The following is a 60,289-nucleotide window of genomic DNA, read 5'->3' on the forward strand; positions in this document are numbered from 1 at the left end:
ATTAGAAAGCACTAGCTCGGAGTTATGGAGTTCTAACAGCATGGAGGGTAGGCAGCTGCCCAACTACTGTGCAGCCTAAGGCATAGTAACACATAAAGGTGTGTGTGTGTGTGTGTGTGTGTGTGTGTGTGTGTGTGTGTGTGTGTGTGTGTGTGTGTCTTTCATTCAGGAACATAAACCATTGAGGCAGGTAGTAACCCCGCCCTGGGATTTATTAAAATATTCATACTTTAGAGATTGGTGGGATTTCAAGTCCAGAGCTTAGGCTTTTTACTCTGGTGTGGGCTGGGTCCAGCCATTAGGGAAGTTAGATATTCTGTGGGTGGAACCTTGTGGTTGGAAATGCTCAGAGGAGGGGCATGGCCACTTGCATACCTCAAGGGGTACATTATGTCCCTTAAAAGACCCTTAACAAAATAAAAAGGGCCCCATGGCACTTCTTCACTCGTTTTCTTTTATTAGCTCTGTAATAGTTTCCATTATGTTTTGCTGTATGCCAGAATTTTGACAGAGGGCAAGCAGTTTTAGGGAGAGTGAAGAAAGGTAGGAAGGTTGCTTCAGTCTTTCCCAAGCCTTACTTACAGGGAAATTCACACATCCTTCCATCTTACTGAACAGCCGCCGGATCTTTATTAAGCTGGCCAACAGCAGAAGGTCGTCTCCACTCAGGAACCTCAGGGTTGGAACCTCCTCTGGATCCTGGAGCTTGTTAGCGGAAAGGGGGGGGGAGGGGGCAAGGTGAGTGTCTATGAGCGGAAGTGGACTAGTGGGTGGGGCCTGAGCACTGATCTGGAGGTGGGGCAGTGGGAGCATTTTACTCCTAATGAGGAAACAGATCGTCCTGTGGAGACTTGAGAGAGAACAAATGGACTTTAGACACTGTCAAAGCTTATAATGTATTCACGAGATTTAACTAGTGTCTACTGAATCCACCTTAAATAGTCTCTTCTCTAGAAAGTGCCTACTAGGGCAGAGGTGACCATGGATGCTCCGAAGACCCAGGGGAAAAGTACTTGCCCTGCCCGCTTCCTTCCTCAGCTCTTCCTTTTGGAGCTGCTTCCAGTCTGCAGTTCAGGGCCACCAAGGAGGGCATCTGTCCTCAGTGGGGCGGGCTACAGAACAGCAGAGTCTTTGGCAAGCAGATAGGGATGCAGGGGCACAAAGAGCCCTTTGAGTTCTCACCCTACCCTCCAAAGAAAGAGCAACTGAGAACAATGGGAAACATACAAATCCTTAGCACTGGATTCTTCCCTTTTTGCATCAAAATGCCTTATTGAAATTCATTTCCAATAGACAAGGAGAGAAGCAGTGTGTGTGTGTGTGTGTGTGTGTGTGAAGGTGCCCAAGAGAGGACATTTTTGTGTTTCAGAGAATGTACTTACTGTGAGAGTAATATACCAAAAAGATGTATGTATGGGCATATAAATATATATATATATATATATATATATATATATATATATATATATATACACACACACTAGCATTAGCTGATCCACACTGTACATTTCTAACCAAGAAATTTCTAACCAAGAAAGAAATTTATTGAGAGCTGAACCCAGGTAGATGGCCAGATTGACTAACGGGGCCTAGGATCACGCTGAGCATTCCTCAGGGTGAGCCTGCATCTCCCTTTGTTTGATGGTCCTAAGATGGTCTGCCTATGCTGAGTATTGAGACCATGTTTCCATATGAAATGCACCTCCACCTTTAAAAGCAGACGAGGTGAAGTGAGTGAAGCCTCTGAGAGTTTAAGAGCTGTGCCCCAAGTGGTTTTGCATATGGAAACACACCAGCTTCTGCGAATCTCTCTGCATTTGTGTGCCTTTGTTGACTGAGTGCAGAGTCAGCATTCTGTGCTTAGCACTTTACATTTCCAGACTCCTCACAGCAACTGAGACACAGGAAGCATTACTTCCTAGATGAGAAACCGAAGCTAAATAAAGCTCGCTCCCGCAGCCAAGGGCAGAGCTGAGATGAGAAAGAAACCACAGACTAACTTGATGTCTGTGCTCTTCACCACTACCTTATGGCCTTCGTGGAATGTGCGCTTTGATAAAAGCACTAGGCACTAGGATAAAAGAAGGAGAGAGAGCCTGGTGGCGGCAAAGGCAGCCATGACGCCATGAGAGGCAGCCTGGCTCAGCCAGTGTAGGGCAGGGCCAAGCCTGTGGAACACTCAGAACATGGTAGATGATGACTGGATAAAGACCTAGGCAGTGTCTAGTCTAGCAGTGTCTCCGAAGGGTCAGAGTTTGTGTTTCCAAGCTCTTCCCTAGGTTAGAACCCAGGTTCCCTGGCCCAGCCTAGGGCTTTCTGCCCTAGCAGGGAGGAAACAGAAACCTCACAGCATCAACCTTAAAATAGGACTGCCAAACGCAGTCACACAGTGAACACCCAAAGATGCTCTGTGGACTTAAATCTGAACTGAAAGAAATTTTAAGAGAGAAGAAAATGTAAGGTTGCTTCAATTACATGGGAAACTTTCATTGTTAATTCCCAAAATTCTCAGTAGATAGGTTATACATAAATATATTCAATTAATAATAACATTAACAAAATTATTTTACTTTAAAACTCTAAGTGATTTAATCTTTTTTTGGACAGGGTTTCTCTGTTAATAGCCCTGGCCATCCTTGACTTCACTTTGTAGACCAGGCTATCCTCGAGCTCTTGGAGATCTGCCTGCCTCTGCCTCCCGAGTGTTGGGATGAAACGTGTGAGCCACCATGCCCAGTTTAAACTATTTTTCATAAATACACATACCACTACTTTGGTCCCAAGGCAGATTGTTGCCTGTTGGCCCATTGCTAGAAAATGAATGGAGACCTTGTCTTGTTCTAGGATGCGGATTCCAATGTAACGGTTCAGGGCCAGAAGGACAGGTTTAAAGGAGACAAAGGCTGGGGTAGGCTTGGTACTCGACCAGTTCCAAGTTCGTATCCTGTTGCCGGCTTGATCTGAGTATTGGCCGCCCAAGATGTTGATGTATACCCTGAAGGCAAACAGAATGGTCAGTAGAGGTAACCTCAGCAGAGGTAATCGTCCCTACTGTGAGGAGAGTTCTGTATTCACAGGAAGGTGGCTTACTTTGGCAATTAATTTCCCTTTTAACTCCAGGAAATAACTAATATCTTGTTTCTCCAGCACTGACTGACGACTACTGACATTAACTTGATAGTAAAGGAAATGCAAAACCCAGAAGATATCTTCCTGGATTCAGAAATCACCTTCAGGAATGATTTCCCTGTCTTTCAAGTAACAATAATATTCGACCATACTGATCTGAATCAGCTCTTCATTTATTCTTGGAATATATATATATATATGTAGCTGTGTAAGGGTAAAGATTCAGGATATGCCTTCAAGGAACTTCAGTGCACAGAGACACAGATGTGCTGCACAGAGGCAGAGAGAAAGGGCTTTGAGGATGCCAGGACCAGTCAGAATACTCAAGAGTTCAGCTCATGGGCTGTAAGATCTCTGAAATCAACTGCCCTCTACAGCTTGTTGAATTAATACAGGTTTCAGTTACAATACTCCACTCAATGTAACACAGACTTACTATTGGATCCTGAAGGATAAGTAGAAATTTACCACTATACACTGTGTTAATGGATTGATTTCTGCTTTGAACTAGAAATAGATACTTAACCTTGTCCCAGTTTGGTGAGCAATGGCAAGGTTCAGGCTTTGCCAATGATTGGCAGAGTTTTATGAGTGAGATTGTACCTACACATGATTTGAAAAGCCAACTGTAATTACTGGCTTAAACCTGTAATCTAGCACGTCAGAAGATGAGGGTCACAAATTTGAGGCCAGCCAGCCCTGTAGAGGGAATTACAGTCTAACTAGGGCTATAGAGTAAGAGAGTATCTTCAAAAAAAAAAAGTATATACCTTTTTTTTTTTCTATTTTTCGGAGCTGGGGACCGAACCCAGGGCCTTGTGCTTGCTAGGCAAGCACTCTACCACTGAGCTAAACCCCCAACCCAGTATATACCTTTCTGAAAGGCTTAAATTTTACCTGAAGTTGGAACCCAGATTTTTCTTCCAGATTAAAGAAAGTAATAAGAAGTCATAGAGTGTATATATTGGCAGATTAAAAGGAGTCACGATCTTTCTGTAGAGACTTAGATCTTTCTCTAAGTGTGTATGCATGAAGTACATGGGGCAGGGGCTGCCTGTGAGCCATGACATGTGTGTGGAGGTCAAAGGATGATTTCCTCTAGGCAGTTCTCTCCTTCCACCTTTATCCGTGGATTCCGGGAATAGACCTGGTGTTGTCAGATGTGCATAGAAAATGCCTTTACAGGCTTTCTGGCTCCAGGGGTTTTGTTTGTGTATTATTGTCTGACATGCGACAGGAAAATTTCTACTTAGGAATGTACCTGAAGAGTAAGTGACAGTATAATGTGTCTCCGAGTTATATTATTATCTAAAGACCATTAGCTTAAATAAATCTTTCTAAAGTGTTTATTGTTGTTGAAGAGGAAAAGAAATACAATTAAAAACTGTGGAAAAAATAATAAAAATACCAAAATAGCAAGGACCCGAGAGACATACCAGACATTTCCATTGGGGTGATAGCAGGAGCTTCTGCCGGAGGAGTCAAACAGTGCCAGGATAGCAGGGCTGGTGGCTGTGTCTTCTTGGATTATACAAATAAACCCATCTGTCTTGTTGGGTACTCGGATAATGGCTAGGTTTCCAGACGGATAGCTGAGATCAGATAAGGCCCTCTGAGTAAACTCGTGACCCTGGACTACTCATGGAATAAAGTTAATTTATGAGGAGCTCTTGGAAATTATGAACATAACCTCAAAGGCCTTTCCTCCTCATTACTTTTAGTACAAAACAATTGCATGCTTTTATATGAATCAAAATGTATTTATGAAATGCAAAAGTTCCCAACAAAATTGTAAGAAATAGAATTTAGAAATATGGATGAGAAATATTGTGCTTCATGATAAAATTAAATTCATCCCAAGAATGTAAGGTTGCTTCAATGTCTGAAAAATCAACTAATATACCACATTAATAGAATAAAAAGCCAAAAAAAAATGATCATCTCAATAGGTGTGTGTGGTGTGTGTGTGTGTGTGGTGTGTGTGTGTGTGTGGTGTGTGTGTGTGTGTGTGTTAGAGGATAGAGGATAACTTGAAGGACTGAGTTCTCTTTCCACCGTGTGAGTCCTGGGGACTGAATTTATATCATCAGGTTTGGGGGAAAGTACCCTTACCCACCATCTTGCTGGCCCCTTCTAGTCAATTACATATGAAAGTTCTAACCATGGGAAGTTTAGGAAAGGAAAATATCTGATTGGAAGGGGAGGGAAAACCATATTTGGAATCTGTATATACCAAAGTCCTTAGGACTACAAAATGAAATTTTAGAACTAATAAATGAATTCAGGCAGACTGTAACTGTAGGCTGCAGGACCAACATACCAAATCAACTGGCTTTGTATAGCAGGGAACATTTTGAAAATGACATTAAGAAAATCACCCCATTCACGATAGCATTAAACCCAAAGCACAGTATCTTGGTGTTAATGTGGGTTCATGTGCAGGCCAGTCAGAGGTAAAGTTAAACCAAGACTGAGTTTGAACCTTTTGAAAATCAGCCACAACCTCTAAGAGCCACATGAAATAACTAGCAATAAAAGTTGGGCAAATTATTTAATGAAAATAGAACCCCCATTCTTTCTCATGGGGGTGAGGTACAGCCTTGTCATTTGTGACCATGGACTTCATTTTTTCTGGCTTATTGTTGGGTTTGAGTAACATTTGGAACATCAACGAAAAAGGACTCTGTTCCATGAGAAGGCACTCTGTGAAAAGGGTCTCTGTTCTTTTGTTTTTGTTTTTAACTGTTTTTGTTTTCTATTTTTTAAGAGATACTGAATGGCTTTTATGCCCAAACTCCATGGCCTGGCTATCAATGTCCTATGATGAAGTGGCTAGTGACTTTTTGTTCATGGGCGTTAGGGGTCAAAATATACCAGAGCGGGAAAATGTCCACGTTTCTTACCTAGACGGTCTCCTCCTAAATACTCAATTCAAGGAAGTGAGTTGTAAGTCTGGGACAGGGACGGCAGAGAGCTGTCCCCTAACTGCTGGAACAGGCTCACAGCACTGTGCAGTACAGAAAGTTCTGGATCTCAGTGTTTGTTGCCTTTTAAATACTCTTAATGTTACATGAAAGAACCAGTTGTAAAATTAAATATATGCTTGAGTTGATTTCAAAGAACTATACTGTAAGCTTGAAGACTGGGAAGGCAGTGCAAAGGAAGGTGCATTTTAAAATGTTACCAGCTTTTCTGAGAGTATGTATTTTCCTGTATTCCCCTGCTTTCTTTTCCTTCCTTTCTTCCTTCCTCCCTCCCTTTCCTTCCTCCCTCCCTTTCCTTCCTTCTTTCCCTCCCTTCCTTCTTTTCTTTCTTTCCTTTCCTTCTTTCTTTCCTCTTCCTTCTTTCCTTCCTTCCTTCTGTAATGGGATTGACACTAAGGCCTCTCCACGTGTGAAGTGCTCTACCAAAGGCCTCCTCCTTAGCTCTTTTTTTTTTCCCTTCTTTTCAAATTTTGGGATAGGCTCACTCTAAATTGGGCAGGCAAGTTATAGACTTGCTATGTTCCTGCTTCAGCCTCCCCCACCTCAGCCACTTAAGTAGCTGAGGCTAGGAGCCTATGCTATCAGGCCCTGCCTGGCTTTCTTTTTGTGAAGTAAAACTAATACAGTGACGTATGAAAAGAAAGGATACAATATTTGTATCGTCCCATCAGGAAAGGAAGTGAGAAACTTGCTTCCGTGCTTGTAATCCTTCTCCAGGAGCTCATTCCCCATGACCTACACGCACAAAAGAGCAACAGTAACTGCCAGTTGCTGGGCGAATGCACTGAGCACCAGTGATACAAACTGATTCTTTTCTTAATGTGCTTGGCCTTGCTTTAACAGCATGGATGGTCGGTCAGCAGCAATCATTTACAGATGGTCCCTGATGCATGCCGTATAACGTAATAAGCCCTTCGGTTATCACTCACCTATTTACAATTTTTATTTTTTGCTCCATATGTATTACCATGAGAAAAGGGGGGCAAAAGCCAGTCACATCACAGCAATCACACTCCTATCCTGACTGTAATGATTTTATACACCTGTGGAAGTGCTTAGCGGAACAACAAAAAGCTAAGTATTACCTCGTAAACCTGACCTACTGTATTCATACGTTCAGGTTTTTTGTTTATTTGTTTCTTGTTTTTCTGTGGTGCAGATTGAACCTAGGGCCCTGCACATAGTAGGCAAGCACTTTCCACAGAACCACATCCCCAGCAGTAAGCTTGTCTGTAGAATAAAGAGAAGAACAATTGAGGCTAACATACAGCACCTGGTGTCTGTTCAGGGCTGTTCTGTTCTTTATGAGACACAGAAGAAAGACAGGTGCATGACTCTTATGGTTCTAAGTTCAACCACTTTTATGTGGGAATTTAGGGTGGAAACAAATTTGTATCTGATAATATTTAAGATAAATGGAAGATTTGGTTTAATTCTTTGCACTCCCGATCTTGATTTGTACTGAAATGGACACAAGAACTAAGTGAAATGAACTAAGTTTTTGGATAAACATTGTGTCAGTTACTTCGCAAACCTATTGTTCCATCTGGAAATGATGCCCCACCCCTTCATGTCTGAAGCTGTCAAATAGGGAATTTTTCTAGATGAGCTCTTCTGTGCACTATTTCTACAGTGGGTAATTGTGAAACAAACACTCAAGCCAATGCCTCACAAGCCGACAAATGGATAAAAACCATCCTGGTGTGCTCACCCAAGTGTGCCCAGACCAGTGTGCTCACCCCAGGTTGTGAATCCCGGTATCGACACTCAGCCAAGATGTAGCTGGCAGCATGGTTTTATGGTAATTTTTGTGCCCTTTTCTTTTGTATGTTCATCACTTAGCTTCTCCCACTTCTAATGTCCCATGCCTGGGCTCATTTGTTGAATATTGTAGTATCTTCTTTTTGTCAAAGAAAGATCCCTCCTCCCCTGAGCAAGTAGCTACAGTACAGTGATCTGTGGTTTTCTATTTGTGTTTGTCAGTACTCATCGTGGGTGAGGGACCCTGGTCTCTCCTAGTTAAGGAGAACATTCGTACACGTGCGTGGGGGTGGTACGTTCCTGTGGGACACTGTTCTTCATGGTTTGTGCCTGTGACAGGCAGATGCTGGTCAGCTACTGTTGGCTCCTCTCCCCAAGCTCAGTACCATCAGAGTTCGTATTCTTGCCAGCATGGTTACCATGGAACGAGTCTTCATCTCTCTGTGACTAAGTGGTTGAGCAGGCTTTCATGTGCTTTTGGTTGTCTGCATTTTCACTTGTGAAGAGTTCCTGTTCAAGTTTTGAGAAAGGGTCCACTTTTCTGTTGGATTCACTTTGTTTGCAGAGAAAGAGCCTTACTACGTAGTCCTTGCTAACCTGGAGCTTCACATGTAAACAAGGCTGATCTTGAACTCAAGATCGCTTACCTCTGCCTCCAGATGCTGGGATTAAAGGCGTGTACTAACTACCACACCTGGAAAAGTGAACTTTTTAATGTTGATTTATAAAACTCTTCATAAATGTAGGATATAAGATATATAAAGATATACCATATGTAATTTAAATAATTCTTCAGTTTCAGCTTTTTAATAATTTTAAATTTTAATTAGTCAAATCCTTAGCAAATACTGGTTTTAAGACTAAATCCATTCTACCATGTTAAAAAAAAATACCTTGTGGCAGCAGAAACTGGACTGAGTTGTTAAATACAAAAGACAAGAAGTGGGGAGGTATTAGGGATGAGGGATGAGAACTGGATTGGGGAGGAGTTAGGGGGAGGAACCTGAGATGACTATGACCAAAACACACTGCATGCATGTATGAAAACATCAATAGTGCATTTTAAAAATATATTTTAAAAATAAAAAGGTCTTTATAGTTTTGTATTTTGTATTTAGGTACTTGATCTCCTTAAAATTTATTTGTGCATATGATATGATGGTACAAGGTAGTCTTTTCAATTATATTAATAAAGCATATGGCTGTCCAGTCGGGGTTGGCCCAGAACTACACGTAAGAGAGACATCCTTCCATCACTACCGTGTGGCAGCACAGCTGTCATCAATCAGGGATGCTGCTTGGTGAAGTCTCGGTATAGACTGTTCTGTGGCCCTGATTCTTTCTCCCCCAATGTAATCCCTCCCCTGGCTTAAGCCCCACTCTCTGTGGTGGTCTACATCTCCCTTTGGTTTTCTTCCAGAGTGTCTTAGAAATGATAGGTTCTTTATATGTCTACATAGAATTGAAAAGCAACTTATGAAGACTTCCCTCAATACACATAAAACACACTTTTCTCAGAACCTTGTGGAGATTTCATTGGATCATTTAAGGGGAGAATGTCCCCTTCGAAGTTCTTCCTCTTTAACTCCAGGGATATAGAGGGCCACTGCAAACATAAACACTTCAAATGCTAACACAGTTTTGAGGAAGTAGTTAGAACTTTGGAGATTTTTCTTCCTTTTAATTATTTAAGAGTTTGAGATGGTCTTTTTTGGATTTTTTTTTAACATTTCAAACGTTACTCCTTTTCCCGGTTTCCTGGCCATAAGCCCCCTATTCCATTCCCCCTCCTTCTATAAGGGTATTCCCCCTCCCCAACAATCTCCCTTCCTGACTCCCCCCTGACATTCCCCTACACTGGAGGGTCCAGCTTTGGCAGGACCAAGGGCTTCCCCTTCCATTGGTGCCCAACAAGGCCATCCTCTGCTACCTATGTGGCTGGAGCCATGGTTCTGTCCATGTATAGTCTTTGGATAGTGGTTTAGTCACTGAGAGCTCTGGTTGGTTGGTATTATTGTCCTTATGTGGTTGCAAGCCCCTTCAGTTCCTTCAATCCTTTCTCTAATTCCTCCAACAGGGACCCCATTCTCAGTTCAATGGTTTGCTGCTAGCATTCGCCTTTGTATTTGACATGCTCTGGCTGTACCTCTCAGTAGATAGCTATATCAGGCTCCTGTCAGCATGCACTTCTTAGCCTCATCAAAACTGTCTAGTTTTGGTGGCTGTATATATATGGACTGTATATCCATGTGGGGCAGGCCCTGAATGGCCATTCCTTCAGTCTCTGCTCCACACTTTGTCTCCGTATCCCCCTCTTATGAATATTTTTGTTCACCCTCTTAAGAAGGATTGAAGCATCCACACTTTGGTTATTCTTCTTGAGCTCAATGTTGTCTGTGGATTGTATCTTGGGTAATCTGAGCTTTTGGGCTAATATCCACTTATCAGTGAGTGCATACCATGTGTGTTTTTCTGTGATTGTTTGCCTCACTCAGGATGATATTTTCTAGTTCCATTCATTTGCCTAAGAATTTCCTGATGTCATTGTTTTGATAGCTGAGTAGTACTCCATTGTGTAGATGTACCACATTTTCTGTATCCATTCCTCTGTTGAAGGGCATCTGGGTTCTTTCCAGCTTCTGGCTATTACAAATAAGACTGCTATGAACATAGTGGATCATGTATCTTTGTTATATGTTGGAGTATCTTTTGGGTATATGCCCAGGAGAGGTATAGCTGGGTTCTCAGTAGTGCAATGTCCAATTTTCTGAGGAACCTCCAGACTGATTTCCAGAGTGGTTGTACAGTTTGCAATTCCACCAACAATGGAGGAGTGTTCCTCTTTCTCCACATCCTCTCCAGCATCTGTTGTCACCTGAGTTTTTTTTATCTTAGCCATTCTGATTGTTGTGAGGTAGAATCTCAGGGTGATTTTGATTTGCATTTTCCTGATGACTAAGGATGTTGAACATTTCTTTAGGTACTTCTCAGCCATTTGATATTCCTCAGCTGAGAATTCTTTGTTTAGCTCTGTACCCCATTGTTTAATAGGGTTATTTGTCTCTCTGGAGTCTAACTTCTTGAGTTCTTTGTATATTTTGGATATTAGCCCTCTATCAGATGTAGGATTGGTAAAGATCTTTTCCCAATCTGTTGGTTGCCGTTTTGTCCTAATGACGGTGTCCTTTGCCTTACAGAAGCTTTGTACTTTTATGAGTTTTGTTGATTCTTGATCTTAGAGCATAAGCCATTGGTGGTGTTTCAGGAAAATTTCCCCAGTGCCCATGTGATCAAAGCTCTTCCCTACCTTTTCTTCTATTAGTTTGAGTGTATCTGGTGTTATGTGGAAATCCTTGATTGACTTGAACTTAAGCTTTGTACAGGACATTAAGAATGGGTCAATTTGCATTCTTCTACATGTTGACCTCCAGTTGAACCAAACCATTTGTTGAAAATGCTATCTTTTCCCCACTGGATGGTTTTAGCTCCTTTGTCAAAGATCAAGTGACCAAGGTGTGTGGGTTCATTTCTGGGTCTTTAATGCTATTCCATTGACCTACCTACCTGTCTCTGTACCAATACCATACAGTTTTTATCACTATTGCTTTGTAATACAGCTTGAGGTCAGGGAGTTCTTTTATTGTTGAGGATAGTTTTTGCTATCGAGATGGTCTTTAATGTATGTGTAGCTGTCAAATTTTAAGGCCAAAAGGCTTTAACTAAGAACATTAAGGTATAAAGTGTAGAAGCAGTTGCAATCTCAAGTCTGAACTAATTCTTTTTGAGAGATAGCTCATTGGCCACCTGTGAGGCTCCACAAGAACAACTATATGTTCTAATCAAAACTGATCTCTTTTGAAAAGGTCACAAATGAAAGCTGTACGAGAATTACCTTCCCACATATTTTCCAGGAATCACAGCAAGTGATGGAGATGTTAGTGATCTGAAGATCAACTTCTTCAGTGCGCACATTCTGTAGGTAATCTCCAGAAAGCTGATAAGAAATTGTCTTCAAATGCTTTGTATCTATGGGGAGAATGGCAAGAAGGTATATTTGTGCTTTGAATTAAAAAAAAAGCTCTATAATAAAATAAAAATTCAAACCCTTGTTGCAAATGCTTTGAATTATCTACCTAACATTTGTTTTAAAGGACGAAAAACAAGGACCTTTGTTAAATTAAAATTAGAGAGGCATTTTCATTGATTAAAAATGAATGAAATTTTCTATTAAATAAAAAGGAACATTCCTCTAAGAGATTTTTCATTATGTGGAGTTCCTAGACTCTTGTTTCCTCCCTCTCTCCCTCCCTCCGTCTTTCCTTCCTTCTTCTCCCACTCCCCTCTCTGTCCCTCCTCTTTTCTTCTTTCATTTCTTTTCTGTATTTTTTTTGAGACAGGATCTCAACCATATAGCCCCAACTGGCTTAGAACTCTATGTGGACCAAGGTGGTCTCAAGAACCCAGAGACCTGCCTGGCTGGAATTTAGACGTGTGTGCTGCCATGCCTGTGGACTTTAGTTTCTGTATGAAACAGTGAATTTCAAGAAGCCCCCTATAATATTACACATTTAGTTACAAAAATACAAACTGAACTGACTACCTTAAGTATCTTTTCCATAACAGAAGAAACGTGATGCTGACTGGAAATCTAAGTTATTTCTTCCAAATTAGATGGTCCACGAGGAGGCCATCAAATGCATAAAGCTAGGATTTCTGATGCTAAATTCAATTCTCCTTCAAATGCTCCAGTTCTGACCTGGTGAGTCCGGGAAGGAAGTATTCAGGTGTCCTTCAACAGATTTTCCACATACGAGTTTGAGATCAGAGTGCAATGGATGCTCCCTAACACAGAGACAAACTTGCTAGTACTCAGCCACTATCTAAGAGGCATTCTGAGATGCTGCTAATTTATTTCAACTAACAATGAGGGGACAGAGACCAAAACCTCTAAAAGCCAGAGGGCCCAGACCCCAGATCTCTTGACCCATTTTACCAGATACAGGCTGCATGATACTTGTGAATGAACATTTTCAGCATTATTATTATTATTATTATTATTTTGGTTCTTTTTTTCGGAGCTGGGGACCGAACCCAGGGCCTTGCGCTTCCTAGGTAAGCGCTCTACCACTGAGCTAAATCCCCAGCCCCAGCATTATTTTAAGATAATGCCAATTTGATGCCTTGGCCCAGCATGTGAGCTTTCTGATGACGCAGGGCATCCATGACAAAAGTCTTACCTTCCTCAGTTCCCACGGGGCTCTGCTCTGGTATTATTGTGAAATGCCTGGCCATCTGACGTTCTTGTTTCCTACAAAACCAAAACAACCAAGCATAAATCCACGTCTTGGTTCAGAGTGGAAATAGTGCCCTACACATTTCCTCTGCTCGTGCTTTGTTATTTTAATCTCTTATCACTTATGAATCCAGTTTACGTGGTCAGAGCCTGCAAGTGGACCTACAGGCAAATTTCTCTAGCATAAGAATTCTGAATTGATTTATGTTTGACAATTTCTACTTAAAGTCAGTGAACTTGTTAGGTTTTCTCTCTAATATCATCATCAGTATTACTATTATTATTTAGTATCTCTCTGTGTGTGTGTGTGTGTGTGTGTGTGTGTGTGTTGCAAGGGACTTAATTTGGGGCCTTGTATACACAAAGGAGGTATTCTACTACTGAACTGTATCCCTGGCTTTTGTGGGAACTTTTGAATCTCATAACATCAACCAGGAATTATAATGCGCTTGCTTTAGCTCATTTCTATTTCTATATAAGGAACATATTCTCATAATTCTGTGTTTTGAGAAACCAAGGCTCATTTTATGAGATGCTCTTCAGTCAGTGTATCCCATTTGGCTCAGCACCAGGGCCTGCATTACCTCTGCATAGCCTTCTCCTTTGCCTTGAGTCTGTCGGCATCACTGCCATGCGCTGCGTGAGGCGAAATACTGATTAATTCCATTTCGGGGCTTTTGGTGGTTAGCCTTTCCTCAGTGATATAATCAAGGAGGTTTTGAAACTGAAGACAGCAGCTCCTCTGAAAAATAAAGACCATGACCATGCTCTCATCACGGTGATGGTTAGTAAGGTCACAGGGGATGAAGCCCCCAAACCAAGTGAGGTATAGGTGACAAAAGGCTATAACTCCTTTTTCCTCTATTAGCTTTGCTGAGAGGACTGTCACACACCACACAACCCACAAGCCTCAAAGATTCACCTCAGCTGTTTTTTCAATACTTGAGAGCACCCATCACCAGTCAGTTCAGATGAAACCTGTACCCACCAACAGTGGACCCCCGTCCTCAGAGCGGCCACAAATCACTCATCTGCTTCTTTGTTTTTGAGCCAGCAACTGATTTATCCAAGTCTACTTTGTGTAGCCACGAGTGACCTTGAACTTGTGATTTTGATTTTCAGTCTCCTCCTTCCAAGCACTGGGAATACAGCACATGCTGCCACTCGAAGAGCCAGCCTGCCTCAATCTTAGGCGTAGAAGCCATCTTCAAGTAAAGACAAACCAGGCTCATTCCCATTCATGATTGAACTGGCTTCTTTGCCCTACCTTAACTACAAATGGTTCTGTGCTGCTTGTTCCAAGAATGGCATTTGTGTCTTTGTATCAAAAGGTTAATCAATTTCCAGACACAGCAAAATTGAAATAATTCCCTGCATCCGATCAGCTCTTTTGGGAACCTTTCCTTCCTACAAGGTTGCCTTGTCCAGCCTTGCTATGAAGCTGTATGCCTTGTTATGCCGAGTTTCGTTGATATCCCTGGGAGGCCTGCCCTTTTCTGAAGGGAAATGGAGGAGGTGTGGATCTAAGGTATCGGTTGAGCATGAGGGGGTTGGGAAAACTGCAGTCGGGATATAATATCTAAATGAAGAGTAAATAATTTTTAAAAATCCGTGCTCAACAAACTCTTAGAAATTATGTCGAGTGTGGAAGTGTTTTCCTGAAAAAGTTGTCAAAGTGTTTAGAGACGTGTCAGTCACTTGGCAAGGGCTCAGGTGAATGAAGCAAAACTTCCTAGCTCAATTCACTCAACTTTTGAATGGCAACAGAGGATTTTTTTTTTTTAACATCTTACCAGTTTACTGGGCACACTTCAGGTACAATGGTTTCACCTAGATTCAAAAACACTAGCAGATTGCTCATCAGTGACTTTGGCTATGACCTTTATTTGGTGTAAGTGTACCTTTAAGAAGTATTTTGGAACTTTTTTTTTTTTTTTTGTCTAGCCACAAAGCTGGGTATCCCTGGTTGTTGGTGATACATTCCACTTTTATTCCCTTCTCAACATCTGATTGAGAAATGGTTTGTTGAGGTTGCATAGAATGAGAGATCCCCAGTTCAAAATGATGTGTGTATGCATGTATGTATGTATGTATGTATGTATGTATGTATGTATGTATGTATGTATGTATCTATCTATCTATCTATCTATCTATCTATCTATCTATCTTTCTCTCTTTTCTTCTTCTTCTTCTTCTTCTTCTTCTTCTCCTCCTCCTCCTCCTCCTCCTTCTTCTTCCTCCTCCTCCTCCTCCTCCTCTTCCTCTTCCTCTTTTTCCTCCTTCTTTATTTTCTCATGGGGCATCCACTTACTGCGTTTTTTTTCCACCTTTCCAACTTATTTCAAATGTGGAATGAACTAATGACCTTTGAATGTTCTGTGTTGAAGTTTTTTGTTTGTTTGTTTGGTTGGTTGGTTGGTTGGATGGTTGGTTGGTTTGGTCAGCTTCTCTTGTAGCCATGAGATGATAAGCTTTGATGATTGCCCTTAAATGTCATCCTCAACTTCTGACTCCCCATCACTGAATCTATCGCATTCAGGCTCTCTACTCCATTGTGAAACTTCTTGAAGGACCAGAGGGATGAAAGTTGGCTGGCAGCTCTTCTCTTCTTTCCTCTCTCCCTCTATCCATCCCCTCCACCCCCAGCGCCTTATGTATACCAAGCTGGCCTCAAACCTTTAGCCTTCCTGTTTCTACCTCCTGAGTCCTGGAATGGTGTGTATGACCCACAGCACCAGGCTAAACCTACTGTCAGTTCCTATGGAGCTTTGTCAATACACTATTGTCAGTCTTTTAAGTTATAGCTTCCTAGTGGATGCGATGTGGTTGTGGTTGGCATTTCTTTGACAGTTAACACCTAACCCTTAAGAATGATAATGTAAGAGAAAGAAGCAGGAGAAAATACTCCATCTGTTTAAAAATAACACACGTTCCTCAGTCAAATCTTATTTAGAACTAACTTACATGTGATTTCCCTTTGGTTCCAGCATCGTCAAGGGAAGTGTCCATATTAAAAAACAGTGACTGTAGATCACTTCCACAGAATTCACATGTGGCTCCCAGCTCTTGTTCATCCTTCAGAAAAAGCGAGAGAAAGTGAAGAAGTGTCCTAAGGCTCAGCAAGCTTAGGGGTAACAGGAGTGGGGGTGTGAGTGCTCAGCAGGACCATCAAGGCAATGGGAGATGTGCCAATTTATTTGAGAACAATCATAACAGAAATACTTGATGGAGAACTTTTAAGGGTCTGAGATTTTGTAGCTGATGGGACCAAGCTGGCAAGATCTGCATGGTCTAGCACGTGACATCATTTCCACTCAAGTGTTAGAAGGCAATAAGGAGCCCTGAAGTGCACTTTGACTGCTGCTTTCTGGCACAGTTCTGTACAGCAAAGTCAAGTGCTTCGGCGCTATGCAAATGGGAGAAGAAAGCTACAGAAAGGATGACGTCAGAGTCCTCTGGAATGGACAGAAGTATATGCTACATAACCCATAAAAGCTAGTAAGAAAAAGCCTTGTCATTACTGTATGCATGTTTGATACTGTTTTGTCTCTATGACAGAATTCCTGACAGACTCAAATTTAATGAAGAAGGGTTTCTTCTGGCTTGTGACTTAAAGGATACAGTCTATCATGGCAGTAAGGCATGGCAGCAGTAGGTAGTACCTTGTGGCTTTGGTAACAGGAATGCAAAGTGACTGGCTACATTGCCTCAGCAGTCAGGAAGCAGAGAGCTAGGGCCTGAATGGGACAGTCTATGTGACTCATGAGACTCACTCCTAGGGACCCATTTCCTCCAGCAAGACTCCACCTCCTAAAGGTTCCACAGCCTTCTGAGACAGCCTCATTAGCTGGTAGCTAAACACATGAGCCTATGGGGGACATCTGACATTCACCATGTACAATTGCCAACTTTCTACAGTAAGCCAGTCTTTCCTTCCTGGGGTACCTGTGCTTGGAGTTCTGAATGCAACAGGGCAATTCAGGAGGAGAGGAAGCAGATGAGGGGAAACAAAACAGAAGTCAGGATGGGTCAGGTAACTATGAGAGGTTACTACACTCAGGCCATGTTGGTATTTGTTACAGCTATGATTTCAGAGGACTCTGGGCAGGTGAGTAGCTGAGTCTTAGAGGAAGAATATGACCCGCCAGCTCAAGAGAACTCTCAGGACAGAAGCCCTTCCAGCTTAGAGGAAGGGATTGCTCTGTTCAGGTCTGAAGAGTCTATAGAGTGACTATCAGGTCTCCAAACCAGAATAAACAGCCTATCAAATAGTTGTTGGTGTTAGGTTATATGGTGTCTAAGGTATTGCCTTTGTTAGTACCACACAGTTCAACTGCTATGCATAATGGCGATACATCAGGACATGCCCATATGTGCTGTGATACTGGGACAAAACTCTGTACTTACTCTTACTATGCACAAGACATCACCTAGTACATCTCAAAAGACATCATCAAGGGGATCTGGGTCTGGGAGTGTGCATTCTCTTCACATGGTCACATACTATCCCAGATTTGGCAATGGCCATGTTTCCAGCCATTCCTTTACCACTCTGGCCCATGGAATTACTAAGGAAACCCTTATCTAGCTTGTCAAATACTGGCATTAACTGGTTCCTTAATATCCTTAAATATGGCAAAGGTTCACCTGTATTTGCAGGTTTTGTGGCCACTACTGTTGGTTGAATTGTGCCTTCCCAGAACGTACAGTGACTGTTTAACCTCTGGTTACCTGGGCATGTGATTTATTTGGTCTTTATGAAGTACACCAAGTTAGAATGGGGTTATTGGGATAGGTCTTAATCTAGTATTATTGGTGTTGCCAGTAGAGAAGGACCTTTGGACATAGGGACCCAACAAGAAGCCAGTGAATACTGAGGCAGAGACTTGCAGGGTACAAATGCCAGCCAAGGATGGCTACACACTGTCCACCAGATCATAAAGTCAGGAATATGAAGAGACTCTCCTCACAGTGGTGACCCTGTTGATAACCGGATTCAGACTTGTAGCCTTCTGAACCATAGGGCAGAGGCTCTTTTGTTTTACAGCGTTCAGATGAGAGGAGTTAGGAAGTCACCCCATGTGCTATTTTAAGTAAAGGAACCCTTTGCTTTGATTCTTTTAAAGTATAATCACGTCTACTGTACAAATCACTGTGTAGCCCCATATGGCCCTTTACAGAAATAGTAAAGCACATGAATTGAAGTACCTTCAAGATAACATCCATACAGGAGTACTCTTTTCTGTATGACAGAATGGTTGGTGGCCCAATGCTGGGTAATGTCCTTAGAGAAGTTTCAAAAAAATTTACAAAGTCTTCGTTAAACTAAATATTAAGGAGAGAGAGAGAGAGAAAATCATTAGAGATCGAATAAGTCACTTTACAAGAACAATGCATTCGTTATCACGACCAATAGCTCTTACCTCCATCTCACATAAAATGCTTAGCTTGGGCTCCTCAGGATTAATTACCCAGTTTTCTGCAGAGAAAGTATGGATGAAGACGGAAAATTGCAAGCCATTTTGCACTGTATTCTATTTTTCTCCACTTTAGAGATTCTCCCCCATCCTAACCCACTAGGACTCAAGCACAAATAGGTATGCATGTACACACATGCATGCCCGACATGCCCATGCACACACACATTCATATACGTGCACCTCTGCCCCTTTCACTCACACTGCTTGCCAGGGTACGTCCCCAGTGCTGTGCAAGACAGGTTTGTTCCTTACTGACAATCTGTCTTTTCCAGCAAAAGAAGATGAAGCAAGCAACTGTTTACCTCTTAACTTAGAAGCCAGATTTTCTTGGGGCGCTTCTGTTATCTCAATGGATGGTATTCTTTCTAACAACAACAACAACAACAACAACAACAGTGAAAACAACAAAGTATGTATTTATCATCGATCTTGAAAATGGAGAAACAAAGTTGACTATGGAAAAAGATCAGAGAGAAGCCAGTGCCTGTGTTTGTTTCATTTTGAATTTACCCTCCTTTTCCGAAATGGTGACTGAACAATGGGAGCAGCCACCAACCACTCTGCATAAATTCCTAGGTTTAAAGCAGCTAGAGTTGGAATTATGAATCCAGAGACCAAGAGGACGGCCTCTGAGAGGTAACAGCCCTCTCTGTCCCAGAGCAACCAGGGACAATGAGAGTCATTAGATCTTAGAAGGTGATCTGTCAGGGGGAGTGTGTGTTATCTGGAGAAAACATTAAACATACTTTTAAGGCATTATGTCAACAAACAGAAGTGCTAGTTCAAGCATAAAAATCAATGCACAACAATTATCGTTAAGACCTTATTTGGGTTCAATAAAACAACTAACCTTGGAGCATCTCATGCCCCTAGAGTGGACTACCAAGTAGTCACTTCAGAGGAACAGTCACTCCTGATGTGGAACGGTGGCATGCTGTCTTAGTCCATTTAGGATGCTATAACAGCATGCTAGGAAGTGCTTTGGTGTCACAGGAGGGCTTGTTTCTTGGCTAACAGATGTTGCCCAGTATCTCAATGTTTACGTGTACTGCCCAGATTCAGCATGAGCTCTACTGCTGTTCGATACCAGTTGAACTTCCAGTTTGCAAGTCAGCCTCCCAATAAAACCTAAATAATCAGGGGACTCACTTATTCGCTTTCTAGCAGAAATTCGTTGAAGCCAACTTTGGTCTTCTGTTTGTATCGATATCTGAACTCGTTCATAGAAACTTGGGTACATAAGTCTGAAATTTAAATCAAAATGTTAGAGTGTAATTATATGGTTGTTAGCAAGTCTACTCTAGATAGTATAGTTTTAGTTGAATAACATATGCCCATGGAAAGTCCTGATGTTTTCTTTTAAAATAATTTCTTCTGTTCCTATCTTTTCAGTAAAGTTAAACATGATATGTTCGATCAAATAAATTCTTTGGAAAATCTTCCTGAAATTCCTCAGATTTGAGGTCCACGAAGGACAATGAGAACTGGCCTTTTTGGTAAAAGTTTTATTAGGAGTTATGTAATGTCATAGATAGGAATGGTGGGAGTTGTAAAAATATTCAGGCCCATGAGGTTAAGTGGGAGAGGGAAGGCTCCATAACAAGGAGTTGATGTGGCAAGCAGACCATAGTGCACATTGGTTGTGTTTGACTTTCAAGAAGCAGAGAAAGTGGGAAAGATTTAGCTTTTCAGTGACTATCCATTAAAAAGGATGTGACCTGTTGCTCCTGATTGCTTAGGATGCTTAGTAAACATTCTCTGAAGAAGTGAGGTCCATAGACTCATAGTCAGCCACAGGAGAATCCCTGACATTTCTTTCATGGCAACCATCAAGGTAGAGAAAGAGACTGCTATGGGTGTGCATAGACTCAGTAGGCCCAGCTCAAACTTAACACTTTCTAGATCCCAGAGTTTTTTTTTCCTGGAGGGTTTTACTAGTACTGTATCTGTGCATGTGCAAAATTCTCTTGCTTGTGCTAGTGATGTGCACATCTGAACATTTACGTAAATTTAAATTAGCACAGTGTGTTCATTTTCTTTAGTTTAAAATTACAGAGGGCTGAGCTTTCTGGCCAGGCTGCCTTGCTTTGTTTTTCAAGACAGGGTTTTTCTGTGTAGCTTGGCTATCCTGAAACTTGCTCAACAGATCAGGCTATCCTTGAACTTGGCTGCCTACATTTCCTGAATGCTAAGACATTACATAGACTTTTAAAAAAGTGCTGGTGTTATGGCAAACTCGTTGTAATTAAGAGACTTCTTTTCCTTATCTGAGTAGTTTAATCAGCTATTTGATTAATGCGGGGAAGTAAGAATTTAATAACTCTAGTGATAACAAGTAAATGAGTTTTTCCAATCTCCCTTATTTCTTGGCATTTTAATTAAATCATTGCATCTTCTGAAATGATCAGACAACATTATTTCAGTTCCTCAATTTAGCATTGTTACTTTTTCCTGCAGACTTCAACTGTATCTTCCCCTGTCATTTTGACACTTTGTTTCCTGGCACATTGCATCAGTGAAGCGCTTTTTGTTTTTCAGTTCTGAAGCAACTGTGTCCTGGAATAGGCCAAGAGCTCCTCTGTGGAGGCCACTTATGCAAGTCTCTGAGGGAATCTTGTTTATCTAAACTTCCCGAGAGACAAGCTGTGGGTACTACCAGTAAAGCAACATGAGAGGGAAATCTCAAGACATTTGCTGTGTATTCTCCCCCATCCCCAACCCCCAGTGCAATAGCTAACAAAAATGAACACATTCATGCCTTCCTTAGTCTTCCACCAACGTTTTTGCATGGAATTTTTGGGTGGAAGATAAATGAGAATGGCCACAGAATTCACTTTGTGGAGAGCATACTAGGTAGGAATGAATACTGCTTTACCTGCGATATTTTGATTACCTTCACAAAAGCTAACCAAGGCCTTAGTATTTCCTTTCCACTGGCAAGGAAATGGAGGCCCATGAAGACAATGGGATGTCTAAAAGAGTCAGAAAGGCTTCTGTCTGGGTCCAAGACTTATTTTGTCGCATTCACCTGTGTCTTAGGTATCGATTCATTGCTGTGAAGAGATACTGTAACCAAGGCAACGCCTATAAATCAGTGTTAGTCCATGATCAACATGGTGGGAAACTGGCAGGCATGGTGCGGCAGATGAGTGCTTTACATCCTGATTCTTAGGTAGAAGAGTCGGGAGGGGAGAGAGAAGAGAGGAGAGGACAGGAGACTGGGCTTTTGAAACCTCATAGCCCCCCACTGACTCGCTTCCTTAACAAGGCCACGCCCCCTAATCCTTCTAATCTTTCTCAAACAGCTCCACTCCCTGATGGCTAAGCATTTAAATATGTGAACCTATAGAACCATTCTCGCTCAAACCACCACAATTTGCCCTTTAAAGTGCCCTGTTTCAGTGAGAATAGCAGTAAGGCAAGTGAAAATAGAGTTGAACTGATGTTGGCTGCATTTTTAGGGCATTAAAACACACACACACACACACACACACACACACACACACACAATCTCACCAAACTCAGCAAAGAATACTTTGACATTTGTGTGTGTGTCTAGCTTTTAAGCCATCATCTTACAAAGATTTGTGAGACACAAGAAGCTTGTCTGGGAGAGAGAGCTTCCCATGGACTTGAAATAGCATGGCTGAAAAGCACAGCAACAAGGTGGCACAGTGTACAATCCTTTCTTTCCTCTTTGAATATTTTACTGAAACAAACACCAGACTCTTAAATGTCCAGCCTTAAAAAATATGCTCTAATTGGTATATAAGTAATACTTAGCTTTGAAAGGAGGAAAGCTAAAGCAGAGGGTACAGGAGCTTAAGACAAGAGGTTTTCCCAAAAGGGAATTTTGAGAAACTTCGGTCTTCATGCAACCAAGCATAGAACCAAATGAATGGTGGCTATCGTGACCGTAAGTCAAGAAATGACCCCAGACAATCCAGCCCCCAAAGCTCCCTGCTCTCCCATTATATGAGGCAACTGGTGTCAGTTTTCTTTAATAAAATTTATGTTAATATTTTTGTGTCTGAGTGAGTTGTCTGCATGTATGCATGAGTACCACATGTGTGCCTGGTGTCCCTGGAGACCAGTAGAGGGAAGGCATCTGGAACTGGATAGAGTGACAGATGCTTGTTAGGGACTACATGGAGACTAGGAATGGAACTTGAACCCTGTGCAGGAGCAGCAAGTACTTTTAACCTCCAAGGCATCTCTCCAGATCTAGTAGTTTTATTTCTAAAGGAAAGGAAAGAATGGCTTGTTAATGTGGTTGCTGAAAAATGGTCATATACCTGGGCAGTTTTCCCCTTGAATGAGAAACAGAGAATATAGTTGCTGACTCAACAAGCTCTAGGAAAGAAAGACTGGAAAGGAGAAAGTTAGGGTGGAAGGAAGGTGAGAGAGAGAGAGAGAGAGAGAGAGAGAGAGAGAGAGAGAGAGAGAGGAGGGAGGAAGGGAAGGAGGGGGAGCAGATAGATTGATTGAGCATTCCACCGTAAAGAATTTTAACTACAAAATATAGCATCCTTTTCTTAACTTCACTAATGGTGGGGTCACAGGCTAATGAGAATGCTAGCTGTGATATTCTCCCTCATCTGCCCAGGGTTCCTGTAAGCTCTCCTACCTTAGAAAAGTGAAGTACTCACTCACTGTAGGAAGGTCTCATTTCAGCTGCCTGCCAGTCATTCATTTATAAATGTCAACAGATAACTAAGGACTGTCATTACTTAAAAATAACTGATATCAGAGAAGAAAGAGATCATGGAAAAAGGAATAAAAGTACATTAGCATGACATATTAATATATTATCAGGCCTTCAAAGACAGTAAAGAACAGTCAGAAAGCACTCTGAACAGCGATAACCACTGGTTCTCAGAAAGACAACCATGAATCGCAGAATAAAAATGTCCATGCACATGCCATACACCAACGTTTAAACATCAAAAATCTTGAAGAGACTGAAAATATAAAAAGGAAGGACGGAGAATCCTACCCAACAGGCACAGTGCACATTCTGAAGGGAGGAAGAGAGACAACAGGAAGGAAATGAAAACCAGAAGGGAATTAGACTGATCACCAAGCCTGGATCCTGGAAAGCAAAGAGGCAGTGTCTTCAGAGCTCGGAAGGACGACGCTTGAAATCACATTCCGTGACGCCAGGCTGTGTTAGTAATAGCGTAGGTAAGAGCTCAGGGGTGAAATGGACACATTTCCAGGCAGACAAGAGTTTATAGAGATTTGAGTACTCAAACTACATGAAAAAAAATATGCCTAAAGAATTTCCTCAGCAAAGGTGATAAGCTGGGAATCAATGGACTGCAGCTTCTGACTCAGCCCAGAAAGAGTGAAGGCAACGGAACTCAACTGAATGGGACGTCTTTTTTCAGACAAGAGGATTTGCTAACATCAGATTTCATGCTCTCGGCCTTGGACCTAATATATTGGCTTCTCAGCATGCACTTGAGTGTGTTTATTACCTTTCAACTTTTAAATGCAAATTGTTCCTGAAGCACTACTGATCGATTGTAGCTAACAAAACAATACACATTATAAAAGTAGTATAATATAAAAACTGCAAAGTAATATAATTTCATATGAACGTGTAGCTAATGTAATTTGGAAGCACTCCTCTCTCTATATTTATAATTTGTTGTTAATTAAAAAAAAAACTAAATGAGAAGAGATAGAAGAAAGCAGTAGTGGATGTAGTATTAATATTTTATAAATCGTCACTAATGCTGACAAACCAAAAAGTAGAGGTTTAAATTTTTTACAATTCAGAATCCTAGGAAATTAAAAGTAATATAAATATCAAAAAAAGAAAAAAGAAAAGAAAAAATGGAAAGGAAGCCCAGACTTAAGCCAGAATTTGATAAATCGACTGAAAATGTTCTTTAAAATTATAGTTGAAGGGGTAGACAGGTAGCTTAACTGGTAATGTGCTTGCCTTGCAAACACAAGGCTGTGAGTTCCAACCCCAGAACACATCTAAAAAGGCTGGTGGTAAAGATGGATGGGCCCCTGGGTCTTGCTAGCCAGCTAGCCTAACTTAGTGGCTGATATCAGGCCAATCAAACACCACCTAAAGATGATACCTCAGGTGATCACTGGCCTATGCATTAACACAGACACATGGAAACATGTATCTCACACCCATACACTCAGGAGGACATATGAGTGGAGGTGCCTGTTGAAACCAGAGGCTTTAGATCCTGCGGGAGCCTGTAGCTGGAGTTACAGGCAGTTGTGTGATGCCTCAGGTGGGCGCTGGAAACTCAACTCCATCTACTCCTTAACTAAAGAGCTCTCTTCCACTCCCACTACTTATTATTGTCTGCACAGCATGCGTTTACTTTGGATCACGTTGATAAGCAGACACATCAAACATACAATTGGGTAATAAGGTGGAGACAGGAACGTCATCTCTATCTCTTACAAAGTGCCTACTAGTGTAAGGGGTTTCGTTTGTTTGTTTTTACGTTTCATGATTCATGCTATGTAAGATAGAGTGGCCCGAAATTTGGGGTCCTCTTACCACCGCCTCTAGAATGTTGGGATTACAGCAAGTCCTAGCATGCTTGGGAAAACCAAAACTAAAACCAACACTTTTGAGTAAGCAAGTTGTAAGTTCCTAGGATTATTTATAACAAGTCTATCTAAAAAGGTAAACAATTATTTGCTTTAAAAAATACTGACAATTGAAAACATTTTCTTACCTATCTACAGTCACTTCAGACAAGTCTTTCTTAAATGTTTGAAATATTTTGGGATAGCCTGTCAAATGAAACATTAAACAGTTTAGCCACTTCATGCCACAGTTTCTCCAAGGCAAGTTTTGTTCCCAGAGAACATTTGGTGAGGGCTGTACCAGCGTGGTTGTCACAGGGCTGTGTGTATGATTTGTGTACGCTGATAAACAAAATATCCTAGAATGCACAAGGACACCATCCTTTCCCCCAACAGTAAAGATACGCCGCCCACAGTAAAATGTGAACTTTGAGTTCAAGAAGCTCGTTCTAAATGCTCTGCTTCCCTTTAAAATAAGACAGAGATCCCAGCAAGGAAGTTCATTCAGTGCACAGGAGAGCGCGGCCGGCCGTGTTATAGCAGAACTGCTTCAGTAAGTAGTTCAGCACCCCACAGGCAGTAGTGCCCCAGGATGACCACAACTTCCACCTTTCACTTTTGCTGAAGGATTTCCTTTACATCCTACACTAGGAGCTGTCATAGCAGTTAGCCAAGACTTGATAGTGTAAGAGCAGTGGGGGAGGGGGAAGCACAGGCCGCCTTTCAGGCCAGGATCCCAAGGGAGGAGAAGCCCAACGCTACTTTTGTGGGCCGAGATGCTGGAAGCAGGAGAACCGTCGCTGCGTGGCGCTGGCAGCTCTTCTTCGCTCCATGAGGGACTGGACAACGGGCTGGGCGGGGGCGTAGAGCTCAGGCTGGGGCTGGACACACTAGTTAGGCGGGGACGAAGTTCCACCGAGTCTTCGTCAAAGACTCCACTGAGGTCCACCGCCTTCCAGATATCATCTTCCATCAACAACTCAGGGAACTCGCTCAGGCTTGACTGCTGCTTGCTCGCCCTATCATCCCTCCTCTGAGCTCCCTGCTTCTCCTGCTTTCCCTCCTCCTCCTGCTCTCCCTGCTCCCCCTGCTCCCCCTGCTTCCCCTGCTCTCCCTGTTCCCCCTGTTCCCCCTGCTCTCCCTGTTCCCCCTGTTCCCCCTGCTCCCCCTGCTCCCCCTGCTCCCACTGTTCCCCCTGTATCCCCTGTGCCTCCCTTGCTCCCTGCTCCCCCTGCGTCCCCTGCGCCTTCTCTTCCACCATCTTCTCTTTCCCCTTCGACGCTTCATTCTGCTCTTTTAACTTTGGATTGCTCTTTCCAGGATTCTGTACACCCTGATGCCACATGTCTGCCGGCAGCCCCCCCCCGCAAAGCTCAGTGGTTGAGCGTCTGTCTCCCAGGGCAACCTACGACCTTTCGACCTTTCGGGGGTTTAAAGCCACAGGACCCCTTTAGCGCTCCCGGTGGTAGGTGGTCCCTCACTCCCCACCCAGAGCTAACCTTCTTTCTGCCTTTGCTTTCAAGGTCTCTGAGCCCCTCCCAGATGGCAAAGAAGCAACCTCCCTTTCCTTGGAGTCAGCCCTTCTCGATTTTTAAGAGGATATGGCTTCTGGGAACCAATACCCACAATGTCACTTGGCACTGAGGGAACTGTGGAATTTGATTTTTTAGTAGAAGAATGCCTTTTGGAAATTACAGTAAAATTCTGCTTATGATATTAGACACCACATTTGGTCTGTAGTTTGCTGACTTATGATTACATTATCTTATGTTTGCTGCTGCTGCTGCTGTTGTTTGGCATCCTGTATATTTTGCTGCTGAGATATTTTGGGCTACTCTAGCCCTAGTTTGGTTGATTGCTTGATCCATCCTTTTGTTTTGGAAATAGAAAACTTCTATGTTACTTTAAATTATTTTTTTGTGTACAATATTTGCACATACTAAAGATGGTATTCAGGAAAACATGGTGGGCATCTGGTTGACTCACTCATTGGATGCCCAGGGTCAGGCCCGTGAGTCACTAAGCGTGATTTCTGCTATTTCACTTGACTTCTGTTAGTCTATTTCTGGGGGGAAACTGGGAACGATGATGCCTTTAAGATATTTGTGGGTATTGATTATTATGGAATAATGGCCTATAATTTTAGACATAGTCTAAGACCACTGGGAACGCCACCGTAGGGACGTGGAGGTACTGAATTTAACTGCAGTGTGACATTTTTGGAAGGTCCTATCTGAGGATAGACTTCCCCCAAAGTGGTTTGGGAGAGGATCTAAGGAGCTGCTCATGTTTCGGGAGGCAGGGCAACTCCATGATGGAGACTATGTGGTGGCACAGTGGCCTTAACGTTTGTTTTCATTTAGACAAACACACATGGTCCCGTTTTGTGGTTGGTTCACTGAGCAATTATTTTTATGGCTGCTAATTCGACTCTATATTTATTAAGCACTCCTGTGAGCCAGGTCTCTGTTGGGTGGAGAGCCAGGACACTAGGTAAAAGCCTGCCTAAGTAGCTGTCAAAGAGTACCTAACTACTTGGCAGGGTTCATCAAGGTCACAGGCATTAGAATATAGACCAGGGAGTGGGTGGCAGAAGAGGTCCAATACTCCTGTGGGTGGGGCAGAGAGAAACTGCACAGAATGTTTTTGAAAGACTGGAAGGTCTCCAAGGCCAATGGAATGCTTGCTACAGGCTAGTGAGGCAGTCCAGATGTTTGAGTGGCTTGGGAAGAAAGGTCAAGTGTGGGCGGACAGGACCATGGAGAGCAGCACATCAGACTCAGGGCAGGAAGTCGCGCTCCAGAAACCTTGTGCGGTTTGGGAGTGAGAGCAGTAGGTGGGACTTTAAGAAGTCCGATTCAGACAGTTTTAGAACGTTGGGAATGGGTGCTAGGGAATGAGCCCAGGGCCTGCGGAATGCTCCTTACAACCGAGCTTCTGTCCTACTAAGAGCGCTCTGGTGGTGTAAGCACTCTTAGGTCCTGAAATTCAATTGGCCCTCTGATTAGGGAAGTAACCCATGTAAATAAAGGGACAGCTTTGTTTCTCTTTCCAGAGATCGTTGAGTGCAGTCAAGCTGTGGGGAGAGACTTGGAGGGTGTGTGTGGGGTATGTTTAGTCAAGACCACCTGCCTCTGGATGGGTTCTATGACGGCTACATTTCCCCAATTACGCTGTGAGCTATATTTAAACAGTATTCCTTTTTAGATCTTCCCAGCTTCCTTTAAAAAGTTTTAGGGACTCTCCTTCCACAAAGAGCAGGGCCTTGTTTCCCCAGATGTCACTTTCTTGTCCTTCTGACCAGGGATCATCTAGCTCTTCCGCAATCTCATTTCCCAGTGTCTTCCCAGGATCTGGGACTTGAGATTGGGCAAGCTACATGACTGAGATGATCAAGCCTTCATCCCTTGATGGGTAAATTGAAAACTATCAGCCAGTACCTTTCTACTTAGCTGATTGTTTCGGCTGGTTGTTCAGCTACTTTGTTTTGGAAAATGGATACTGTGTTTTATTTCATTTTGTAGATCTGTATAATTCTGTTTAGAAAACACTGATAATTTCTATAATCTATAAAATAATGTCTCGAGAGCTTCAGATAAGCCCTCATGTGTTTAAAGACACTCTGTTGTCATGTGCCGTTTCCTTTTCATTACTCCGAGTACTTTGAGAAAGGCCAGACCTCGATTTCTGTACAATTCAAAGTTGGTGCTGGTGTGCAGAGCACTGTAGACCTCTCCTCATTGTTGAGCTTCCTTGTCATTTTTATGAGACACAGATGCACTCTTGCAGCCATTTCCTGGTCCTTTGGCTCTTCCAGCCTTCTGCCCTGTTCCTTGAGCTATAAGTACAAGGGCTGGGTTATGGATGTATCCTTCAGGGAATTGGACACCCCATAATCACTGTCCTCTTTTCGGACAGTTGTGGTTTTCTGCAACGATGTCTGTTGCAAAGAGAAGTCTCTTTAATGAGGGGTGAAAACCACACTTATTTGTGGGTATAGGCACGGGGAATTAGGACGCAGTTAATAATCCTGCTGGTTTAGTAAGGTGGTGGAAATAGCTTCTTCTCTAGGAGCCGTGACCTCACTGACTCAGGTAGTTAGCTAGTTTTCCAGTAGCAGGGAAGATTTCTCCCCTATTGATCAGGCCTTGAGTCCAGTCAGAGAACTATTGGTTACCACCACACGTTCCCCCCACTGAAAAGACAGGCATGCACAGCAGGAGAAAACATGATTGATGTTTGCTGAGGAGGGCTTCACTTTTTGTAAGCTGGGGTCCCTCTGAGGAGGGTGTGGCTTATGTTTAACAATACCCTCTGCTAGCTTCAACTAACCCATTTAAATGGTCTCACTGCATTTGGCAGGACACAAGAGAATCAGTTAACGCAGAAACCTGATAGAATGATGTTGTACTAATGCCCAAATATATCCGAAATGCAGCCCCAAGGCAGGAAGAAAAGACTATTGGGACTACAGACCCTAACTGAAACTATAATTCACTTGTGATACAAAGAGCATCTCTTTCTTTGTTACTGTAAAGACAGCCCAAAGATGACAGAGTTAGGCTTTCAAATCCAAAGAGTTAAAGCCATCAGGGTAATGAATCTGGGCTTAACATTAGAACTAAAGACAAGATGTAGACCAAGAACAGAAAGTAAATGAGTTGATAAGCCAATAAGCAGAGAAGAATCGACTCCAAAACTGCTTGCTAGACACAGAGAACTGGCCGTGGATTTCTACCCTGGAGATCTTTCTTGTCGCCCTTAGGATACACGGGGAGAAGGAGAACAAAGGGAGTCAGTCATTCTGGAGCTGGGGCTTGTCCTCTGGTCAGATGATCAGCTCATTTCTGAGACTTGTGTCTATGCTCTGTCTATGTGTCTTTTCACTGCCACTCCCTGGATTATTTCTTCACTCATGCCCGGGATGCCCGGGCTCAGGCACTTCCTGAAATTCAGAGTTTAGTTTCTGCTGATTTCCAAGGCAGAGGGAATGTAACTCAGAACAAACATTCCATTAACAGTGTGGACATGCTATTAATGACATGCAATGGAGACTTCTTATAATATAGAGTTTCAATGTGTCCGTATAACACAGAATATCCAAGTGTTTCTGTTGATTCCTCCTGTTCCCTGTCATAAGAAGGGAGGTCCCAGGGAGGGGAGGGGGTCAGAAGACTTGAGAGATAGCTATACCAGAAACTGTCTTGGAGCTTGGACTCCTGAGTAGGAAGCAGTACTCAGTTGGGGGTTAGCCATCACCTGATATCACCTGGTTGGACTATTTGCAACCCAAAGCCTTGGCTATTAAATGGAAGAGATGCTCATTACAGAAAAAGTTGGTAATGCATTAAAGCGGGTGGAAACCAAAAGAGAAACCCACCCACAGCTCTCCTGAAGCCAATGCTAACATATGCAGATGTTTTCTCCCCATCATCTTTCTCCTTATTTTATATGTGCTTTACATCTTGCCCTTCCCTGCTTAGCATGACCTTATAAATACTCTCATATAGTTTATTAATCTTTATGTCAAGTACAAGTACCAAATTTATTTCATAGTACTTTGCATTCAATTAGAGAATTCAGTCAACAAATATTCAATTCTGTGCTTCAGACTCTGAGGATACAACAGGGAAGTAGATGGACGAAGCCCTTCACTTCTTTTTTTTTATATATCTGTATATATATATTTATATTTATATAAAAAGACCAATAATAGCAGTGTGTTATGCATCAACAGCAGCAACAGCTTTTCCAGGTTCTGCAGTCATCTGAACAAAACTGTAGAGACATCCAGCACACTCCATTAAAAAAAAAAAAAAAGTAAAAAAACAAAACCCGAAAAAACAGCACAGTTCTGTTACTCTTGTGGTACCTGGCACCATTTTTTTTTTAAATTAGCTTCTCAATCATCATCTGGAAAGAAAACATTCTGAGCAACATCATTAAAAACAGCTCTGATAAAGCACGGTCACTACTACGTATCATAAAGCAGGTACAAGCTATTTTACATCCACAGAGGTATGATACAGTACTGTCCTACATCTATAATACTAGAGGATACAATTTAAAAGGCATTATTTGAGACTTGATTCTACTTTTCCAGCAGAGGGCCCAAAGGATGGTGTGACACAGCTTTGTAAAGAAGCATACTCTAGACAGGATTTCCTTTCACTAGTGGCACACTTCTAAGGATTCATTCTCTCCATGAATGTCAGCTAAAACCGTTATTAAAAAAATGAAATATCCCTAGAACAAAACCGTATAACCACCGGATTCACATGAAGATGACCTAGTGGAGACAAGCTGGACCTCACCTTACCAACAAGCTATCAAATCTGTTATGTTTAAACAGTGAGACCTCCAAGGAAGGAGATGCCAAGTAGTGCTTCAAAGCTTCGGACCACAATCGAACACAGCATCCTTTTCAACAGAAGCAGAAGCTCATCTGAATATGCTCATGGATGCTGACATCAACATTTAATCATCTCCTCACTCATCCAGGAAGAGGGGGAGATCAGTTACTACTGTACTTTATTGTGTTCAACCAGATCACCATGTTACAAAAATAGCAAGCTGCCATAATAAAAAATAAGGCTCCTCTATCCAGCACCAGATAGCATCATTTTACTTTCAAGCCTAGAAATTGCACACTTGTATATAAACCAATCGAAGATGAGGATTGAGAGTCATCTTGGTGGATTTTTCCTTTGATGAATATGAAGTGTCCTTCCTTATCTTTTTTGATGACTTTTAATTGAAAATTGATTTTATTTGATATTAGAATGGCTACTCCAGCTTGCTTCTTCTGACCATTTGCTTGGAAAGTTGTTTTCCAGCCTTTCACTCTGAGGTAGTGTCTGTCTTTGTCTCTGAGGTGTGTTTCCTGTAGGCAGCAGAATGCAGGGTCCTCATTGCGTATCCAGTTTGTTAATCTATGTCCTTTTATTGGGGAGTTGAGGCCATTGATGTTGAGAGATATTAAGGAATAGTGATTATTGCTTCCTGTTATATTCATATTTGGATGTGAGGTTATGTTTGTGTGCTTTCATTCTCTTTGTTTTGTTGCCAAGACGATTAGTTTCTTGCTTCTTCTAGGGTATAGCTTGCCTCCTTATGTTGGGCTTTACCCTTTATTATCCTTTGTAGTGCTGGATTTGTAGAAAGATATTGTGTAAATTTGGTTTTGTCATGGAATATCTTGATTTCTCCATCTATGTTAATTGAGAGTTTTGCAGGATACAGTAACCTGGGCTGGCATTTGTGTTCTCTTAGGGTCTGTATGACATCTGTCCAGGATCTTCTGGCCTTCATAGTTTCTGGCGAAAAGTCTGGTGTGATTCTGATAGGTCTGCCTTTATATGTTACTTGACCTTTTTCCCTTACTGCTTTTAATATTCTTTCTTTATTTTGTGCGTTTGGTGTTTTGACAATTATGTGACGAGAGGTGTTTCTTTTCTGGTCCAATCTATTTGGAGTTCTGTAGGCTTCTTGTATGCCTATGGGTATCTCTTTTTTTAGGTTAGGGAAGTTTTCTTCTATGATTTTGTTGAAGATATTTACTGGTCCTTTGAGCTGGGAGTCTTCACTCTCTTCTATACCTATTATCCTTAGGTTTGATCTTCTCATTGAGTCCTGGATTTCCTGTATGTTTTGGACCAGTAGCTTTTTCCGCTTTACATTATCTTTGACAGTTGAGTCAATGATTTCTATGGAATCTTCTGCTCCCGAGATTCTCTCTTCCATCTCTTGTATTCTGTTGGTGAAGCTTGTATCTACAGCTCCTTGTCTTTTCTTTTGATTTTCTATGTCCAGGGTTGTTTCCATGTGTTCTTTCTTGATTGCTTCTATTTCCATTTTTAATTCCTTCAACTGTTTGATTGTGTTTTCCTGGAATTCTTTCAGGGATTTTTGCGATTCCTCTCTGTAGGCTTCTACTTGTTCTCTAAGGGAGTTCTTTATGTCTTTCTTGAAGTCCTCCAGCATCATGATCAAATATGATTTTGAAACTAGATCTTGCTTTTCTGGTGTGTTTGGATATTCCGTGTTTGCTTTGGTGGGAGAATTGGGCTCCGATGGTGCCATGTAGTCTTGGTTTCTGTTGCTTGGGTTCCTGCGCTTGCCTCTCGCCATCAGATTATCTCTAGTGTTACTTTGCTCTGCTATTTCTGACCGTGGCTAGACTGTCCTATAAGCCTGTGTGTCAGGAGTGCTGTAGACCTGTTTTCCTGTTTTCTTTCAGCCAGTTATGGGGACAGAGTGTTCTGCTTTCGGGCGTGTAGTTTTTCCTCTCTACAGGTCTTCAGCTGTTCCTGTGGGCCTGTGTCTTGAGTTCACCAGGCAGGTTTCTTGCAGGGGAAAAGTTGGTCCTACCTGTGGTTCCAAGGCTCAAGTTTGCTCGTGGGGTACTGCCTAAGTCCTCTCCGCGGCGGCAGCAACCGGGAAGATCTGTGCTGCTCTTTCCGGGAGCCTCCGTGCACCAGGGTTCCAGATGGCGTTTGGTGTTTTCCTCTGGCGTCTGGATGTGCACAGAGTGCAGTCTCTTCTGGTTTCCCAGGCGTGTCCGCCTCTCTGAAGGTTTAGCTCTCCCTCCCACGGGATTTGGGTGCAGAGAATTGTTTGTCCGGTCTGTTTCCTTCAGGTTCCAGCGGTGTCTCAGGCGCAGGGGTCCTGCCGCCCCTGGGCCCTCCCCTACAGGAACCCAGAGGCCTTATACAGTTGCCTCTTGGGCCAGGGATGTGGGCAGGGGTGGGCAGTGTTGGTGGTCTCCTCCGCTCTGCAGCCTCAGGAGTGCCCACCTGATCAGGCGGTGAGGTCTCTCTCCCACGGGGTTTGGGAGCAGAGAGCTGCTGCCAGCCCTTCACTTCTTGAATCCTGTATTCTGGAATGGAGTAAAGCAAAATATACTGTTATCTGCTCACAGAACATTATGAGAGCGTGGACTGTGCAACGAAACTTGATGAGTGAGCGGCTTCAGAGTCCTTGGCACCTATGCACCCACCTGAGATGGTAGGCGGCTCCCTGCTCCTTACCATATTCCTGGCTTGAAACATGTGCCACACTTCCCACATAAGGAAGCATGACTTGTGGTCATGTAGCCCAGAACAGAGTTCTCCACACTAATAAGGTACCTAGAGGCCCTGAGGTTTAACCAATAAGCTCCCCTTCCTGGACATTTCTCCCTGCAAAACTTATTTAATCTCTGGTCTGCCTGAGGAAGTTGTATGCACCCATCTTCTATGATGAACAATCAATAAATGGTTTGAAACACAGAGCTGTCTCTTCTATCAAAACTGCTGTGGGAAGCATGGTGAAGGCCTTCACCTACAGAGTCACAGCTTATGTCTCCTGCAGAAGGCCTCTCTGTGTTCCCAGACAACCACTGCTAAGCTAAGGACTTTCACTCCTGACTAAGCTGGAGTTCTCCATTCTCCCAGGCTGGGCTCATTGTCATCTTCAGCCTGTGGGGCCCCCAACTCTGTTCCCAACTACCTGCGACCTGGCAGTGCCTGGATGTCCAGGAGTTTGAGAGCCCCTGGCCATCACAGGGGTTCCTCATCACAGGCCTGGGGACTCCTGACCTTCTGTTCCCAACTCCTCCATGAAGTTTTCCAGCAGTGACTGGGTGTCGGGGAGTCAGGGAACCCCAGCTTTGGCCTCCCACATTCTAGGCTGCATTTTCTTACCCCCTTGAGTGGTATATCTGTGCTTCACTGGAGCCCAGCACCTAACAGCGTTGGCACAGGGTAAAAGCAATCCAAACACCCCGACCTTTCCACACCCTGTGGGATGTGGGCCCACAGAGCGCCATAAAATAGGGGCTTCAAGAACATTTTTTTTTCTCCCAGTACTAGAGGCTGAGAATCCATGATTGAGGGGTTTCAGGTAAGAGGCAATCCTGTCAGACCAGAGCCTAATAATGAAGATATCATTTAATACCAACCATTTCCTTAGGAGTAATAGAGTCACATTAGGAAGCAGGACTGTGTATAAAGAACCCTTAGCACAGTAAACATAAAATCTTCAATGTATGGTTTTGGTTGTCTCTGGACACACAGTGAGCAGACAACAGGATGGAGACCATTCATGCAGGTGTCTTGTTATACAACCTCCCTGTAATAAGAAACATAAGTAGTAGTTTGGTAAAGCAAAGAGGTTTAATAGCCGTAGGGAATGAGGACCTGAGAGTATTTATAGATGAGAGAAAAGTAGCAATGTGGTCACAAGCTCTTTCCCAGTGAACTCTGCCAAGTTTCTTGAAAATGAACAATTTAGTTAAGGACTGGTATCAGGGGACTGTTATGTTATGAGAAGACTTCAGGGCATAGCATCTATGATAGTGTAATATAAACAGGATTTTATTGTTTTCTGGGCATACCTTTTATTTTCACTCTTTTTATGTAAATGATTCAAATTTACTTTTTGGAGACAGAGCCTCACTTTGTAAGTGAAGCTGGTCTTGAACTCCCAACCCTCCCACCTCATTCTTCTGAGTGTCAGCATTTCAGATATGTATGTCATGGCAGCTTACTTCCCTTCTTTGTTCTAATTGTTGATAGTGCAACAGGCCCTGGCATTCAAAAGTAGCGTGCTGGAATTTTACAAGCTTGCGTTATACCGTAGGGTGAGTTTAATGATGAGGCTAAAACTGGACACAGCACAGTATGTGTGTTTCAGGAGTATGAGGGGTATAAACATCTTTACTGCCCCATTGTTGATGTGTATGTGTGAGTGGGTCAGTGGTGTGTATATATGTGTGAGTGGGTCAGTGGCGTGTATTTATATGTGAGTGGGTCAGTGGTGTGTATGTGTGAGTGGGTCAGTGGTGTGTATGTGTGAGTGGGTCAGTGGTGTGTATGTATGTGTGAGTGAGTCAGTGGTGTGTATGTATGTGTGAGTGAGTCAGTGGTGTGTATGTATGTGTGAGTGGGTCAGTGGTGTGTATGTATGTGTGAGTGGGTCAGTGGTGTGTATATATGTGTGAGTGGGTCAGTGGTGTGTATATATGTGTGAGTGGGTCAGTGATGTGTGTGTGTGTGTGTGTGTGTGAGTGGGTCAGTGATGTGTATGTATGTGTGAGTGGGTCAGTGATGTGTGTGTGTGTGTGTGTGTGAGTCAGTGATGTGTATGTATGTGTGAGTGAGTCAGTGGTGTGTATATATGTGTGAGTGGGTCAGTGGTGTGTATATATGTGTGAATGGGTCAGTGATGTGTGTGTGTGTGTGAATGGGTCAGTGAGAACTAGAACCATACATGGGCCACGCTCCTTAAGTCTCTTATCTAGTTCTGTGTTCAGGTCCTGTGGAGGTCTTGTCTTCTTGAAACCAGCCAGTCCATCTTAAATACCCGTCCTTATGTATGCCGCTCTCTCTGTGCCTTGCCCACCTAACACCTATTTGTCTTTTGTGATTTCCAGGATACATCCCCAAGACCATTTCTTGCTGTTATTCCTGTCAGAGAGCACAGATCATCTGTAGTGTCTGAGTGTTTATACGTTTGTCTTGCTGTGTTGTTTCTACGTTGTGGGTGCCACGAGGATAGGAAGTGAATATATCTCACTCTTTTGCCTACGTCAGTGGCCCTGGTAGTAGCTCATCAAATCAGATAGATCACAGCAAGATTAAGCAGTGTTTTTAGGTCAAACTTAGCATAACCCCATATTTCACAGCTGAATGAGCAGGACTCAGAGCCTGACAGTTCTTCTCATCCATGAACTAGCTGCAGCATAGGAACTAGAATTTAAGTTCCTTGGTTTCTATGGTCATGTCACCTTCACAAAATCATGTTCTGTGTGTCCTTGGACCACTTATGATCAACCCAGAAGATATTTTTTAAAAATGTAACTTACGTATGTAGAGATGTATATAATTTATGGGTCTATAACTTGACAAATTTTGTACATGTTAAGGCAAGTTCTAATGATACATAATGATTGTGTGCACGCACACACACATATGCCGGTAGTGTAAGCTGCCTCATTATTGATATCTATGATATATATCATATATATATATATATATATATACATGTGTGTGTGTGTGTGTGTGTGTGTGATATATATCAGTTCTTGTTTTTTGATGAAACACACACCTTCACAAGCAAAGCTATCCACATAGACTGCCATTCTGAGACTTCCACATAGGATGGCCCCATTCCCCTGGTTGGTAAGTGAAACTGTGCTCACCAGGTCAGAGCAGTTAACCTTTTATTTTGTCATTGTGGCTGTCTTGGCTGATGAGTCAGTGCACTGCCCCACAGTCCTAGAATCCCAGTCACCTTCCATGGCGGGGCACTGGTGGGACCAGCTCTCCCTTTTAAATAGGGTGTACTGCATCTGGAGCTACTTGTCACTCTAACCAGAGTTTCTAGGAGAGACAGCCCTAGAGGTTTCCAAGTGCTCTGGGCAAGCCCTTGGGCGGTCTGGTGCAAGGTTCACAAATGCCTCTCCCCCCTTTGGTACACTCCGTTGTGATAGAACTTTGTCCTCCCCGCCTCCCACTTTTCTGCTCTTTGGATCTGCCTTGGTGAAAGTGCATTAGCAAATGCCAAAGAGAAGCTGGACAGCACCCGTGCAAAGGGAGTCTTACCCATGAACAGCAGGTGCCAGAGGCTGGACTGATCCCTGTGGGGTTAGTCCATGTGGAGCAGAGGCAGACGATTGCAGCTGAGGGTCCTTCAACTGAACAGCGTGTCACCCAGCTGAGTGAAAAGGAGACAGATGTTCAGTGCACACCAGCTAGCCACGGGGATGAGCCAGCTAATCATCAGAACATCTGAGCTCAACTATGGAAAAATGGGAAAGTTTGTTATGTAGCAACAAACCTTAAGTCTGTGTCTATGTGTCTCCAGTGTCTCGAATTCTCTAGGTCTCTTTCCATTGTCTTTGTTTGTGTAGCCATATCTCTTTGCATACTTGATTATTTGTCTTATACACCAGATGTTACTGAAATAAAATTATGACTATTTCAGGGCACCATAATGAAGAAACAGAAGGGACACCTGAATGGAAATGGTTCTCCCTCTCCTTGTCTGATTTTGACCTCTCCCTGGTTGACACCCAGGAATTTCGACATAACTGACAAGGTTATCTGTATCCCCGGTTCAGACAAACTCCCCAACTGAGGCTGTGAATGATTTGTCAGCTATGCTTTCTGCTTAACCTACTGGCCACCTATTTATCACTAAAACCCCTTTGAGTGATTTATGTCCACTAGGACTCCCTTCTCCACCCTGAGACGGTGAGCGTAAAAGTCTTTCTTCAAGGCTAAAACTGAGAATAAGAAAAACACTTTTCCTAAAACCTCAACTTAGTTCAGATACTATTAAAGCCCCCAAGCATGCAGCTTGCTCCTGCTGGGACACTCAATCCATTGTCTTCTAACATCCACACATGGCTTTCTTCATATAGGTCTTGTCTTTCTGCTTTATCAATAAATTTTCTAAGTTTGATCCATTCCAAACAATCTTGAGGTTTGTTACTGGGAAGATTAGCTGTACCCAAGTAGCAGCCTTACCGGACTCCAGGCTTGTCAAGCCACACTATAGGCTACCGTTAGCTGCATTCCCTGCTTCTGGTGGCAGTCAGAGGTTGGGGATTATATAATCTTCCTTTGGAGAGACTTATACTTTCCTAGGAAGGCACGCGGGCATACTTGAAATAAGAAATAATATATGATCACCCAGCTCTGTTTGGGTGATTGCTGTGATTTGAAGCTGAAACAAAGCTTCAACTGTTTCTTTTCTTTCTTTTTTTTTTTTTCCGGAGCTGGGGACCGAACCCAGGGCCTTGCGCTTGCTAGGCAGGCACTCTACCACTGAGCTAAATCCCCAACCCCTCTTTCCCACTCTTGATTGGAGTTCACTCTCATTTTCTGTTCTAAGCCCACTCAAAATTATAAGAGATTTTGTATAGATCCTCAGTTGCCATTTTAAAAATCCATATATATCTCAGATAGAAAGCACAGGTGCACTTCCCTGGATCTAGATTTTCCTTCTGTGGTAGTTTGAGTGAAAATAGCCTTGCAGGGACTGTCACTCTTGGGAGGTATGGTCTTGTGGAAATAGGTGTGGTCTTGGAGGAGTTGTATCAGTGGTGGTGGTAGTGGTGGTGGGGCTTTGACGCTTCAGAAGCTCAAACAAAGCCTCCCATTTTAGTCTCTTCCTGTTGCTTGTCGATGGGAATATAGAACTCTCAGCTCCCTCTCCAGCACCATGTCTGCCTGTAGGCTGCCATGTTTCCCGCCATGACAATAATGGATTCAACCTCTGAATTGTAAGCCAGCCCCAACTAAACGTTTTCCTTTATGAGGGTTGCCGTGGCCATGGGGCCTCTTCCCAGCAATAGAGACCCCAGTTAAGACATCTTCTTTGGGGGCTGGGGATTTAGCTCAGTGGTAGAGCGCTTACCTAGGAAGCTGGGGTTCGGTCCCCAGCTCTGGGAAAAAAAGAAAAAAAAAAAAGAAAAAGAAAGACATCTTCTTTGTATAAGTTGCTTTGGTCATGTCGTTTTATCACAGTGACAGAAAGTAACTAATGAAAAGGGCATAACCCATCACGCTTGGCCAACTGAACTCCCAGTTTCACTCCTCTGCTGATTCCATTGGGATATTCTGGAAAGGAATGCAAAGCTCTCGTTTAAACATCCCTTGCAACAAATCTCTTCTCTTTAGTGCCCAAATCTATATGCCACATGCTATTTTATAGCTCTCAGAACATTTTGATTGGGATTTTATATATTAACTAATAAGATATATTTATTTTTATTTTATGTGTAGATTTTTTTCTGCATGTAGGCATGCACATCATATGTGTGCCTGGGGCTGTGGAGGCCAGTAGAGGGCTTCTGATCCGTGGAACTGGAGCTACAGAAAGTTATGAACATCTATATGGGTTCCATGGGGAATCAAACCCAGGACCTCTGGAAGAGCAACCAGTGCTCCTAAACATTGAGCCATTTCTCCAGCCCCTGATGAGGAGAGTACAATGAATGTAGAGTTTACTCATTAGGACAAGAACAAAGAGTTCATCTCATTGTTTTCCCTTAAGATATATTTTTTATTTTGCTGCTAGGATGTTTGTTTGTTTAATTTTTTGCTTCCATGCATGTCTGTATGTGGAGAAAGCCACACGTGGGATTTCAGCTTGTTTTGGGTGTGGGAGCTAAGATTCAATCCCAGGCCCTCTATAAGAGCAGTGTCCTTAACCACCAAGCCACCTCCCCAGCCCCAAGCATTCCTTGTGTGACTATCACTACTCACCAGTTCTTCTGTTCATGAGTATTTGGTCATCTTCAATTCGAGGGCTATTATAGGCCGGGCTGGGAGCTTTCTCATACTTTACTTTGGTATGTATACATTTACTACTGTTGTTACTTTAGTTACAGGAAGAGTCCACAGTCACTAACATCTCTGTCTCAGTTCTTCTGGGATGCAGTAACAAAGAGAAACACACTAGGCAGCTTATATAACATGGGCACTACTTTCTCTCTATTCTGTAAAGTGATTCTATCCAAAATTCGGCCTTTCTGTGCACTCTATTATTTAGCCTTCTGACTTCATTTTTCTTCATCTTACAGATGAGGCAACTGAGACACAGAGAGCTCAAGCATCCCACTCAAAACTACATGAGCCTGGGTGGTTCAGCAGATAAGGTGTTTTTGTTCCAAGGTCCTGACAACCTGACTTGGATCTCTGGAACCCACCTACGGGAAGGAGAGAACTGGCTTCCACAAGTTGTCCTCTGATCTCCATTCACCTGTACACGTATATACATGTGAAAAGAATAAATAGATAAATAAATACAATAATAATAAGAAAATCCCCTCACAGGTACAGCAGGAGGAGCTACAGTGGAGCCCAAAGGATCTGGGAGCAGAGACTGAGCTCTTTGTCACTTACAATGTCTCCCATTCCCAACTTCCCCAGTGCTGGGGAAGAGAACCTAGAAATTGTCTAAGTGAAAAAGTCATCCCCGACACCGACTGACTTCTAGCTGCAAACCTAATCATTCACTGAGATTCTATAATATGTCTTCTCATTTTCCCTCAAATCTAGACTTAAATTATTCATGTCCATCCTGAATGTGTTATCATTTCCTGAATGATCTACTGTGTCTCTCTGCATCCTTCAGAGCACAGCTGGAACTGTAATTCAGGTTGCAAAAACAACCTTAATTCTTTTTTACTTTTTTTCCCCCAAAACGGAGTCTCGCTATGCAGCCTTAGCTGGTCTGGAACTTGCCGTGTAGAACAGGCAGGTCTTAAATTCACAGGGATCTCCTCTGTCTCTCCAGTGATGGGATTAAATATGTGACTACCACAACTGGTTCCAATCTCAATTTGCTAATTTGAAACTAAACCTTGGCATTGTTTGGGGACGAAGTTGAGACGGGAACACAAGTCGTGATACCTTGCAGGAGGTGCCTCATTTCTTCTGCCTTTCTTCCCCTTGAGCTATGCATGGTGGCCACATTGGTTAACCACCTGACCCCCCATACCTACCCAGATCTGCGTGCCCACCACACCCTCTTCCTTCCTTCCCTCCACTCTCCCCACCCTGAAACTCTGTGGACTCCACTCAGCCTTTGCTTCCTGTGAGGAAACCAGGGCGTTTCGTGTTCATTGTATGTCTCAGAACTTCTTTGCCTTCTTTTGCAGAGGTCTTAGTCATATAACCAGCTGTCTAGATACCCTCCCCGACAGAAAAAGATGCCCCCTTGTGGTTGCCTGACCTCGTTCCCAGGATTCGGCACAGTCTTTTGCTTCATTACAAACTAGGAAGACCTAGCTGTATTGGTCATGCTGTCTTATCCCAGCAATAGAAAAGCAACTAAGGCACTATACCTAACCCTCTAACAGCCTTAGTGCCGACCTCTGCTTCCAACTCGTGGGTGTCATACAAGCTCCTCCACCCCAAGGCCTATCCTGCCCATCATGCGTCCTTTCTAATTTCCTGATTATTGCAGAGGCACCAAACCAAACACATACTTTGAAAACTTGAAACTAGGATCTACAAATGAAGGAGCACAGGAAGTTCCATCTATTTACCTGCAAATTTCATGTTTTCCTCATAGCTGAGCAAAGTTCTATTGTGTACACACACTACCTTTTCATTTATCATCGGCATCTGAGCTGATCTTACTCCCTGGCTCTGGTGAGCAGGGCAGTAGTGAGTATGCATATGCAAACATCTCTGTCGTAGGACATAGGTTCCTTTGTGTGTATGCCCAGAATTGGAAGAGCTGGATCACATGATAGTTTTATTTTTAACTTTTTGAGAAATCTCTACACCAGCTTCCATGGGAGAGTTTGTAGTCTCAGTAGGATTTAAGGGCTCTCTTTCCCCAGCATCCTCACCAAATCCACTGTCATTTGTTGTCATGAGAGCCATTTTAACTGGGACGGGATAGATCTCTAAGTCACTTTAACTTGCATTTCCCAAGCCTAGCCAGACATTATTAACAACAGCTAACATAACATCAACAAACCACTGATCATCTCCATGTGGTCCTATGTCCCAGAATCCTTTGTGCATGCCGCATGACATTGATCTTTGTTATGATGTGATATTTTATGCGTTCACCCTTTGAAATAGATATAAGTGCAGAGAAACTAGTGGGGAGCTTTCTAGGACATTGAGGGGATTAAATGATGATATGTAACGAACAGAGTGTTAGCTCTTATCCTGATCAAAATTTACCATTAGAGGACAAAAAGAATGATGGATTACATTCTAGTTTATTATGGCCGCCATCTGTATGCTTTTGGTAACTTCATCTTATGTCAGTTCTTTTCTCCCTTCTGTGAAGCAATGAGGACCTCAGACCCTCTGCTCTGCCTCAACCCATTGCAGCAGGCTGTAGTAATACAGATGAACAGAAGGGGGCAGCATGCTGCTGGGCTAAAACTGCAACGCAGGGATAGAAGGTAAGGATAGTTCAAAAAAAAAAAAAAGGTGAAATTTCGCCTTTAATATAATGTAATATTCTACGGGAGGGGAGTTACTCTGGAGGATAAGCTGTAGCACTGTCCTCACACGTCTGCCTTCAGGAAGGTGGAAGACCATCTCTGTGCCCCAGTTCTCATGGGCGCATTTGTGAGTAGTTTTCCTCAGGTGACAGGTTTAGATCTGGTAGCCTTCATTTGGAGGTGCTGCTGTCTTAGGGGGTGCGTTAACATTGTGTCTTGTCTCTGGAGTATTCAGGAAACTTCTGAACATTGGGCTTCCCCGTAATATCTGCTGAGCTTCTGTTGGAGAGTAACTGTCTGTGCTCCCCAGCCCCAGTCCCCTGAGGCCAGGGACTATGTCATCACCTTTATGCATCAGTAGTTTGCAATGGTGTATCCTAGTGAGGCTGGACTAAACTGCACCAAGGCCAGAAGGTAGGAAAAGAGGGGTAGGTATGACCATGTTGTTCTTGAACAGTAAGACTCTCCTGCTATGATCTAGAGAATGGTCTTTGTCTCTTTTCAATGTAAAAGGCAAATGTTGTTGACCATTTTACACATGAGTACTATATTTACATTATTCCCACCTCCAACCTCTTCCTTGTCCCCCCTCGAATTCATGACCTCTTCTATAATTATTATTGTTACGTAAACACACACACACACACACACACACACACACACACACACACACACAGAGAGATATCCTGCTGAGTCTGTTTAGTTGCTTATATGTACATGTGCTTAGGGTTGACCACCTGGGAATGGATAACCTATCAGGGTTCCTGGAGAAAACTGGTTCTTTCCTCACATCGGCCACCTTTAGCTCTTCATCTAAGGATGGGGCCTTGTGAAATTTCCCCCATCCATGTTGGCATATCGACTGATGGTGTCATTGTGCAGGTTTTGGTCCGGCAACATCTTGTTGAGATTTCAGGAGTAGCACGTCCCTGTTATGTCTAGAAAGTAGCATTCTGGTCCTCTGGGTCTTACAGTCTTTCTGTCCCCTTTTCCACGAGGAGGTTGTGCTTTAGCTGTACCACTGGGGCCAGCACCCAAACCCACTTACTAACTCTCTGCATTTGACCAGTTGCGCATCTCTCCAGTAGCTTCTATTTTGCAAAAAGAGGTTCCGTTGTTGAGGGTGAGAGCTACACTTACCCATGGATTTTAAGCTTTAATGCATTGTGGTCTGATAAGATACATGACGTCGTACATTTTTCTGTGTTGGGGATTTGTTTTTGTCCCAATATGTATTATATTTTAGAAAAAAATTTCCACAGGCTGCTGACTTAAGTATGCATTCTTGAGTGTTTGGGTGGAATGCTCTGTAGATACCTGTTAGATCCATTTGAAAATGGTATTTAATTCCGATGTTTCTCTATTTAATTTTTGTCCAGGTGACCTGTCTGGTGGAGAAAGTGGAGTACTGAAATCCCTGATATTCCTGATTTGGGGTTAATCTGGGTCCTGAAGTCTACCTGCATGCTTTGTACAGATTTGGAGGCACCAGAGTTTAGAACATTGGTATCTAGGATTGTAGTGTCTTCTTGGTTAACTGCTCGCGTGATCAGAGTGAGACATTTATTTCTTCTGAGACATTTTGGTTTAAAGCCTATGTCCTCAGATACTATGGGAGCAATGCCCACTTTTTCTAGGTACCATTTAGTTGTCCTTCCATTCTACGGTGGCCCTTATCCTTGAAGGTTGGATGGTTTTCTTATAGACAGCAAAAAGATGGATTTTCATTTCTCAGTCCCAGTCAGTGGACTTCTTTTTGATTGGGGGATTGAGACCGCTGATATTTAAAGTTATTTTTGAAAAACTTTGATTGCTGTCATTTTGCGAGGTATGGTTATTTTGTTGCAATTTGCAGTTTGTGTCCTTAGACCTATTTTGTGTTTCAGTGGTAATTACTTTTTTTCTTTTTCCTTTCTGTAGCCTCTTGGTTGTACGTAGCCATCTCTTTGACCACCCAGTGGGGGGTGCTCTTTGGGGAGGCTGTGGAACCTTAGAGGGTGGAGCCTGCCTTGCTGGAGGAAGTGCATCCTAACTGCCTGGAAGCCAGTCTAGTACTAGCAGCCATCAGATGAAGATGTAGAACTCTCAGCTCCTCCTGCACCATGCCTGCCTGGATGCTGCCATGCTCCCACCTTGATGATAATGGACTGAACCTCTGAACCTGTAAGCCAGCCCCAATTAAATGGTGTCCTTTATAAGACTTGCCTCAGTCATGGTGCCTGATCACAGCAGTAAACCCTAACTAAGACACCATCATTTCATTCAGCAGTATGTTTGTGCTTTCTTGGACATTTACCAGGAATTTATCCCTCTCCTCTTTAAGGTCATTCAATAGTTCATGTTCTCTGTACAATTCTTGAATTCTTTTATCATGTTTACAATTTTTCTCTTAAATTCTCTGTCTTGGAGTTCATCTAGACAATTCTAATTGAAGAACAATTTTACTTTGGGGGGGTTGGTAGTGGTGAGGGACATATTGTCATAGTTTTTCATATTGTGTTTTGTGTGATGTGACCTGAGCATATAGCTTGCTTTATTGACTATATGTCTGTATGTCTATATGTTTGAAATGACAATCTAACGGTCTCTGTTGAGTGGAAATTTTGCCAATTTTCAAACTCGGTTGATTTTAGATTAGAAATGAAGAGTTTGTAGGTCAATCCTTTGGGTATTCAGTGTTAATTTTTGATTGGAGATACTGGGTTGATTCCAATTTCATGGGAACTGAAGAGCCTGCAAATGGGCTCAAACTGAGCATAAAAGGGCACTGTGCATCCACGGATCCGGGACAGACTCACTGATTGAGAGTGAGTTCAACTCCCTACTGGACCTGGGCAAGAAGGGGTGGTACTGAACAGACTCATGATGAGAGCATGTGTGGGTGCCATCTGGGAATGGAGGGATGCAGGCAAAGGTCTGGGATGGCTATTGCAGGGAGTATGCACAGAGGTTGGACTCCTGGTTGGGTCTGGGCATAGGGGTGGCAAGGAAACAGGTCTAAGGAACTCACCCAGTACATGCACACAGAGATACAACTGAGCATAAGGGGCAGCGTGGAGAAGGCCTAGGGGTGGCAGGTGGTGTGGGTGGCATAGGCGCGAGTCCGGAGCAATTAATGGCCCAGCTAGCACACATGTAGGTGCTATGGTGAGTGAGTCTGAGTCTGTTGGGATTTTTTCCTACATCATAGAAGTAGTTCAGGTTAATAACCTATTTCCTTGCCACCCCTATGACCAGGCCCAACCAGGAGTCTAGCTTCTGTAGTTCAGGTTGGTAGTAGCAGGGAAAACAAAAAGAACATCTGACAAACTAATAATATTATTCACCCAATATTAATAAAGGGAATACCAGGTTCTTCTCACACTATGCACATCTATGGCAATATGAATGATGATGCTGCCTTTAACTAATTCTCCTCCTTTGGAGGACTTTCTTCTGGATGTTTGCACTGTTAAAGAGCTGTCTGGAGACTATCTCTGTAGCTAAGTCTTAGCTTACATATTTCAGTGTGCTTTAGGATAAATTCCCAGAGGAAGAATTTTGGGGTGATGGGTAATTTGCACTGTCACCAATAGTGACAGTGCCCTTAATCAGATGAAAAGTTGTAATTAAACATCACACCAGAAAGCTGTAATTTTGTCTCAGTACTGTCAGCACTGTTCAAAAACATTTGATGAACTCTGTGTTTGGTGATCCCAGCTATGATTCATACAAGAAAATAAATCGTCATCTCTCATCCTGCCTTTGATCTTTGACTCTTCTGGAAAATCTAATTTTGCATGAAAGCTACCATGGCAGGTTTTTATGCCAACATGTCACCAGCTCTAGGAGGGAAAATAAAGCCTCACACTGCTCAGAGTAGTGACACATCAGAGAAATGTTCAGTGTCCCCAGAGGGCAGCTCTTGTTGCATGCGTCCTGATCTCAAAAGGCGATGTCTCTGTTTTCTCACACTGTCTGGGGTGCCACTCTCAAGGTTAGACTGAGAATATTCTTTACTCTTTCAGCAACCATTTCTTCAGGTTGTTTTAGAGTTAAGGGTATACCATATGCCCCCTCTCGTCAACTGCCTACACATGCACTTCGCTCCAGTGGCCGTCATCTCCTGAAGCCTCTCTTTCTTTAGGTCATAAAGAAGTACATAAACAAAGAGTGAACATGTATAGATTTATAAAGTGGACTGCCGGAAAGAGTGAGACAACAGTCCCTGTCTGGGTTTAATTTCTGCTCAGAGGAAGAGCCAAGAGTGGCTCCTGATCTGCAGGAGCAGAGTTAGAGACTGCATTGTTTTTGCCACCATTATACGCTAGCCTGCAGAGTTCTGGGGAAGAGCTGACTGGGCTTAATGAGGGGAGAGGCTAATATCAACCCATGCCACTCCCTTGGTGCTGCCATTTATCCTACTGCATCACATAGACTTCCTCTGTAGCTCCTAGGAATTGTCTAAACAAAAGCTTGTGATTCAAGGCCCTTTACCACATGACCTCGACCCTAAGTTCCAGCCTCACTAGAAGCAGGGAGAATGTAGCTGTACCACAGGGAGAAGGCAGCATTAAAGGCAGGTAAATAGTGAGGCTCTGGGGTCTCTGTAGGGTTGCAGGATCTTCCCTTTCTCACTCCCTGCATCCTGCTGGCATGTCTAGTTCCGTGCTGCCAGAGGAAAGAAAGTTGTCCTGACTTCCCTGCATACCTGAATTCATCGGTGTTGGGAGATGTACTGCTCAGACCTATGGAACTTGGCAAGGAAGTGGCCATGCTGGGTCTCTGCGTTCTCATTTGTCAGTCAGGCGCTGCTGATGTTCCTTCCCAAGGCTATTGGAACGACTGAATGGGATGATAAACATGTGATACGGAAAGTAGCCTGGCATGTTAGGCAACAGGTAGCAGGACAGTTAAAAATGGCGACTGAAGAGAGTATAAGGGTCTACAAAGGTGTGAGCAAATGAAGGGTGCTGACAAAGGAGTCTCTCAAAGCTGGGTTCACAGGACTCGTGCTCTGGTGAGGTACACTGCATTGTCCACAGAAGGCACAGCATAGGGACTGTGTACTCTGAACTGCAGTTGGGCCATCTGGTCTACCTGGCAGATGTGGATATGAGAGTCTCCTTAAGCCTTCTGACCTCCCTCTAATCTCCAGCTCTCACATCCCTCCCCAAAGATCAGTCCAAACAAAGACCAAAGAGAAAGCAAGTGAGATATGAAACCATAGTGGAGCCTGCCAGGTAACAATGCCTGGGGCAGAATGTGGATGGGGCAATTTGGAGGCAAGGGAGCTTGCTCAGCACAAATGCTGATCGATGGTGTTGTAGCTGTTCTTGTGACAGCAAACACGACAGCGCAGCATAGAGAAGAGCAGCGAGAGACCAAACAGATGATGTCACCAAGTCATGCCAACCTGTGATAATCTTGATATGTCCTCTTTTTACCAATTCACCTTCCAAATAAGCTTGTAAAAATCTCTCTTTGTATCCTGAGTGCCATGCAGTTCACGACACATCACCCAGCACTCTGCTGGGGTCTTTCTTGGCTGTTGCAAGTCTTGAGACGTATTAGGAACCTTAGGAACGAACTTTTCCAGCAGCAGGAAAACTGTGTGAGAACTCAGACAACTCTGAGTCATAGAGAGGAGCTTGCTGATGATTTGAGTCCTGAGAGGAGGGTGGGGGCAGAGATACAGAGAGATAACTCATGATGGAGTGAGGATGTTAGAGCCAGAATCATTCACCTACCACAAATAGAAGTTATCATTACCACATGTAAGAGGAAATTCCTGGTCTGTAGTCTTGTCGACACCAATTCCCTTTAAAAATTTTTTTTATTTTTATTGTATTATTTGTGTTCATGTAATCTATGTTTATGTGTCTGTGTGTGGGCATCTGAGTGCCATGACGTGGATGCATGTGTGGAGGTAAAAGGACAACTTGTGGGAACTTGTTTTCACCTTCAACCATGTGGGTCCTGGGGACTGAGACGCTGTCATGCTTGTTACCAAGCACCTTTACCTGCTGATCCTTTTCACAAGTGCCATATTCCATATTCTAGAACAGACTGCTTCTGAAATAAAGCCATCTCTTAATTGCTTGCCTGTCCCTGAAGGCCTTTCTCCTCACTATCTGCCTGGTTTCTAAAATCTGTAAAATTGGATTTGAAATTGGATTGTGACTGTGCTGGCAAATGCTTAACAACAGGCTCTTCAAAAACACGGGTATATATTTTTTTTCCTTCTGTACACACATATAACTTTCAGGTAACTCATATTGACACAAAAGAACCGTAGCACAAAATTTAAAAAATAAAATCATATGCTATTATTTATTGTCAATTCCACACATAAGCTGCAAATTCCAGTCATGTCTGTTAGCTGGTTCCTTCAGAGTCTTTTAATTGCTTTTTTGCTGTTTTATCTGTAAAACAACCTGTGGTTAATTTTTTTTTTTGGTTCTTTTTTTCAGAGCTGGGGACCGAACCCAGGGCCTTGCACTTCCTAGGTAATCGCTCTACCACTGAGCTAAATCCCCAGCACAACCTGTGGTTAAAACTGACAAACAAATGTAGTTAATACTTAAATGCTGGTTGGCACCAGTAAGATTAAAAGCGAAGCAATTTGAACTTGAAGCTGTTTGCAGAATTTGACTAGTGCACAAAGGCCATTGATGGTCAGTGTGTCCTCTGCTAAACTGAGTAACAGCATTTGAATACTCGAAAAAAATTTCCTCATTATTTTATACAATGAATGAGTTCTAAATCTGACATAACTAAAAGAAAATCAACCAAATTATTTCTACAATTAAAAAAATTAAAATACAATGATGTCATTGTCTTCTCCTCCTTCTAGTCCTTCCCATATTCTACATCATTTCCTTTCAAATTCATGGCCTCTTTATTTTTAATTATTACTCTTTCACATATGTGTGCATAAATATATAACCCACAGAGTCTATTATTTCTTATATATATATATGATTCTGGATTGACTGCTTTTCCTGTGAGATTTCCTTCTTCCATGATAGCATGTCCATTGGTGTTGTCGTTGTTGGGGGCTTATTTAGGCAATCATATTGTTGAAATATCATGAGTGTAGTTTCCTTGACATCTTTGGGAAACACAATCTCAAAGCAGACTTCTTGTTCTTTTGCTCTTATAATCTCTCTGTCCCTTCTTCAGCTATGTTTTCTGAGTCTTAGATGTGAAGGTTTTGTAGATGTACCAGCTGGGGCCAGGGCCCCTACAGCCAGTTGTTCTGCATCTCGACGAGCTGTGCATTTCTGTAATGGCCTCCACCAACTGCCAAGAGAAGCTTCCTTGATGAGAAGTGCGTAGGTAAAAGAATACATAGCTTGAATGCAGTTAGGAATTACACTGGTTTAAATGCAGTAGTAGGCTCTCCTCTATGGTCTATATCATTAGCCTCAAGAGTTGGCTAGGTTTCCTTTATGAGGCATAAGTTTTATACTGTTAATCATGCGTTAGGTCCAACTACATAGCCATTGGCTACTGCCAAGACATAAGTGTCCCCACTGTGCCTTTAGGGATATCTTGCCATGGTGGTCATTGTGGTTTGTAGGCATTACAGTTCGGTGTGCCTATTGATTGCTGCCCTACTATGGCAGCTTGCATAGGACCTCCTGGCACTGTGAATGAATGCTGGTCCTCAGGAAAGAGGCTTTCAGAGATCTGACATACTTCTAAGTTAGTGCTGTATTATTAACATTTTTTATCAGTTTTTTGAAGTATAAATAGCATGCTAAGATAATCAGTCTAGAAATCAAGCCCGTTTTGTGACACGAAATTAGAAATCAGGCCCTAATTTGAAGTTTTTGCCATATTTTCAGGCAGATAAAACTTAGGGAGGACCCAGTCCAGTTTTTTAAATTTTATTTATTATATTTATATGAGTACACTGTAGCTGTTTTCAGAAACACCAGAAGACAGCATTGGATCCCATTACATTGTGAGCCACCATGTGGTTGCTGGAAATTGAACTCAGAACCTCTGGAAGTGCTCTCAACCGCTGAGCCATCTCTCCAGCCCCCGAGTCCTGTCTTTTTTTTTTTCCTTTTCTTTTTTTTGGAGCTGGGGACCGAACCCAGGGCCTTGCGCTTGCTGGGCAAGTGCTCTACCACTGAGCCAAATCCCCAACCCTCCCAGTCCTGTCTTTAAACATTATTTTCAGTGCTTGCAAGCTGTGTGGCTTTGGTCTAGTCACCTAGTCTCACTGAGAGTCACTTTCTTCATTTATTACTGGGAAATTATCAAGCTCACTTCAAAGTAGTTTGTAAGGGCAACTTATATCAGACATAAGGAAGCACAGAAGTCAGACCAGGAGTTTTTGACTGGTGTGTGTTGAGCTGGAGAGAGGCAAGTCGGGAAAATAAGGGAAGGAAGGGGCACACCCAGCCAGAACTCTGTGTTTTGGTTCTTTGGGTGAGCTGACCAAGCAGAGCTCCCCTGTTACCACATTGTCAACAGAAGCCACTGTAATCTAAGGGTACACATAGCCATACCTTGTTCAGGGTAATGGAAACTCTCCCTTCTGAGATACGATCTGATGCAAGTGTACCAGGGAGCAGATCAGACAGTAGGGCAGACTTAGCTCTCCCATCAGGAATTGGCCGGACCTCAAGAATATTTAAGGGAGACTGGGAATCACCAATTTAGTGTACAGTGAAAACCATTCACCAACTCACTTCTAACTGTCCAGTGTTCCATGTCACCTTGGTGGACACTGAGAGGGAACTTTAGCTCTGGAAGGGAAGGATGCAGTCTGTGTTTCCCACCCTCCAATGCTGCTCTGCATCTCTCACACAGGGTCGTCATACATTGTGTGAAAGCACCCAGTACACCATTATTACTAAGTGCTGTTCTAAGAGAAAAGGCATGTGCCCCTGAGACCCTTTCCAGTTCATTTTTTTTTATCTTTTTCTTCTCTCGTTTTTTATTAGTCCTTTAAAAATGTCAATGTGTTCTGCTCATATTCACATTCTCCTCCAAGTCCTCCTAGATCCTTTTTTCTTTCATGCTCAACTTTATGTCCTGCTGACTCTAACTCGTGTTGTGTGGATGCTCTTGGGTATGCGGCCATCTACCTAGCTAGCTACCCCTTTAGAGAAAGCTGACTCCACTCTCAGCAGTTATCAGTTCTTAGCCGAGGCTGGGACTTCATGCCTTCCTCACCTTTCCATGCTGGGACTTTTGTTTGGCCCAAGTTTGTGCAGATATCATATTCTGTCACAATCATTTTGAATTTATATGCAACTGCCCTGTTGTGTCCTTAAACCAGTTTCCCTGTAGTCGTCTGCCACCTCTTAGAGTCTTTAGTCTCCTCTCCCACAATGATTTTAGCCTACTGGGGGGGTTGGTGATAGGTGTCCAATTTAGAGCTGAGAATCCAGTGATCTCCTATTCTCTGTCCCTTGACCAATTGAGAGCTTCTGTGCTGATCATCATCTATTTCAAGAAGCTTATCTGATGATAGTTGAGAGATCCACCAATCTAGGATGTAGCAGGAATGCATTAGGAGCTGGTTTAATCATATGTACCTTTCTTTTCCTAGGCCCTATGACCTGTCCTGTTGCAGGTTCTCAGCCCTGATAATGGTGCCAGGTGTGATCTTTATCTATCGTAGTAGGACTTAAATCCAACCAGAAAGCTGTTGGATACTCCTATGACATTGGTGCCAGTATTGCACTAATCGGCATGTCTTGCCAGGATGGCTGTCCTTGTAGCTCTACAAGGTTTGGGTCTGGATAAAACTAATAATGGGTGCCGTGGTCACTGCTCTATTGCTGTGAAGAGAGACCATGACTAAGGTAACTTTTCATAAAAGGAAGCATTTACTTGGGGGTTTTCGTACAGTTTTAGAGGGTTAGCTCATGCTTATCATTTTTGGAAGCAGACAGGCAAGTGGAGCAGTAGCTGAGAGCTTTCCATTTTAATATGCAAACGGTAGTGGGGGGGCACTTAGCATGGACTTTTCAAACCACAAAGCCCACCCCTGGTGAAAGATACCCTCTAACAAAGCCCTATCTTCTCCAACAAGGCCACATCTCCTAATCCTTTCAAATAGTGTCACTCCTTGGTGACTAAGCATTCACATTTATAAGCCTTTGAGTGCCACTCTCATTCAAATCACCATAGTGACTGTTGTCCTTTAGTAGCATGTATAGCACCTTTCAGCACGATGAAAGCTAGCCAGTAGGGATGAAGTTTCCATGTCAGTGGCAGCTGGATTCCCCGTGTCCTGTAACTTGATTATGTGGCATCTTTAGCAATAGGGTCTTACCATTAAGTCATGGCAGGAAATGAAAGCAGTGGGCATAGCCTGTGGCCAACAACTCCGAAACAGATAACCCATTCCTGGCACTGTGCTTCTTGTTAGTCCGTGGTGCCTAGTAGAGGCATTGCCACCTGCCCATTGTATGTGTATGTGTACGTGTATGTACATGCATATGTGTATGTACATATGTATACTATATATATATTATAATATATGTAGAAGCTTCTGTGGTGATACATAAGACTTTTTCAAACTTTAATGTTTGATATTCTTATATTCCAGCTCATTTCTAAATTTAAATGAGCATTCCAGAACTGTGAAGACCATGAAAATGCTCATATGATTATATATGCAAGGAGAGCTGCTGAGAACACCCCATAGCTGTGTGAATGCACTTAATATGATCAAGTTGGACACTTGAAATGACTAGGATGGTAAACTTCATATGTGTATTTTGCCACAAAATAATTTTAAAATAACAGTAGTAAAAATATGGTCATACCTGTGTTTTCTTTAAGAACTTCAGAGTTCGTAAACAAGTTTCCTCAAAGGGAGCTATTTTTGACAGTATTAGTTCTATTATTCTATCAATTAAAGATAATAGTGCCGCATAGGAAGAGTTTTATATCTTAATAAGAGTTGATTTGGGGCAGTAACCTCTCAACAGGGAGCCACCTCAGGCTCCTTCCTGTGGCCCACGAATCCCTGCCTCTCATCTTTATCCTCATTGTCTCAGCAAATGTTGTACTAGCGGATTACTGAATTACCTCCTTGGAGAATCTGTGGAGGACCTGGTGGTACCTTGGCCCTTTGCTCTTCCAACAGCCATTGGCTACTGTCTCAGGTGATGTGAGGAGGGCATTTGTTGTAATTTGTTTTCTTTCCTTCTTTGTCTCCATGATGACAACCATTCTGACTGAACTGAGGTGCAACCTCAAAGCAATTTTCAAACGTTGTGTGTGTGCCTAAGTACCCACTCTGACAACTCGAGGGAGTTGGTCTTCTCATTTCACCATTTGGGTTCCAGGGGTTGGATTCTAGTGGTATGGAAGCACCTTTATTCCCAGCGCCATCTCACCAGGCCCTCAAGGCAGTTTTACTTCCATTTCCCCAGTAGGCACAGCTCTTCGTGTTTCTTCTTTCAAACACTGAGTGTTGCGTTCATTGGTCCGTCTGCTGACTGGACGACTTGGATTTACAGTGTTTAATTTCTGTAGCTCTTTCTACATCTTATGAAATGGTAATGCCCTGCTTATTATGAAAACTTTTCCATTCAGTGGGTGTTCTTTCTCTTCACTCTCGCGATTATTCTGTTTGGCATGAAGAAGATTTTTAATACTATGCAATCATATTTATCCATTCTTGAGATCATTGTCTGTGTTATTGGAGTCCTTTGTAGGAAGTGCTTGACCGTGCTTACATCTTGAAGGTAACTGTGTTTTCTTCTACCGGTTTCAAAGTTTAAGATCTCACACTAAGGCCTTTCACTCAGCTCCAGATGTAGTGGTGCAGACCCCTAGTACTAGCATTTGTAAAGTGATGACAGGAGAATCAGAAGTTCAAGTTCAACTCCTAGGCTACAGAACAAGTTTGAAGCTAGCACAGACTATAAAACATGTCATCTAAAAAAGAAAACAAAAGCGAAAATCTAAAAAAAAAAAAAAATCCCTGATTCCTTTTGAATTGGGCTTTGTGTAGGGTGAGGACTATAGTTCTCATTCATGAAAATCTACTTTCCCAGAACCACTTGTTAAAGAGGCTGTCGTTTTTGACAGCCTTGTCAAAATTGGGGTGGATGTACTTATGGTTTTTCCTCTTGGGTTGAACTGTGCTGTGTTTGTTGGTGGTGGTGGTGGTGGTGGTGGTGGTGTGTGTGTGTGTGTGTGTGTGTGCGCGCGCACCGGTACTGTGCTATTCTGGTTCCTATTGCTCTGTGGTATAATTTGAAGTCAGGATTGTGGTACCTCCAGCAATGCTTTCCGCTACAGATGCTGTGGCTAATCTGGGTCTTTGTGCTTCCATAATGTCTTATTTACTGTTTATTGCTGCGAAGAGACATTATAGCCAACACAACTTCAGAGGGTCAGTCCATGATCACGACAGAGAGCAGGCAAGCAGGCAAGCAGGCAAGCAGGCAAGCAGGCAAGCAGGCAAGCAGGCAAGCAGGCAAGCAGGCAAGCAGGCATGGTGCTGGAGAAGTAGCTGAGAGCTTTATTCTGCTCCAGAGAGAGAGAGAGAGAGAGAGAGAGAGAGAGAGAGAGAGAGAGAGAGAGAGAGAGAGAGAGAGATAGATTTTGAAACCTCAAAGCCCACCTCTCAGTCACACACTTCCTCCAGCAAGGCCACAACTCCTAATTCTTTTCTACCCCTGGCCATCATAAGCTTATAGCCATATCATAATGCATTCAGCCCAACTTCAAAACTCTCCATAGTCTTTCACAGCCTCAACGCTGTTTAAAAGTCCAAAGTCCAAAATGTGTCAGAGTCTCAAGACAATCTTGTTAACTATCCCCCCTATATAAAATCAAATCTCGTTAACTATCCCCCCATATAAAATCAAACAGTGAATTGCATACTTCTGCCATATAATGGTATGGCAGATCCATCAAAGGGGGAAAGAGGACACAGTGAGGTAACACTGGGATAAAGCAAGACTGAAGTCCGGCACGGCAGGCTCGGAATTCTACATCTCTGTTGTCTGATGGCAAAGAAGATTAAGGCCGTTTCCATTCCAGTTTTGCTGGCTGCCACACACTTTTCCCTTGGGTCAGTTCCACACTTTGTCTGGAGCTTTCCTTGGCAGGTACCTCGAGGCTCTGGAGCTTTGTCTGGAGCTTTCCTTGGCAGGTACCCCACGGCTCTGGGGCTTCCAACAACTTGGAGTCCCCTATGCAAACCAGGTTTCACCTTCACACAATGACCTCTCCCAGTCTTGGCTGCTTTTGTAGTTATCATGAATGGGTGGTTTTTTCTTTTCATGGATTTCTCAGCATGTTCTTTTTCTTTTTTTTTTTTTCTTTTTTTTTTTTCAGAGCTGGGGACCGAACCCAGGGCCTTGCGCTTGCTAGGCAAACGCTCTACCATCTCAGCATGTTCTTATTGGTATACCAAAGAGCTATTTATCTGTGTGTGCTGACTTTGTATCTTGCTACTTTCTTGTGTCTGTGAGGTCTAAACACTTCCTGAAGGGGTCTTTGAGCTCTTTTAAGGGTAGCTTTAAGCCATCCGTATGTTGGGATAATTTGACTTCTTTCTTTCCTATTTGGATTCTTATGCTTTCTTTTTCTTGTCTGACTCTACAAGGAAGACCTAGGAAGACTGACTAGAAGTGGAGCCATTAACACTCTAGTCTCATTTAAAGGAAGTGCACTGGGTTTATTTCTCTAGTCAATACTGTTAACACACTTGTCACTTTCTTATACTGAAGTGTGTTCTTGTTGCTCCTAGTTTATTTGTTGCTTTTGCATGAAGGGATATGGAATTTTGTCAAAGGTCTTTTCTCTATTAGTTGAGATAATAATTCAATTTCTGTCCTTAAGTCTTTTTGTGGGCTGGATTATACCTATTGATTTGTGTATGTATCATGCATTCTTAGAATGATACCAACTTGGTCACGGTGTTATGATCTTCTTGATGTGTACTTAAATTCAGTTTGCAAGGAGAGTTATTACAGATGCCGGCACCTATGTTCTCCAGAGAAATTGGTCTATAGTTTTTTTTTGTTGTTGTTGTGTTTTTATATGTCCAGCTTTAGTATTAAGGTAACGCCGACTTTGTAAAATGAGTTTGATAGTACTCCTCCGATTTCAATTTTAGAGAAGAGTTTGAGGTGGCATTGATATTAACTCTTCTTTAAATGTTTGTTAAAATTTATGACTGACCCATGTCGTCCTGGACCTTCCCCCTTTGTCACATACTTTATTTATTATTATTATTATTATTATTATTATTATTATTATTACTACTACTACTACTGCTGCTGCTGCTGCTGCTTTGGTCTTTGTTGATTTTTATGGCTGTTTAAGTTGTCTCTATCTTCTTGATTTAATTTTAATAGGGTTATATAGTTTTTGAAATACAACTTTTCAAAAGTACCACTAAGGACCCTAGTGTTTTTATTGGAATCATACTACCAACCCCTGCAGAATCTCTATTTATGTTAATGTGGGACTTCCCTCTCTGTCTTTTGGTTTGGTTAGGAATTTGCCAATCTTTTTTATTTAAGTGGATGTTATGATTTATTTGTTATAAAAACGTCTTGGGCAAATTAAACACCTTGTGTTTACACAGATGATTTCCCAGTACTGTGTGTCTTAGTTTTCTTTCTTTTTCGTTTATTTAACAATTCCTTTTATTGTCTGTTATGTTTATCATATGTGTTGCTGGAACCCACCCCCATTTCCTCCCCTCCAATCCTTCCCTTCTCCTGCCACCGTCCCCATTCCATGTGTACTGTTTTAAGCTCACCGAGTCTGCTTGGAGCCTGCCTGTAATGCACATAGTTGTAGGGTAGACACCGGGGCATGAGCAGCATCTCCAAGAACATCCTGAAGGGCTCTCGATCACCAGCATCATTCTCTCTCTCTCTCTCTCTCTCTCTCTCTCTCTCTCTCTCTCTCTCTCTCTCTTTCCTAGCCAATGTGAGTTAGTGAGTGTAACAACCCCATCATGCCCAGAAGACACTATTTCACTGCATTCCTCTACCGCCCATGCTTTTAAAATCTTCCCATCCACTCCAGCACAATGATTCCAGAGCCCTGGAGTGGCGGTGCCTATAGATGCCCCATTAGAGATGAGAAATCTGCAGTCTTTTATTCTCTGCATAGAGGCCAATGGTGGGTCTCTGTATTGATTGCCATCTACTTCAAAAGCAGCTTTGCTGATGGGCGTTGAAGGATGCCCTATTCCGTGGGAATAAGAGGGAGAACTTAGTTGGAAATTTATCTCTATGTCCATTCAGGAGAATAGCAGACTTAGGTAGCCACAGATTATTTGGCCAAGTTAATGATTCCAGGCAGATCTTGCGGAGCAGGACATAAATCCAATCAGAAAGTGATTGATTACTTTGATCCTTCTACCCACGTCTCCTAAGCCTTGGGATTGCAGGCATGTGCCTCCACCCTAGCCTACTTTTGAAGGTTCAGTTAAGTAGTACTACTCATCAAGGGCGGAAACAAACTGATATAGTGTGACGTGAACCACAGATGATGTACAGGCACATTTAACACCGATCACAGTCCAGTAACTCGTCACCAATGGCCACGCCACAGCAAGTGACTAAACTGCAGCACCAGGTGCTGTGAAGTGGAAAACTGTTTATGCGGAGTGTAAGGGAAGGGAAGGAGACGGGTTGGAACGAAGAGCAAAGCAGGGTTCTGTAAGGGAAAGAAGGGGGTGGAATGTAGTATAGAGTGCAAGAAAAAGGAGCAAGAGATTAAGAAAAAAAAGAGGGGCAAGAGAGAAGCTCTCGGGGTAAAGGCACTGGCCACCAAAGCTGTGACCTGATTCTATCCCTAGAATCCAGTTTGAACTCCAAGCTGGCCTCAGGTTCACAGTTCTCAAGTTCAAGGGGTGTTCCCACCAGAGATCTGTTCCCAGATGGGCACCTTTCCCCTACCCTTCCCAGTGTAAGGCAGTCTCAGGCTGCCTGCACCTTGCATGTAGTCAATGTCTGGCCCTCCTGCCTTCCCCGACTACTTCATTCATGGGCTGTGGCGGAACAAACAGAAGCTCCTCAACTTTATGTTTCCAGACCTTAGGCCCCCTGGGTTGCTCAGTTCTTAGTAACAGCTTTTCTCAAGACTCCCACACCCATCATACAGCATGGCAACATGAGATCTCTTTCCCTGACCCGTTGAGAACCACTCCTTCCAAACTTGCAGTTGGCTTCTAGACTGACAGGGGTCATGGGCACAGGCACGGGTCTGTGTGGAGTGCTGTACTCACTGGCCAGCTCTCATCTGGCTTAGCTCTTGGTGGTGGCTTCTGCCCACTTCCACCCCCACCCTCCCAGTCCCTAGGGGAATTACAACTGTTTCACTTCCTTCTCAGTGTCATGGTTCCTCCACCCCGCCCCTACACTTTTCTGGCATCCTTTACTTCTTTTTGAATTTTGGAAGCCCTTTCTCTTTCTCTCTTTGCAGTTGTCTGTTTGTTCTCATTCTGACGGTCTTTTTCCCTGGCTTGCATGGCCTCCATTCAGCCAGCTTACTTGGAAGGTCTAATGTAACATCTTTGATGCTGTAGGAAACACTATACATTGTTTATATTCATTCATTCATTCATTCATTCATTCATGCATTCATTCATTCATTCATTCATTCTTACAATGGTAACAGATGACTTCGGTGTCCAGCGACTCCAAGTTCTTGTCATTTGAAGACTTTTAGGCAAATGAACAGTATTCACTAAAAGTACATTTTAAGCCTCAATGGTTTAAGCAGGTGGTTTGTTTTAAAGGTAGTGACGATTGGTGGCGTTCAAGCAGCAGTCAAGGACAGACTGAATTCAGAACTACAAAGCAAAGCTCTGCCCAGGCCCCACCTGCAGCTCTGACCCAGCAATCAAGAAGGACCTGAAACATGACGCAACTGGCACAGACATGCCGGGTATCCTAGAGCCACCTCCACCGAGGCTGCCCACATGGTCTGTCTGCCTTAACTCAAGTTGAATGTCCTCTCCCAGAAGAGTTAGCACTACATACAACATGCAGAAAATAATCCTTCTAATGTTTCTGGCTAGGAATTGTGGGTCTGGGGCTGATTTAGGGTCACAGTGCTGGCCCCATGGCAAGTCCCAAGAACCTGAATGGCATCAGTATGGAGATGGCTCCCT

General features: G+C 42.9%; 1 protein-coding gene across 1 annotated transcript; it reads right to left on the reverse strand.

Annotated features, from left to right (window-relative positions):
- Positions 1-434: 434 nt before the first annotated feature.
- Erich6 (glutamate-rich 6) lies at positions 435-26,343 on the reverse strand. The gene is made up of 14 exons (NM_001024300.1): positions 25,980-26,343; positions 25,367-25,424; positions 19,797-19,891; positions 18,950-19,012; positions 18,591-18,646; positions 18,376-18,492; positions 16,132-16,242; positions 13,752-13,909; positions 13,112-13,182; positions 11,767-11,900; positions 6,763-6,848; positions 4,566-4,721; positions 2,767-2,995; positions 435-705 (listed from the first exon to the last, which is right to left on the reverse strand). The coding sequence occupies exons 1-14, from the start codon at positions 26,188-26,190 to the stop codon at positions 442-444; spliced, it is 1,809 nt and encodes a 602-aa protein (NP_001019471.1). The 5' UTR covers positions 26,191-26,343; the 3' UTR covers positions 435-441.
- Between the last annotated feature and the right edge of the window lie 33,946 nt (positions 26,344-60,289).

The sequence above is a fragment of the Rattus norvegicus genome, chromosome 2 (genome assembly GCF_021556685.1).
Source record: "Rattus norvegicus strain SHRSP/BbbUtx chromosome 2, alternate assembly SHRSP_T2T, whole genome shotgun sequence".
In the NCBI taxonomy this organism is placed as follows: Eukaryota; Metazoa; Chordata; class Mammalia; order Rodentia; family Muridae; genus Rattus; species Rattus norvegicus.

What these genes read in the sequence shown, in the direction of transcription:
- Erich6 (NM_001024300.1), bottom strand. Translation starts at nt 26,190, where the DNA reads ATGGAAGATGATATCTGGAAGGCGGTGGACCTCAGTGGAGTCTTTGAC. An exon ending in CCCCGTGGGAACTGAGGAAG is followed by an intron (nt 11,901 to 13,111) that starts GTAAGACTTTTG and finishes TTCTCCCCATAG; the next exon opens with ATACAAAGCATTTGAAGACA. An exon ending in CACCCCAATGGAAATGTCTG is followed by an intron (nt 2,996 to 4,565) that starts GTATGTCTCTCG and finishes GTTTGCCTTCAG; the next exon opens with GGTATACATCAACATCTTGG.